Below are 72,089 nucleotides of genomic sequence, written 5' to 3' on the forward strand. Positions count from 1 at the left end.
CTCACTGGGAGGCCCCTCCGAGTCACTGTGGCAGTGTCAAACGAGGCTCCTATTTAAGCTCATTAAATGTTTCCAAGAGAATAGGAAATCAATGGTGCATACCGGTGCGCAAGAACTTTTCTCTTAATTTAATTTCCCCTCCCCCTTATCTGTTTGCACATCTCTCTTTCTTTTTCTCATCATCCTTCCGTGTTCTTTGCAGCTTGTCATTCTCCTTTTAAGTAGGTGAGGTGGCGGTGATAGGTGAACAGGGGTGTTGGGGGTGGAAACTGCTGCTATCACAGCCATTTTGAACATTTATATGTGCCGAGCACCGTGAAACAAGGCTGTCCAGACTTTTTAGTATTGCTTGCACTTAACATTTAGAGTAAAAAAAAAACGACTTTAAAATGTTGCTCACACTGACCTCAGCTCAGCTGTGGAGATGTAGCCTTTGTTTCGGTCCTTGCTGTTAAGGGAACAGGTTTCGACCAGAACAGAATGTTGCTCTAAAAACACATGGGGGGAATATATCTTGGTGGTGTTTTGGATGGGGATGTCCCCAGTTAAAGAAAACTACTGCCTCATGGTTGTTTCCTTCCCGTTTTCACTTTCATGTGTTGTCTTCTCCTCTTCCACCTCTGTCGATCTTTGTCTTTTCCTTGTCTGATGTTTGTGTTAGAATAAAGCCCTGTGTGTGTGTGTGTGTGTGTGTGTGTGAGACAGAATACTTGTCTGGCAGTGCTTTGTGCTGTTTGAAACCATGCCTGGGGGCTGGGCCCACACCTTCTCTGGAGCTTCTGTAATTGCTCTTCTGGGGCTTTGTCTCTGGCTCTGAGCCGGTCTCCATCACTCTCACTCAGTCCCTTTTTTCCCCTTGCTCTTTGGCCTCCTCCCTTCCTTTTTTGGCCCTCACTCCCCCCCCCCCCGCATGCCTCATTATGGCTGATCCCCACCTGCTCAATTTGGGAATACTTTCTTTACACACATACACGTGCATACAGAGGTGCTCAGCAGTTTTCAAAAGTTTCTGTCACTCAAACAATTAGTATGCTATCAGGTAGAAAACAGCTTTGCCAATGCTGTTATGGTGAGAATTGAAAGCAGTAGTGTCATCGCATGTTTTTCATCAAACTGGTACAAATAGACAGTTTCTCATCTCTGCTCTGGGTGTCTGTGTACCATTTTTCATAAAGCCCCGCATTGTCAACCCCAGTTCCTGTTTTTATGTGCACTCGCCTCTGCCACAGGCTCCTTAACCACAGGTCTGACCTTTTCCTTTGCCATTCTAGCACCAAGCTCTACCATCACGTCTGTTCCCAGACTTAGGGAGCTTTCTTTGAGGGATAATGGATGTGGCCAGTTGCAGCTGCTCAGCAGTGGGGTACTATCATAAGAGTTATCTAGGTCCTGTGATGAATGGCTGCGAGCTGCGTGTCTCCTCCGATCAATAAGCTGCTATCACCCAGATGAGCTCGATGCCCCCTCGATCTCTGCTCCTTCTATCCACACATATATCTCCCTCTCATAATCGGCCAGTTTGTTGGTGAACTTTTCCCTCCAATTCATAGCCTGAATTGGACCATTGATCTTTTATCCTTGGCTTGTTTTAAATAAAGGGCCGGTATCTCCTCTCCACCCAAGCATGCAAGGTTTCTGACAGCAGTTATTGCTACACTGGCGGCAAAGCGCACAGACATTACTTAAGCCTGGTTGAGGTCCGTAATCGGAGAGGGAGAGGAGCTAATATGAGTGAGAGGATGAAGCCGCCTCCCCCCGCCCGCACTCTGTAGTGCTGCTTAGGTTTCCATCACCAGGCTGATGCAAGCAGAGGTCCCATGTGGATATACAGACTTGTAATGCAGACAAACACACCATGCATGCACCATGCTGTCAGGGCTCATCGAGCACAACATGTCCCAAAGCACCTTAAAAAGCCCCACCCTCTCTGACTTACAATTGAATGTTGTTGGTTTTACTCATCTTTGTGTCCCTGTTGTGCACACTTATACGTCAGGTCAGTTCTGCCTCAGAACAACAGGTGCATGGTAGCTGATGTATCTCTTGATTCTATTTTTTTTTAACGCTTCTTTTCTCCGCCCGTGTTCTGTCGACAAGGGATTTGCGATGAAAATGGCTGTCTGGAAATCACTTTTCTTTCTTACTACCAGGGACTTCCATTTCTTTGTCTCCTCTCCTCTCTTCTCTGATCTGCCGTTGCGTCTGCCACAAAGAGCAGATTCTCAGCCTGGTAATTGCATGACTGCCGGCCGCCACACCTGTTGCTGTCAGTGCAGCAGTGTGGGAAAGAGAGAGAGGGAGAGAGAGACATTTTGCCTTCTGGACCTCACTAACACCTTTGCTGTGAGTGTGAACCCACAGCAAAAGTAGGGATGTGATTTTGGTAATTGTGCTCAGGTGTGGGATGGGGTGTGTTCACAGTCGATTTTGTTTATTTATAACCTTGAGCTTCAACTCTAGCCCGTGTGTTCGTTTAAACGTGTGTCTTCTGAAATGTGGCCCAGTGTTGATGACCTTCTCCCCCTAATCCGCTCCTCTCTCCTCTTATCCTAGAGCCTGGGCCCTTAATGAAGCTGGGGGTCAGCAGCAGTGTGCGGCTAATTGGCCAAGTTTGCACGGGGCTCCGGCTGCCTGTGATTGAAGTGTCCAGTGAGGACCCACTGTGCGACCACGGCTGCACCCTGCTCTGTTCCACTCCAACAGCCAAGACGCTCTGTGCACCCTCGACTGCCTCTTCCTAGTGAGTAGCACCCCAAAGTCATTCAATTTTCACAATTTACACTCCTTATGTTTTGTTCATTTTATTTTCTTTGATCCAACAAAGAGTCCTCTGGTTCAGACTTTTATCTGAATCACATGTTCTGATTCAGGATGTAACCAGTTGTAAACATATTTGTTTTCTACGAGGCTCACATTCGTCTTCTCTTTGTCTCGATTTTTTTGTTGTTGTTGGAGTTTCCTTCCCACACTTGGTCCCACCATTTTCTCTCTCTCATTGGCTTGTACCACCCTAACACTCTTTCACTTCACTTGCCACAGTGGGGATTTGGGCAATTACCACGGTCCCCAATTGGACAACAGCCAGTTAAAAACAACATCCAGCGATTTATCTCTTGAAAGGTCCAACAGTCCCAGACCTTGGCAAGCAATATTGCACCGTTCTGAGTTTGAGGCGATGGTGTGGAGGTGTCTCTAATTAGTTTAGACTTCAGTTTTTACTTGTTAAGGAAGTCTCGGCTCCCATTGTTTGGCTGTCAGTACAAAAGTACAGGTAGCGAGGCGATAGTGAGCTCTTGGGAGAGGACTGAGCAGATTGGGTGTACAGATGAGAGAGAAGGGAGTGAGGCAGCAGCTCTGCTACCCAGCACATAGTTGACCGTCTCACCTGGGATATACTCGGGCAGGTTTCAGCCCCCATGTGCCACAGTACACTAATGAAAACACTTTTTGTCACTGTGCTCATAGAAGTGTAACATTACCGGCTCGTGAATGGTCAACATCGAAAAATGGTCCAACTATTAGTCTAGCCTGCGAGTTAGAATAAATTTGTCAAAACTTTTATTTGCACACCAGTGGGTTTTTAGATTTGTTTTGTTTAAATGTTTTTAATGTATTAAATGTGCACTAATGCTAATTAAACAAACCTACCCATCATCTTCTGACATTCTGCTTTTATATAGCTGTAAAGCCCTCGTCTGGCCACACTTCACTCAGGACAAAAAAGAAAGGGAGGAATGCTAATATGTAATTGCACATGATATATTTGCACTTATCCGTAAACAGTTTCAGCTGTCTACTCTCAAATCCGAAGCTGCCACAAAGCCTTAGGACTTCATTTCCTCGTGTGCTACACTTGTCCATCTGTGGACGGCTTAGCTTGACAGACAGCTCCTATTCTCGCTCATCTTCTCCACAATCATATGTTTGCTTAGGTCATAACTCTTGTGCTTTCCATCTTGCATGGCTGCCAGGCTGCCCGCTGGTCTTAAAGATAAACAAAATATGGCTCATTTTAATGTTTTGCATTAATGGAGCCTGTGCAGAGAGAGCGAGAGAGAGAGAGACGCTCATCCTTGTGATTCAAAAATGATACTTATACCGTCTTGTTTGCTGTTTCACTCTGTAATTTCTATGCTTTTTATCATATCTCAGATGGTGGTGTAAATGTTACAATAATTATGTTTTTGTTTTTTTTGTATCTGTGAGGTTTAAGAAGTGTCAGTCATTTCTCCAATGGGGCTTTGTTTTAGCAACACCTACGAGCAAAGAAATACATTGGGATGCTTTTGGGAACTTTTTATATTTGTAGTCTCTCGCCATGATACCTTATAATTCTTTCCATTTCTACTTCCTTTTTCTTGCATTACCTTTCATTCATTTGTGTGAGATACTCCTTACCTTTCTCTCTCAAGGAAAACCAGTAAACAAAACATCAGTTGGGAGTCAATTTCATACATTTGACACATATTTCAAAGAGGAGGTTCATAGAAAATATTAATTTTGAAAAGACTCCTCGGCTTTCTAGAATATTGCTGTCGGCGATAATCCTAACCCCGCACTTTTGAAGTTGGTTCAGGTTAATCAAGTGAGGAGAAAGCTGTCCGACATCAAAAGTCCTTTCTGTCATATTCAGAGTGAGTCAGAATTTAACTATGCATCCTAAAAGATGAGAATGAGAAATTAATTTGTCACACTAAATCAAAGTGATTTAAAGATTTAAAGAAGCTGAAAGCACCACAGTGGTTTGTCAAATTACAATATATCTTGTAATCAGTAAATCCCTGATATTGTAAGGTCATTGTAGGAAAAATTAACCTTCTATGTCGTTTTTTTTCTCACGAGCCACTGAGTGGCCGGTTGGTTTTCTCTGCAGTGATATGTATCATTTAAATCCAGGCTTTAAAACGGCATCATCCCCAAAGTCAAGGTATTGTCGTGCCGTGCAATTCTCAGATGGTGTTCAAGTATCACAAACAACACAAACATGAGCCTATCAACACTAGATTATGCCATGTCCTTGTGGTACCAAAATAATATATAAACACCTTGTTCCTGACTCATCCAAACTCCTCAACTCCGGCACGGAGCTGGGGCCCTCCATTTTTCCATCGCCCCCTGTGAATATCCAAGCTGTCGAGGCTGACTAGGCTGAACGTTTTCCTGCCAGGCCACAGTTGGAACAGATCCGGCCTCCGGGCAACATATACAGCTCCACTCCTGCCCCTGAAAACGAGATCTGCCCTGCGCCACTGTCATTTAAATACTAAGCACTGTGGATCACCGTGGTAGATTCATTCCATCATAGTTTACCGTGTTTGTTAGACTTCTCATCTGTTTTGGAAATACACGGAGTAGTGCTTACTGTAAATGAGCTGCTGTTTTAATTTGCACTGAATCATCTTTACTCGGCAAGGTGTATGACAGCAGGAATTTGTGCGTATGAGGCAAAAGCTTTTGTTTGGTTCCACTACTCGAGGATTATGTGCTTCACGTGGCTAAGAAGGCATGTGTTTTTTGTGGCAACAAAGTTTTGTTAATGGTTGTCTTTTCACATAATGGTATGAGAATTAGATAATCACCCTCCTGCGCCCTTGGAGCATAGAAAAATGTGGTCGCAGGGCTTAATGGGAACCTATGTTAAACAATCGGGTCCCACTAAGAGCAGGCACGATGAGAGACAGACTCCAGGAGGCGAGCCTCTCAAATGGTTTCATGTCAAATCCACAGACATACAAATCTCCACAATTACCTGCCAAGTTTCTGCAGAATTCAGTGGAGCAGGAATAGCAGAATTTCACAGAATATCACACCCCCACCTTGAGCCACTCCCCCCCCCCCACTCCCCGCCTCTCAGCCATCACTGGACACTACTTGGCAGCAGGAGGTGATGACAAACATCTGCGAAAGTCTTGTGTTTGTGTGTGCTGATGGTTGAATACACTTGGCAGAGAAAAGAACTGAAGAAGGCATCTTTTACATGGCAGCAGATGAATCAATTACTCGAACATCGAGCTGCGCACGGTGGATGCATGAAATATGAATGCAGAGGCAACATGAAAACTTTTCAAGGAGTTAAAAGGCTCCAGGGCTGATGTTTGAGAAATGGTTCTGTATCTATCTGTATCTGTAACTGGCAGATAAACTGGCAGCAGCGAGTGGGAAAAGAAAGGCTTCCTTTGCAGTTAAATTACTTCCTGTGGGTGGGAAATACAAGCAAGTAATGTTGCCTTCCTTTGGCTTTTATGTAATGGAGTTTATTCTCTTTTTTTTGTTACTTGAAAAATGTTGTTTTTGAATTCTGACCAGTATATGATAAGAATATAAGTATTAGGGAATGGAATGGTCCAGTATAGCCTCTGGATTCTCCTCAGCAGCTGCCAGAGATGTGACTGCACCGAGTCACTGAAGTCTATTTTTTATTTTTTTTATTTGGGTGTGCTGAAAAATATAAATAATGAAATGGAGCCAGTAATTGGTGGTTCTTGGTAATTAGGACCAAGCTGTCAGTGAGGGAAGTTGCCTCACTCTGATGATGCTGCTGCAGCAGCAATGGCAGTAATTACTATCATCTATGGAGGTTGTTGACACAACCCATTCTTAACCAGGATAGTGGGGCTTATGTTTACTGTCCCCAATTTTAAGAGGTTTAGCCACAACAGTGTCATAGGAATTAATCCTTATTTATCTTAATTTCTGTCGAGCAAAAACTCTTAACAAATAACTGTCCATCTATTTTTTTTTTTTTTAACAATAATTGCCTTGACCATTCTACTTGGGAACTATGTAAAGACCTTGTCCATATTTTCATTAGTCAAACAGTTTTGACTTTTTCTCTGCTGGCAGTGTGACGCCGAACCATAAACAGTATTATCAACCATCTCAGCAGGTTTTTTAATACCCCGGTAATCCTTTCATTTCATTCATGGATACTGCCGGGGTTATTCTGGGCCTGGAGCGTATCTGCCCGCCCGTCTCTGCTCCTCTGTGTGAGAGATTGGATTCCCCAATTCCCTTTCTGCTCCATCTCACTACACACACACACACACAGAGACCCACATACACGCATACTTTCTCACATCCTAGTACACATGTTCACGCTCAAGCGTTTGCACATCTCTTGTCAGGTCCTCATCGTGGTCTGACCCAGTGGGTGTATAGGGTAGAGGACAATTGCACCATATACCTTGTGTAGGGGATGATTCTTAGTTGTGGATAATAACTTGCCCTCACAGAAGGCAAGTTCTGTTCATCTGGCTTGAGACTTAGCAGCACAGCGTTTGCCCTGTGAGATGGAGAAAGCGAATAGCCTCGAAGGCAGAGTACCCGGTGACATTTCCTCTTCCTGCTGTCATGCAAAGTAATGAACCTGCTGTTGACTTGCATGACTTTATGCGAGATAGTGTGGAGTGTGATTATTGGGTGAGTGGAAAGGGGGGGGGGCAGCTTTTTGGACGCACAGGGTGAACAAGGGGAAGGCTGTGTTTTACAGATACAGTCGCACACAACACGCAAATTGCATCGGATCTGTAATAAACGTGTGGCATCTTGTTGCTCGAGGCATGATGGACATTCAAACAAATGCAAGGCAGAGAAAATTGCTTTTTAAGTAGCCTATTTATGGTGTAGATACTGTATTCATTTGATTATAATAAAACATCCATTACACTCTTAGTGAATGGCATGGGGAGGTGAAGCCAGCAGAGTGCTGCTCAATGTAATAACAACTGTGCATCTGCTCTAAATGAGTGAAGGAAAAGGCCAGGTTCCAGTAGATATTAGTTTCCTTAGCAGGGATGCTCAGATCTGGTGATATGCTTTGTGAGGAGTAATAAAGAAATATATCTGTTTTTATTGTGCCTTGGCGACAGAGTTATGTTTAGAGCCAGTATAAAGAGCTGGAACACGGCGTAAAATGATATTATGGCCCATTAGGTGGCGGCCTGAGCTAAGCGTCGCTAGCTGTAACCGAGGACTGGGGGTAATGGGGCCGCGGCGTATTGTCTTTGATCTGCTCTTTCACTTCTCACTGATTGAATCGTCTACAACTCTGGCATTCAATCTCCTGGGGAACCGGCGTAGACGATGTGATTTTGGCTGAAGACATCACTCCGTCAGACCTGAGAGATAAGAAAATAGTATGGGGAGAATTGGAAAAGGTGGTGGAGTGGGGTGGGTGGGGGGGGTGTTTAAATGTAAAGGACCAGTGATGTTCTCGAATTATGGCGAGATTGTTGCGTGCAACAAACCGATTCCAAGGTATGTAGATGTTTCTTTTTTTGGAATAGAAAAGGTGTGAGGGGGTTCGTACAACAAAACGACATACGTGGTTTATTTCGGTTGGATTTGAACTGTGAAAAAACGGAAATTGAACTCTCCCAGCTTCCCTTTTTAAACCCGTTTGTGCTTCAGTACATCATTTAACCAGTAGTTTTAAGGTTGTTGGTCTGTTAACCCTGTATACCTGGCGATATGCAGAGCTCACCATGATAGTGGGGCCTACCTCAATAAAGGGCTACAGGAAGGGCTATGCACATATAAAGGTGCTGTTGCTTCTGCCAGACCCTTTACTGAGTACTTCCTTTAGGACCAACTCCCGCTCAACATACTGTAAGGAAGTGTCTGGAACAAGGGAGAGACAATAAATTAGCATACCTGGCTTCTTAGGAGTCTCCTGTTTGAAGATTGTCTGTACCAAGACCCTGCCTATACTTCACCTCTATCCTCGTATGCCTGTCATCATCCTGCCAGTTGCATAGTGAATAGGCGAGGCATTGTACTGAGCGGCATAGTTTATCTGCTGTCTTGCACAGCCAGCATGGGGGCTCAGGAAGTAATCTGAAGCGAGCAGGCGAGGAATTCCAGGCATTCTGAATGGAACCAGATGTGCGTTTTTGTTCACCCTGTCTCCCAACGTGTGCGTATGGTGATTTTTTCTTTTTTACTCTCACACGAGACTCTGAGATGTTATGTCAAGACCAGTGTGCTCCTGGCGTGGACTTGCACTCATACATAGAATAACAGAAAGTCTCCAGGTCAGTCTGGTTTTAATAGCAGAACTAGATAGTGCAGTGAGAAATGGGACCAGCCAGAAATGGACTCGGCAGCCTTGTTTATGTTTTAATTTTGTGCTACCTCTTTCCCCATCTCCCCCTCCACAGATTGCCACCCAGATAAGTCTCCCCTGACGTCTTTGAGACAGTTTACCTAATCTTTTCTTGCATACTTAAGTGTTGCTTTTGTTGGATTTTGCATTTTGTTTCAACCCAAGAGGGAGAATAGTACAGAATGTACGACCACCAACTAGAGAGCGAGTACAGGAAAGAATACCACACATCATACGAAACTCAACCGCCACTTTGCAAGCAAAAATGACACTTTCTGTCTTATGTATGATCTTTCTTGTAGTTTCTGAAATTGAATAGGCGAAAGTGTATATTGTTGCAGACATTCGTCATACACAATGGGAAAATTATACAAGCATGCACATGAAACAATATCTCAATATTTTGCAGCTAGAGAAAAAACTATAATGAGAAGTTGTTTCCCAAAAAAAACCTCAGAGTAGCTTGATGTTCTTTGTTTTTTTTAGAATACAATTTTCCAGTGACTGTGACATGTATCCAGTGTGAAGTGAAAACTTAGAAAATCGCTGTTAACCAGTTGAGTGTTAACATCATCATCTACATTATTCCACCCATATTGACTCCGTGGCCGTGACTAAAGCTCTAACATGGATCCGCCAGCCACATACAAAGGCTTGTCAAATCTATTCCACATGCAAACACTTGTTCCTTCTCCTCCTCGACTCAACTGTACCATCAAAGAGCGTGGTGTTCACTGAGCTCAGGCTCTTCCTGGTTGGAATGTGTGACTAAGTGTTGTGCGTGCTTGTTGTCTGAACATGTAGGCTGCTATCAGCCATCACCACAGGAAATGACCAACCATTTTCTTTGAAGTCCCAGCAGAGTTTTCATTATTCTTATTATCTCCGGAGACACGAGGCGGCAGCAGAAGACACCCTACGCCCCCCCCCCCCCTCCCCGTTTACAGTGCCGATGGTCTGCGCTCACCCTCTGCTGTTCCCCACTCTGAACTGTGTCACCAAATGCCTGTTAGAATGCAGATCAAGCATCTATTAGCATAGAGTATGTGAGTGCTAGCTGCCACAGGGCGCAAGCTCCAACACCACCCCCTCACGACACAACACAGTTGCCTGAAAAGGCTGAGAGGGCACGTGTAATTGCATTTTCTTCTCCCTGTGCAGAAACTCAAATGCAAGATATGGGGAAATTCTAAGATTCCCCAACCTTGGCTCATCTTTCCACTTCCACTTTCTCAGTTATTCCCCACTTGCCTCACTGCTCACCTCCCTCTCCAACCTCCACTTCCCCTCCTCACGCTCCTAGCGTGTCGAAAAAGTGTGGCGTGCAATGAAATTAATTGGATCATGGGGTAGAAGTGTTCAGCCCCCTGTGGCTTACTGCTGTGTGAGGTAGGTTTGGCCCGTGCTTGCCAGAACTCGATGCTATACCAAGTTTTGCCAGGCTGCCAATCTGGATCTCTTACATGCCTTACATGGAATCATCAACTTTTTAAACAAACTGTAGACTACTTCCCAACAAACACAAACATTTAGAACACACAGTAGTGCAACTTTCAGTGCAGGGAGACCGATGGGTTGTTTATCTGCCAGTAGGGTGCATGCCAAAACAACGTGCCTGGGCTGGGTGTGGTCGAGATTTGGGTTAGGAAATCCCTTGTTAACGTCTTTACATGCAGTAATGCTGATTAAGCTATTGCTCCAATAATTCCATTACCAAATGGAAACGCTCACCCACATGTTCTCATCAAGAGTGTACACTGACATAATTATTTAAACTTAACCAGACAATCTAGATTCTGCAGGACTTCAAAGTCGGGACTGTAAACTGTTTATGTGAAGTGCTTTGGAAAAGGAAAAAGCATGTTTACTTAGTCAGAGGTTATTGAAATCAGTGTCAGTGTAATGCTTGGTGAATTTAAAACTGCTTTACAAACTTGCTTTTTCATGAAATGTTATATTCCAAACTTTTAAACGAGAGGGTTTTCTCATCACGCAGCCGACATTCATTACACCACAGTTTCAATAGACAGACGCATTATATTCAGAGCTAAATAAGCACCAAGGTTCACTACCCAGGTCCACTGTTCAGCTCTCCTATTATGTATGTGTGGAGGCCGTCTTGTGTTGTTAGAAAATCATTTTTTGTCTGATCAGCGCTGTGTGGCTGTGGCTATTTGACTTCTCTGTTTGGCCTTCTCCCCGTATATACCTGCTGGCTGGCTTTGTCTGATTTATGACAGTCTGGAGCTAATGGTACAGAACCAGGATTTGTGTCTGTGGAGTTGTGACTGGGCCAGTGCCGGCTCATTGGCCTCCCCACTTCTGTCCGTCTCCCTCTCTCTCTTTCTGGACCCCCCCCCCCCCCCCCCCCCACACACACACACACACACACCCCCTCCGGATGAGGTGAGCGACAGTGCGAGGTGGCTGGTGAGCGACTTGGCTGTAGATCAGCATTCCAAATGCTCAGACTCATTCATCTTCTTCCCCCCCCCCCTCTCCCTTCTTTCCACCAGAAGAACCTGGCTGCAGGGTGACAGGGGAGCCAACTCACCTTCAGCCAAGGCCACCAGACCTTGCTTCACCTTTTATCCGCTTTCATTCCTCATACTCCCTTGACCCTTCCTCACATACATCTGCACACATTTCCTTCTCACCTCTCCGTGTCACCACTGAAGACCCAGGCCAGGCTGTGAGGCAGGTCGGGGGGGGGGGGGGGGGGCTTTGTATATATATAGGACTGTGTTAATTAGCACGGGAGTCTGGAGAGCCATGTTATCTACCGCCGCAACCCTGCTCCTCCAAACCCCCCCATCTTTTTCTTTTTTCCTCTCTCCTTCCCTCTGTGTCTCTGGAGGTTGCTTCCATCATACCGCTTGCTTCGCCAGGTTTGTGAAGGATGTCGCTGCCAGCTGTCTTTTTCATGGACGGCTGCCAACCTCTCCCCATATCTTCGGTCTGTTGTCATTTCCGCATTTATTCTCATCTCTCAGTTTTTTTTTTTTCATACCCCCCCCCCCCCACACACATTTATCTTTTAATTTTAATGAACTTTATGCCTGAAGTTGCTTCCTGATTTCCAGCCTTGTCTCAGTGTGTTTTAAGAGAGGACAGCATGTTAGGGAACCTTCCTTGGCTCACTGGCACAATGGCACCAAGGTTGGGCAGGGCAGGGATTACCTACTATGATGGCAGACGGTCTTTGTCCGACCACATTATGCCAGCTCTTATGCCAGTGTGTTAAACTCAAAACAGAGACCCCTATTTCCCTCCTAGACGGACAACATTTACTTTCTGTAGTGGCCTGATAAAGGTCAGAAGTGCATAGGCAGACAACAACAGCTTTATATCCCATTTCAACAATGAGAATCCCAATCGATTACCCGCTCTTGCTCTCATTCCACCAGGCGAAGCGGCATAATTTCTGTGTGCAGGCACACCTGCCATAGCCTTCAATGCTGATTGAGTTCTTTGCCGTTTGGCTGAATTACAGCACCTTCCTTTTATAAATGGGGTGACTTCTTGTGTCTGGAGACTTATATTTAGGGTCCTCGTTACACTCGTGACGAGGAACCTATTGTAATTGTAAAAACGCGTACACAAGACCGCGTACACAACAGTGATGAGGAGCCCAGTGATGAAGAGGAGCATAGTGATGATGAGGAGCATAGTGATGATGAAGAGCATAGATTTAAATTGAAATTGTAAAGATTATTATTAGGGTCCTCGTTACACTCGTGACGAGGAACCTATTGTAATTGTAAAAACGCGTACACAAGACCGCGTACACAACAGTGATGAGGAGCCCAGTGATGAAGAGGAGCATAGTGATGATGAGGAGCATAGTGATGATGAAGAGCATAGATTTAAATTGAAATTGTACAAATTCTTATTATTATTATTATTTTCCGTCTTCGAACTCAAATTTGACCCCCTAAACGTGCTTCAAAACGAACGAAAATTTGCCCGCACATCAGAACTGGCGAAAAATTCGATAAAATAATGGACTTGTGCCAAACCAATGCAAAATGGCTCATTAGCGCCCCCACAGGTGAGGTCCCTATGGAGCTGGAAAAAGTTTAGTTGCGTCGAAGTACTTGAAAATTGGTGAGTATATTGCCCGGCCCGAGACCAACAAAAATTCCTCTTGACACCATGACCTCAACTTAACAGGAAGTCCTCCATCTTGGATTTGGTGTTTTCCCGGGCTTTTCGCAAGTTTCGTATCTGAGCTTGCCGCTCTGAGGCCGTTTATCCTAGGAAGACGAAAAACGCGTCAAACTGTACTAGACCCTTCCACGATCAAACCTTTGGAGAATATTTCCCAGATTTGAAAGGGCGCGCAAACGGCAGCCATCAGAACTTTGGCAAATTTCGAGGGCTCGCTGCCAAACACGAAAGGCGCTATAACTTTGCCATACATTGCCCGATCGGCATGAAACTTCACAGGTGACACGGGACAACGTCCCCCAACATGTCCACGAACGCGAATTTCTCGCAAAAGCTATGTCGGCCATCTTTTATGCGTTCTTCTCCCGCGCAAAACTTTGAAATGTATCTCCTCCTACAGTTTTGAGAAAACCCTCACATATCTTATATCAGAACGTGCGGTTTCTTCGTGAAATGCTGGCTATGACTTTTCTAAGAGTTTCGAGTTACCATGGCAACACAAATCGCAAAAAACAACAAAAAATTTGCCTTTTCAGTTTCACATACACACGAATGGGAAAATGAGACAAACCAAGCCCTCTTTGGAGCCTCGCAGTGTCGTCATACTTTCACGTAGAAACGTCATTGAAACTTTAAACGGGTCACAAGACTTGGGACTATTATGACCTAAGTCCACGTTTCCATACATATCACAGATTTTCCACAATCGCAATTTACGTTTTACCCATTTTCAGAGCTCTGAAATTGTGTGGGCGTGGTCTTCTCTCACTCTAAGAAAAGTATTAACAAAAATATCCAAACAAACTTCTCTCCTGCCCACAATTTCCAACTTAAACAAACATTTTTTACATCAAAACGTTTCTATAGTTGTTGGCTAACCCTGTGTGTTGTTTTTATTTTCATACAACTTGCGGTTTTTCTTCAAATCACCTAATTGCCCAGAGAGTTCTGGTCAGCGCTCTCATCCACACCCATGTTAAAAACTGTGATTTGGAGTTTGGAAATTTACGACGACAAAGATTTTAAAACTGTCATTAATCGCTCAATTCACACACGTTTCTCACGAAATTCAAGGTGGGCGCAGCTGAACGTCTTGTGACGCTCACGTACCGAACATTTTTGCTCTATCATCTACCGTTCATGAATTATGACAAGTTTAAAAGGTGCTAGTTTCCCTGTTTCTTCTGGGTTTTCGACAGTTAACGACAGGTGTGTGTGTGTGCGTGTGTAACACAAGGAGGAGAGGGAGGGGGGAGGGGGGGCTTGTCAATCACTCTCTCTATGTAAATGTACTTCTCCACCAAAAACTCTGACACTCAACTCCTCCCACAGTTTTCAGAAAACCCCCACACATCCTATATCAAAACGTGCGATTTGATCGGGAATAGCCGGTTATGACTTTTCTAAGCGATTCGAGTAACTGTAGCGACAAAAATCAGCTCAAACTGTTAACGAGTTTCACATACACATGAATGGGGAAACGGTCGAAACCGGAACGCAGCCCACTTTAGAACATCACATTGTCTTCATACTTTAACGTAGAGACCTGAAACTTGATATGTGAGTCCAGGGACCTGTCCTTAACATTTCTGCAAGACATAACCTGCACACAGGAAGTAGGTCACCTGCAACCGGAAGTAACCTATAAATCACCTAAATACAATTTTTAATCAAATTAAAAATAAAATTCCTTATCCCATTGTCATGCTCTTCACAACATTACACATTTTGACTTAAACACACTGGAACTTCCCTCCCTAACACATTTACACCCTTAACCCAAACACCTAGCAGGCTGAATTACACCCACACAAACCTGATTCACATCCTGTTAACCAAGGTCAACAGCTGCACAGACAACACTTAGAGAACCACACACACCAACTATAAACTATACAAACTTTCTCATGCTCCTCAGAGCCATCTTGGACTTGCTTCCGAGCTGTTGTCTCCTGTTGACTCTCTCTTTGCAAATAAATAATCCAATGCTTCAGGCAATCAACTTTTGTTGGCACTTTATTTCTTCATCAGACACCTTGTGACAATTTTTGCCACAACACCCATCTTAATCCATACGATAACGAAATAACGGCAAAAAAGTTATTCCGCCACCACTCTGCACCTTTCATCAGAAGACACAGGTGATGCAGGTGTGCACTCTTCAGCTGCTGGAGACACCGGCACACCTGAGACATCGGCACACTGGCATCTCCTTCCTCCCTCTTCCTCCCTCCCCAGCTTCCACAACACAATCAGTGACAGTTATGAAAGTTACATGGAGTAACTCAGTGAGCTCTGTCTGCTTATTCTGTGTGTAATGTGTGTAACAGGATGATGACGTGTGACACTGACACATTTATAGAATGTTGAAATGATCTGTAAATTCAGATCAAATGGATAAGTCATGTCTCAACAAACATGTTACATCAGAAAAACAACACCAACACGATCTACTGTCAATGCACAGCCAGTTTTTTAAGCATCAACATTAATAGGAGAGCAGCTGCTGTGACCCTGACATTAAGTTACTTTGTGTTTATCTCTAATTCCAAAACACACAAACAAACAAACAAAATAATTATTTTTTTCTCTATTAAAATTGATACATTGATGCGTTCATCACACACGTTCCTTCCTTTTCTTTTAGTTTCCTCCTTTGCTGATGCATTCGTTCTTCAGGAAGAAGGCGTCAGAGAGGGCGTTTTAGAGTCATTTGTATATTAATGTGTGGGTGGAACGAGGGTGTGGTGTGTTACTCATTCACCTCTACTCAGTTTCACGTTTGATGGGATGTATAAAGAGAAGGTGCGCAGGACTCGGCGTAGGCAAGGTTTTATAAATCGGAGAATGTCTTTGCGTACGTACTTTTAACATTTTGTGAGCACGCCCTCTTTCAGTATGTAAGCTGCACACTCTTTTATACGAGGCCCCTGGAATGCCTCAGCATTGAATGATCAGATGTACAAGACCTGTGAGAAAGCAGACAGGAACAGGGACAAAACACCAACAAAGACCAAAAACAAATACAGCCATAACACCTAAAAAAACATTACATTACAAGTGTATTAGTCTCAGCAGATATTAAGAACAAACACTGAGGTGAATCAATAGAAGCCTATCCACAAAACAAGTACTCACACAAAACTATGACCAAATTGCTATGGCTTTCATGTAAAATCAATCAGCAGGGCACCGCAGGGAATTGAACCCTGTCCTGGTAAACCAGGAGTCCAACACCAGTGCCTTTTGCTTTTTGACACTACACAGAAGGAAAAGCAAAACCTGCCTTAACAACAGCATATTATGACATAATTGCATAAAATGCTATTATGTCATAGAAAAAATGTTCTGCTGTTAAGGCAGGAAAAAGAAACCTATCCACACAACAACAACAACAACAACAACAACTTACAAATACTTACACTGTTTGACTCTCCTCATGGAGCTTCCCTGGACCTGTTCCACCTCATGACTGGTCAGATGTACCTGTAAGACTTGTGAGAAACAGGACAGGAACAGGGACAAACAGCAAAAGAAAAACACAACCAAACACATCCAAACACAACCTCAACACTAAAAAAAACACAACCTAACACAGCCACAACACTACAAAACAACCAAACACAACCACAACACTACAAAAACACAGCCACAACACTACAAAACAACCAAACACTACAAAAACACAACCAAACACATCCTCAACACTGAAAAAACACAACCTAACAGCCACAGCACTACAAAACAACCTAACAGCCACAACACTACAAAACAGAGCCACACTACAAAATAACCAAACACGGCCACAACACTACAAAAACACAAACAAACATATCCTCAACACTGAAAAAACACAACCTAACAGCCACAACACTACGAAACAACCGAACACAGCCACAACACTAAAAAAAACACAACCAAGCACATCCTCAACACTAAAAAAAACACAACCTAACACAGCCACAAGACTAAAAAAAACCCCACCAAACACAGCCACAACACTAAAAATAACTCAACCAAACAAAGCCAGCACACCTAAAAAAGCCCCACTGCATTACAAGTCTATTAGACTCTGCAATGACTAACAATGCACAGTGATGTGAATCCAAATGACCTTATTTACACACAAACAAGAACACTAACAAACCATGAGGACAAACACATATCTACAAGTCCTCTTCCTCATCAAAACCATCAACAGACATCAACGCACACAAAATCCCCTCATGATCACTAAAGTAAGTGGGACAAACAACAGACCCAACAAGATACTGTGAGGACTTTAAATAGACATGATCAATTAAAGTGCCTCTCTCTGTGGTTGGTCCTGAGACGCCCTGAACATAGCCTCGGTCGGTTACAAACTTGCAGATTGATGATGATTTCAAAATGTCATCGTTGAAATCCCCCATGATTGCGACAGTTTGGCACTGTGTATCCAGCCAATCGATTAATTTGCCAAAATGTTCTTTAAACAAAGACATGGGATATGAAGGTGGTCTGTAAATCACGGCTACCAATATCTGATAACTAGTAAATTTAAAGATTAAACATTCTAAATTTACATCAGGCATTCGGAGTCTTTCGTATGTCACATTGTTTGAAATGTACATGCCAACTCCGCCATGTTGTTGTCCTTGCAAAGCAATTAAGGCCTGATTGTTGCTCGAGTAGGATAAACTGCGAGGACAACTATGGAATGTATAGCCATCTATGTTTACGTTTTGGGCTGGTGGACCAGCTGGTAGCCATGTCTCTGTAACAGCAATACAGTTAAGCTGCAAATGCTGTGTACATTTTGCCAAATCTGCAAGGTGAAGGGTTAAGTTTTGGACATTCATCATGAACACAGTGAATCTGTGTGTGACGAATACATTTTCTTCGAATAAAGGTTCAGTCAAACTTTCTATGACGAACTTGGGCATATTGTCAATTGCACCCTTAATGTCGTCCCTGCAATATATCGCCTTCTCTTTAAAATCTTCAATAATCAATCCTGACAAAGTTCGAACACGACTTAATGCGACGTAGGCTTGCCCAGCTGAAAAGACCTTCTTAAGACAAACCACAGCGTCATCAACAGTAAGCCCCTGAACTTTGTGCACTGTAACAGCCCATGCTAGCTTAAGGGGAAACTGCCGTCTCATTCCGCCCTGTTTCGTAGCCCTTTCCTCTTCTGGTTCGATGGCTGTGGAACCAATCAAATCTACGGGAACATTTGGTGACTGCTTCCTCCTCTGTACACCTACATGCGCTTCATCAAACTTCACATAGATTTTAAGAGGAAAGCGACTAGTCTCTGATGTAACTATCTCTGTTACAGTGCCACAAACTCCATTAACAAGACCATCCATCACGTCAATGTTTTTGATCAACATTACCCGCGCATTCTTGCCGAGCAACAACGTCTCAGCCAAACACGTGTGAGACGTTTTGATATGATGGCGCCCCTTCAGCTCAAGCTTTCCTGTTTTCTTACTGTTGACATAATCTTGAGCAGCTATCTCCACATAATCGGGACAGGTCTCCTTTAGCTGCTGAGTGTTGTGCCCATTTACTTGCAAATTTGTCGGGTAAATGTGTAAAGCTGGGCTGACTTCACCGGTTTCACAGTTTTTCAACACGTCAACGTCACTCTGCAGCATGGGGACGCCCTTTGAACGAGTTCTAACTCTGTTCAACAACTGTGCAAACTCACCGTCCTTCTGTCGCACTATCTCAGTGAGTTCTACAACCGTGAAGCTCGACCACAAGTTTACGGGACCACTGTCAACGTACAGGGGTTTACCTCTGACCGGAGGCAGCTGGAAAAAATCTCCCACGGCAATCACGCTGACATTCGCAAATGGGGAATAGTCACCGGTCTGTTTAATCTGTCTCAATCTGCCGTGAATATAAGACAAGAGGTTATGGTCCACCATCGATATTTCATCAATTATCACTAATTGCAAATCAATATATTTAGCCCGCAAAGCATTGAGCTTCTCTTCACCCAAAGGGGTGTACGGCAAGCTCACATCCTTTCCGATGCTAAAAGTGGTGTGAATAGTAGACGCATGCAAATTGAATGCTGCGATCCCAGTGGGAGCAGTTAACAAGACACAAATGTTGTCTGGTTGACGACACACTTGCGACAATAACCTTGTTGCCTCGTACTGAATGGCCTTGATCAAGTGACTCTTCCCTGTCCCGGCACCACCTGTGACAAACAAATGGAACGGATCAGGGTTTTGCCCGTTGATCTTGGCCAAACACCATTGACGAATCTGATAGAAAACAGACAGCTGGGTTTCATTCAAAGACCTAATCAAAGCCAATCCGTCACTTCTGCACAGGATGTTGGATTTCTTTTCCAAATGTGCAACCTGCTCAGTAGTGACCGCCAAATCTGGTATGTTTTCCGTTTCGTTTTCTTCCACATCCTGTCTGCTCTCCATCCGTTCCTCATTGGTCTCAGCTCGCTCGACCTCTTGCTCTGGGCACAATTGCGCCCAGGCATCTTCGAATTCATCGACGAGGTCTACGTTTTCCTGAATATTTGTCAATACTGCCGAGTCGATCTTTTCAAAGCTGCCTCTGTTTTGGTCAACCACTGATTTGACAGACTGCAACGACCCATCACTCAACCCGACGTGACCATCCTCGTAAAACTGCTGAAAGGAATCGAAAGCTGAAGGCTTCAACTGTACGTCGAGACGATAGGGCAAAAACAACTGCAAAATAGTCCTGTGAAATAATTCAGGATTTTTGGTCTCAGAAACGCGCATGTAACGAACAACTGCCGGTTGTGTTCGTGTCCTTTTAGTGATAAAACCGCAATTGTTGGTCAATCTAATTGGGTTCTTCGATTTTTGATTTTTGCTCAGAATCCGATATTCTGAAGCAAACGTTGCTATGCACATGTCGTTAAATGTGCTGTCGTTTGGACGATTCTTGTAGCGCTCAACCAAACTAGTCATCCACATGTTTGAAGTGGTAAGTTCATTTGCAGTTGCCTTTTCCTTCAACTGACTTATAGGCAGGCTCATTTTCACAACATTTTCCCCTGTCGGAACAAACACCACATTCCTAGAGTTTTCCCTGAGATGCATGTTTGTCAGTCTATAAACTGCTTCCTGAGCACACACATCTCTGTTGTGAAGATAAACACTGCCTAACTTTTTCAGCGCTTCTTTTGCACTAACGTTACCTTTCGCAGCCTCTTTCTGCGCGTTGGCCAACAACAATCCCATCTCCCGCTCTGCCTTGGAAATGTAAGAAATGATGTACACAATGCAGGCATATGCGTCGACCACATACTGGATGTCCAAATTTGCATTCCAGCATTTTAGCAGTGGCTGACTATACTGATTAATCCAAACTGATTGAGGCTGCCTTTTCAACACAATGTGCGTTTTCTTGGCACAGCGTTTGTATGCAGCCTCAAAAAGGGCTTGACTGATACCCAAAGATTCTAACAAATGTTCTGTGCTATCAAAGGTAAGGTCCTCATTTGACACCGCCATCTTGATAGCCGTCAAAATTTCACAGGCAATCTCCCTAGGCATCCTCTGAGGCTTGTCCTCACCCCGTTTCCCACAGGTGCATCTTACCTCATTTGTGTCGACATCAACATCCTTACAATGGCACGCGTTTTTGTTTGCCTCATCGTCGGCGCTGCGGCATACAAATGTCCGTGAGGAGACCGGTCTGGGAAAGTTGAACCGACAAACCGTTTTCTTCTTCTTGCAAGTTTTGGAATGCCTCTTGGAATGCTGCTGCACAGATGTCACGATGTCCAGTAACCCTTCGTCTCGTGAAGGCAGTTCACAAGTTACGTACCTGTCGATGAATTGAACTACCTCTTCGTCTGTGTTTTCGTCAATCTTCGGGGCATTTTCGATCCAAAACAAGCAATGAACGTGAGGCGAACCTCGCTGCTGAAATTCCACTCGGTAAAAGAAGTCGATAATTTTACCGATTGGATGCGATGGAGACTTGAGAACCTCGTTCAGAAAAACGTGCCAGCGGAAATCAAACATCCTGGCTGCAGTGACAGGATTACGTCGGAGCAGGTCACATCTGTCTGCCCACTCCAAACTTTCCAATGTCTGAGTTCTCCCTTCCTGCTTCAAAATAGTTTTCAGAAGATTAGTCCACCGTAGATCAGCAGAAGAAAACGAGCAGAACCACGTCGGAATACCCAGCTGACGAACACAAGCAATCAAGTCGCGCTGTACTCCTTGCCAAAAAGCCGGGGTACCTCTGATCGGCTTCAGAAAACGATACCCTTCGTCAAACTGCAAAAGCTTCTTCAAAGATTCTGGATCTTTCAACAAGCTTTTGCTCACCCTTTGTGTCGCACCGCCTCCTTTCCCTTTTCGCAAGGCAATCGACACACTGGATACAACCTGCTGGATCTCCGACATACACTGGCCAAAAAAGATGTATTCTACATTCTGCGCAAACCTGCCATCAGCATGTAGAATCCTGTTATTGAGATATCGTGACATTGTCAAACGATATGGCCTAGTCTCATGATAGGTGTTACGTCCGAGGGGAAACAACACTGGGTAGCATTTGGCTTCATTTGCGAGATCCGACAGCATTCTGACAGGATTGTTCCCTTCTCCTGGAGCCAGATTCAGTATGTCGTCTAAGTAGTGATCCAAGACTTCCTGTCCCACATCAACAGGCAGCAGACAGGTGTCCTGGAACATACAGTGCCGCTGGCGATCATGCAAGAGCTCATCCTCAGCATCTGCTTCACCACCATCCACTGTGTCACCTACTCTTTCCTCCTGGCTCAGCACATCATCGAAATAGCGATCCAAGGATTCCTCTCCAACATCAACAGGGATGTCCTGTAGCACACAGTCCTGCTGTCCATCACGCAAAAGCTGATCTTGAACATCTGCAGATGCTTCACCAGACCCTACTCTGGCATCAACAACCATGGAACAAGTGTCCTGTAACATACAGTCCTGCTGTTCATCATGCGAAAGTTGATCTTGAACATCTGCAGATGCTTCACCAGACCCTACTCTGGCATCACTATCTACTTCCACAGCCTCTTCATCTGGTTGTCTCTGTAACTCATTGAGCCACTCCTCATTGAACTCAATGTCTTGATAATGCACATTAGCCTGTTTTAAGTAGCGCAAGGCTTCTCTAATGCGCATCGTATCAACATACTGATACCTGTAATGCCCTTTGTAAGTTAGCTTACGTTTGAGCTTTACAGGTAGCAAAGACCCTTCCATAGTGGAACGGGGCAGCACATTGGTTGTCTGAACAATGTTGGCTGGAACACACGTAACAGGACCGTGTACTCCGTTTTGCCCGCCCTTTGGCAACGCCAACATTTTCATAAAGGGAATGTGCAACGCAATCAAGTGCTGCTCTAAACTATTTAAACACGCCAACTCGGGTGGAACAGGATGAAGCTCTAACCTATTTATTGCACATTCAGGTGGCATGTCACCCCTCTTAACCTTACGATGACATGTGAAACAAATCCAAATCTTCCCTCTAGCTGTATCCACCCACTGACACGGCATCACACATTCATCACTACAGCGATGTAAAAAATCTTCCGTTATGCATTTTTCAGCAATAGCAGCAGATTTTTTACTCCCTCTGTAGTCATCTATGGAACAAACCCGAACCTGATGTTTAAAAAATGATCTACGGCAGGAACAACACGCAAACTCTGGACCGTTTTCGACTTTTTCCGAAAAATTCTGTTGTACGACATCAAAATGCTCCGATTTGTCTTTAATTTGTTGCATTCTACACTTGGTACGTGCAGTAACATTTCTCTTATGCTCAGGATCTCCATGATACTTTTGTTTACTAATTGCTTTCAGATTCTGCCTGTGCTTTACATCTTTAGAATATTTGAGTTTGCTCAGGGATTTTACATTCTGCCTGTGCTTTACATCTTTAGAGTATTTGCGTTTGCTCAGGGATTTTACATTCTGCCTGTGCTTCACATCTTTACAGTATTTGAGTTTGCTCAGGGATTTTACATTCTGCCTGTGCTTTTCATCGACACTATATTTGTGTCGACTCATGGCTTTAACAGTCTGCCTGTAACATTCATTTCCCCGATATTTCCTTTTAATCGTGTCAGTTGCCTTCACCCTATGTAAAACATTATCATGATATTGGATTGTCTTTTCAGTGATATATTTCCTGCTAATGTGCTTTGAAATGCCAAGTCTAATATTTTCTACACTTTCTGTCTCCACCTGACATGAAAATGTCTTGGTACTCTGTCTGAGGTTGTACACCTCAGAAAAAGACACAGTGTCTTTGCAGAGACCATAGCAACCATCCTGTTGAGGCACACAAACACAAACAACAAGGTCATAATGATTGCCGGCTTTATTGTCCAAGTAGATGCCCTGTGTGGAACTGCACCTACTGCAAGTATATTCAAGCCACCGGCCATTATAATATGTGAAAATATTCGCACCTAAACAATCTGCCGTGGCTTGAATCTCAACCTCAGTAGCCCAGCTTCCAACATACTGCATCCTACTGGCTTGAATGTACTGAGAGACTGAAGAATACTCATCTCTTAAGATTTTCTCATATTCTCCAGAATCCGATTGCAGCTGCTTCACAGCAGCATTTCGGATCTTCTTGTGGCTTTTCTGTGAACCACTCACAGCTTGGGACACTGCTCTGAAGAAACAGTTCCCATCAGCCACAATGCTCTCAGTCCTGCACGGCCTTCCCAATGTACCAACCGATGTAGACACTGGTGGAAAGGGTTTCACATACCCCACATTCAGCTGTCTACATACAGCCTGAGCAAGGTCTTTGCCAATTGGGTTGAACTCCAGCTGCCTAGGATTCACATCACCAACACATTCAACATCTGAATCATCCACAGTGACACACCTATCACTGCTTCTGACTGGGGCTGTGTGACTGACCGTAACACTGGCGATCTCAAATGCACTGCTGCTTCCCCCTAGGGCTGCAGCCAAAGCACAGATGTGATCCTGAACACCTTTGACACTGCTGAAATATGACACAACGCCTTGTCCATATCCAGAAATATCAGGCATTCCACCAGCATCACGCGAATGGGAATCGACAAACGCAAAGTGGCCATTCTGACAAATAATTGCATACGTACCGCCACACACCGTCAGAAGACATGTGTGATACGTAGCAAACACCTCTTCCAGTCCCTTTTCGAGAGTGTGACAATGACCACCCTCGATCAGGGACACATCCACAGCACCTAAAGCTCCACTGACCACTTCAGGATACTCAAAGTAACAGAGCTGGCCATCAATCACCGACTGTTTGGGCAGCTCTGAAACACACAAAATCTCGAACCCCTCAGTGATCACGTTGCCTTCTCGCAATGATGTGTACAACTCGTCACCTAAAAGGATAACAGTGTCCACATCTTGGGTTTGCCAGGAAAACACACTGTCGTCTGTGTGTTTGGCGAGGCTTATTAAAGCCACAGCCATACACTGGACTCCAGCATATTTAAATAGCGAACCGTCCCCCTGATGAAATGATCCTCGCACCGTACGACCATCCACCCTGGGAGGACCGAGATCCTCTGGCTCAGTTGCACCATCATGGTCAACCTGAGCCTCAACCTGAACCCCGAGAGACGTACTGGCCTCAAGTACGTCTACATCCTCGACCGCTACGGAAGGGTAAGAAAGAGTAACATCACCTTTGCTGGATCTAGGTGCGTGATGACTCTCCTCCTCCACCCCATCCATGGCAGGAAATGGCTCCACAGACACCTCGTCCACACGCGGTGCTGCCTCCACCTAGGAAAAAACAATTGAAAAGCAGTGTTTTTAATAATATATATATATATATATATATATAAAAAGACCCATGTCTTTACTTTAGTACTAATAAAATGCTCTTCTACTCAAGACAAGTAATTTTAAATAACTCTAATGTTGGACGTCGACAATAAAATGACAAACCTTCTGCCTACGGGAGGCTCTCCTGCGTCGCTCCACCACCTTCTAATGACAGAAAAACAAAAAAAAGTTTAAAAAAAATTCTGCAGTCTTCGTTCTTAATTATTGCCATCTAAATAAATAGAGAAATATGTATTTAGCAAATAACTTAATCATGGACAGAAATGACTGATATAATAATATATTTATCAGCAAAATATATCAAGTTCTAACCTGATATTTACAAAAACAAAAACACTATGAAATTACGTTTTAAAACATAATTTCCTTACCACCATAGCCCTGGTTGGTAATGGCCACTCCTCCTCCAGGTCCACCTTGGAAAAACAAAAAAACAATTCAAGAAGCTGTATGAGGTGTATGTTTTTCCACACTTAATTCCCTTCGACACCTTCAAAACGTACATGTTGAATAAGGAATACAAAGTTTGAGGTCATAGCAACAAACACTGCACATTGTTCACACCCACGTAGGCACACACAAAATTTTCCAATTAAAAATAACACTGCAACAAAGTGGATTACATATACAAAAAAATAAAAAACTGTAAAACATACTTAATTAATACCTTAGTGGTGTATTTACTTAATGGCACATTTATGCATTACATTCCAATTGATCTGAATTCTTTATTAATATATGATATGATGATTTGTTCCACACTCCACGCAAAGTAGGTAAGAAATACAGCATGAGGAAACGAGACCTAAATATACAGATAGAAATAAAACAGTCAAATGTGCAATACAATAAAATCAAATAAAATATACAATTCAATAATACAATAAAGTGGACAATCAGGAAACATACACAATATACAGTTAAAGTTGGTGTTAAAAAGAAGTGAAATGAGAACGAGTTATCGTTTATTTTGTATAAAGAGTCTGATCAGACTGATCAGAGGGAGGAGTTGTACAGGTTAATGGACACAGGCAGGAATGACTTCCTGTGGTGCTCAGTGGCGCATTTACGAGCAATTAGGTCTCTGGCTGAAGGTGCTCCTCTGTTTGACCAGAGCGTTGTGGAGAGAGTGAGAGCCAGAGCCATACTGCAGTATCGCCCGCACCATCGACAGCATCCTCCTGTCTGACACTGCTGTCCAGGTTCACCCCCACAACGTCACTGGCCTTTCTGAGCAGTCGAGTCTGTTGGCACCTGCTACTCTCAGTCTGCTGCCCCAGCACACAAGAGCAAACACAATAGCACTGGCCACCACAGACTTGTAAAACATCCGCAAGAGGATTTGTATCCATTTCTGCTACAGTGTTACAACTGTGCTGTGATAATGACACATTTATGCATTTAATTGTAACTTTTATGAATTAAAGACACAGAAGAAATCACTTAATGGTGTGTTTTAAATAATGAACAACACATGTATGCATTTCATTAATTACTATAATATACATGACCATAGCAGATACTCCACCTTGTGGCCAAAAACAGAAACCACACATCTGTATTTGCTTGCCGGAACTAGAGCACAGATAACATTTTGTGGGCTACACTGCTTCACAGATCATTACATTATAATTCTTATCGTCATTTCATGGTGCAATGCATGTTTCATGGTGTTCTTCACACACATATATATATATATTTTTATTACATTTTCTGAAAAAGCACAGACAACAAAACAAGGCCACAAACAACAGATTACCCAGTATGTGATATACACAGTACAATGTATGTACACATATATACACAATTTTGTTTTTCATTCCAATTTGAATGATGAATGATTGACACATTCAAGCAATTATTTAATATTGCTTTTCTTGTTGTAATTTTGGCACTTTCATTTCTCCGTAAAAGAAAAGGGGATTTGTGAATGCACACGTGTGTGATTGTGTGTGTGCGAGCGTGCTGGAAACGTACCATCGGTGCATCGTCCTGCATCATGGTGGATTTCGCCGACCTCGTCTGAATTTTCACCATCTGATAGTACACAGCAGCAAGTTTAAATAATCTTGAAGTGACACAGTGATCTTGATAAGCAGGAGGTGGGAAAACGTACCTTTGCAGGTGGAGACTGTGTGGGGCTGGGTCCAAAAGTCCTGGTGCTCCTGGTGTGTGACGGTTTTCCAGGCTGCTGTTAACACATGATGTTAGATATCAGTAAAATGAAGCTCACCACCTAGTGTTTTGTTTTAATACGTTATGTTTTGTTCAAAGGAAAATGTGTCGAGTATGCTGCAAGTGTTTTAAATGACTAAACTGTCAGAAGGAACATACTTGCTCAACAAGTGAGTGTGAGCACGACGCTGCCGTTGCTCTGGTCACTCTGGTCGGTGCAGCTGTCCGAGTCACCTACAAACGCAACAAATCAAAAGGCATTTAGTGACACAATATACTCAGTTGATATTAAACAAACAGATAACTGTAAGCTAATTTAAACAGGCAAGAAAAAAAAAGTAAAGAAATGTAATCTAATGTAAAAACCTTGCTTCGCGTCCTCTTGCTTGGGGTTTTCTGCAGACACAACAACAACAGAGACAAAACCTTTAAGTTTACCTTCAACTTACAACAGTGATGCATTTGGACAATATTGGAAATTTTAGATTGCATAGGGAAGGAAGAAATTCTATACAACAATGAATACAACTATGACTTCCTAAATAACTGTTAAGACACACAAAGTCTTAACTGTACAGTACCTTTGGAGTAGGCGGGCTGACAGCGATGTCGAGCTGTGATGGAACAAACTGATCCAACACATCCAAGACATCGCTGGAGAAGACCACAGGATTCAGTGGAATGGGACGAGCCTGTGACACGGCTGGCCGTCCCTGTAAAAGACACATGTAAAATGTAAATGTGTGGTTGCTTTCCTTGTCAAAATGGCAAAACTCTACACAGCTTCAGGGTCATCAAGTTACAGTGTGTGAAACCATTACCTTCCTGTGTGGTTCAACAACTGTCCACGCAAAGGGGTTGGTTGTGCGCGGGACAGTTGCTTCTCCGGTCACCACCAGCTTTGGAGAAAAGCGTCTCGGAGAGGATGGTGGTGGAGACGAAACCTGTTGCAGTGGAGCTGCATTTGGCGGATCAAAATGATTCATTGCAACACCCCACAACAGCTGCGCCAGGACGTCCATCCCTTGCTTCTCACTGAGGTGCACCTGCAAGAATGTGCATTTAAAGTTCATTTATGTCCAAGAACTGGTCAAACTTGATATTAAACATTACATGTGCCCTTTGCCTCAACATTCTACTTACATCGTCTCTGCACCACAGCCAAGTCTTAAAAAACTCGAAGTGCTCAAAGGCGGACCAGTACGGGACACCTTCAAACAAACAAACAAACATTCATCGATCAAACAATTAATGCAACTTTCAGCATTTGAGGAAGGACTGATTAATTTTATCAGGTTTGCCAACAACGACATTCGACAGGTATCTGCTCTTCAAATTCTATCCATGTGTACATACCCATTTTTGCTGCCACACGATGATACTCCTGAGTCAGGAGTACTTGCATGCCAACCCCAACGTTCCGTCTCGGAACAAACTCCAAGACAGACAGCTGTGAAAATAAGAAGTCAATCAGTACATCATAGCCATTGAAATGAAAGAAATATCGCTTTAAAAAAAAAAAGTACATTTTAAAACACAAGAAATTCACCTGAGGCCAGCGACTACGGATAGTAGTCAGAAGCTTGTTGAAGTCTTCCCCTGATCGGGTGATGGTGGTGTTTTTGGCTGTCAAGTTGTTGCCAGGAGCCAAAAGACAGACCAAGTCAGGGATCCGATCCAGTTCAACATTCCTGACCTCAGTCCTCAACTGCGCTGCAGTGGCCCCCGGTGTTGACATGAAGCCAAAGGAGTACTTTCCTTCAACCTTTTTGGAGAATCCATCTACGAAGCCTCGTAGATGGGAGTCACCAATGACCAACACAAACTGCAACATGAGAAGAAATGTTTTTAGAACAAGTGTCACAAATAATTCACAGAATAAAGAGCTCTGAGCATAAACCATACAGAAAGACATACCTTTTTGTTTGGTGACTCGGCTGGTACAACCATTTTGTGTTGCAGCCCAGTGAACTCTGAAACTGCCCATGGTTGCACTCGCCTACGATGACCAGTCCCGTGACCTATTTAGAAACGGGGAAGAGGAAAAAAAAGGGATGTTCAACTAGTAAACATTATTTATATAAAGACAATAATGCAAAACACACAAACAAACACATAAACCCTCCACAGAAATAGGTTACTTACAGGCACGGGAAGGTGCATCATCCAAAAGAGCCGCGGGCCTGGCTGGTGGCGTCCCTTCCTGGAGTCCGTCCGGGTCCAGTTTGGTCCAGCGCAGCTTCTGGGCCTGGGAGCGCTTCCCCTTCCGCGGCATCCTGGAAAAAAAAGAAAAAAAAAGCAAGCCAAGGAAACAATAGACTAGACTAAACTAAACAAATCTAATCTAATCTAATACAAACGGACTAATCTAACTGCTTAACTGATAGTAAAAATGTAAGAATAGAAAAGTTCAACAAACACTGTGAGGTGATGAAGATGATAATCGATGTCTCTGTTGTAGTCTCTCGCCAGAAGCTCAAGCCAACCAAAAGATCCAACGGTAAACTGGTGCAATCCGAAAGTCTTCAAACATGAAAAAAAGAGACAGAGGGAAAAGCAGGAAAGATTATGTTGTGGATACAGCAAACATTTACAAAGAGCAGAAAGATGACACATCACACTGTCACAGGTAATGACACGGCCTAAATTCTTCTTATAGGTTTCTAGCCATTTACTAAATTTCACATCGTAAAAAAGGTCTCCACCAATTATACAATCAACACGTCATTTAAAAACAGACAAAATAAAGATATAATACTTTACAGCTTGTAACAGTGGTTCAACAGGACTTTCCACAATTTTCTGTTTTTTTTTTATAATTTCCTAAAGTAGTGAGCAGGTGCTTCATGAGCTGTAGCTTAGACCGTGTGTGTGCAATCTCTCTCACACACACACAAAAAGAGACAGACAGAAATATACCACTTTACACATTCTGTACGGTAAAATAGTTTTCTTTAAAAATTAACCATATAACACACACACGGGAAACCTGCGAAATCACTCACAGACAGGCATATCACAGGAATGAAATATATATCCATTTACACATTTTCTGTACAGTAAAATAAGCAGGGTGAGTTATTCACCTGCTTATAGGCTGAATAAGCAGGTGAATAACCCATGGAAGCCTCTCGCTCTCTCACTCACACAGAAATATACCACTTTACACTGCACTTTACATTTCTGTACAGTAAAATTACTTAATCGGAAGCCTGCAAAATCAGTCACAGACACGCATATCTCAGGAACGAAAAATATATCAATTATTCTTACACAAAAGAACCAGACTACCAGATTTCCTTCTATGAACAACAAATTTCAGATAAACTTGGATTATAATCCCCCATTATAAAACACGCTTTACAGTGAAACTACACCATCTCCCCACATTATTCCAACCTTCTCAGATAAAACAGCCACGTTAACATAACGTCTAATATATAATAGCCATAATTGTTTAAAAGTTTTAACAAGCAGAGAAATAGAGAGCGCAAAAGTGTATACACAGTCTCACAGTCTAAACATAGCGCGGGCTTCAGATGAGGATCGAAAGCGTAAAAACTCGCTTGTGCCTTTAAATTAATCCTCACAAAAAATACAAAAAATAACACACTTTTGTTTGGTCAATATACAACAGTCAAGACATATTTCGCATTAAGCAAAAAGTACCAGACCAGCAGATCTCCTTCAATAAACAACACATTTAAGCCTCACACACACACACAGGCATATACCACTCTACACATTTCTATACAGTTAAACAACTTTCTTTAACAATTAACCACACAAGACACTCACACACGGGAAGCCTGTAAAATCAGTCACAGACAGGAGTGAAAAATATACCAATTTACACATTTTCTGTACAGTAAAATAACTTCATACCAAGGACATTAACAACGTCAAACACGCACACACACACAGCCCAACGAGCTACATCATGGCTTTAAATTAATCCTTACAAAAAAGAATCAGACCTCCTTCTATGAACAACACATTTAAGACAAACTTTGATTATAATCCCGGAAAACACGCCTTACAGTGAAAAGACACAATCTCCCCACATTATTCGAACCTTCTGAGATAAAACAGCCACGTCAACATACCGTTTAATATAATATATAATAACCATAATTGTTTAAAAGTGACGAAGAAACGAGCAGCTACCGATGGACACGCGTTCACACACACACAGTCTAAAAATAGCCCGGCCCTCAGCATGGAGGACAGAAACCATAAAAACTCACTCATACCTTTAAATTAATCCTTACAAAAAAAACCTTGTTTGGTCAATGTACAACAGCACAGACATGTTTCTCAAAGCAAACATTTCCAGATGAAATAATTCTCACACACGCGCACACACAAACGCAAGCGCACACACACAAACGCAAGTGCGCACACACACACACACAGCTCCAAGCAACGCTAACACATGAAAAATGCTTCCACACTGCGTCAAAAGGAATGAAAAATATACAAATCTACACATCCGTGCAAAGTAAAATATTTTCCTCTGAAATAACCAAGTTCACCACGAGGCCATGGACACACATGCTAACGCTAACAAGCTAAGGCTAAGGAGCTAAGGCTAAGGAGCAACACGAACAGCGTACAAACACACATTTAATATCGACAGAACAACTTTCTGACATGAGCACATTCAAATTAACAGTAAAACAGCATGGTTTAATAATGAAAAAGTTGAGCTACAGTTGTTCAAACATGTTAATGAGCAGATAAATACACAGAGCAGCACAGAGAGACACTCAGTCTCAGTCTAAATATAGCCCAGGCATAAGCGCGTGAAAACACATTATTGGAAGCTTTTCAGAAAAAACGGCCACGTATGATATAATATATAATAGCCATAATTGTTTAAAAGTTGTAACAAGCAGAGAAATAGAGAGCGCAAAAGTGTATACACAGTCTCACAGTCTAAACATAGCACGGGCTTCAGATGAGGATCGAAAGCGTAAAAACTTGCGTGTGCCTTTAAATTAATCCTCACAAAAAATACAAAAAAAACCCACACACTTTTGTTTGGTCAATATACAACAGTCAAGACATATTTCGCATTAAGCAAAAAGTACCAGACCAGAAGTTCTCCTTCAAAAAACAACACATTTAAGCCTCACACACAGGCATATACCACTCTACACATTTCTATACAGTTAAACAACTTTCTTTAACAATTAACCACACAAGACACACACACACGGGAAGCCTGTAAAATCAGTCACAGACAGGAATGAAAAATATACCAATTTACACATTTTCTGTACAGTAAAATAACTTTCTCTATACAGTTCCGCTTCATACCAAGGACATTAACAACGTCAAACACGCACACACGCACGGCCTAACGCTCAACGAGCTACATCATGGCTTTAAATTAATCCTTACAAAAAAGAACCAGACCTCCTTCTATGAACAACACATTTTAGACAAACTTTGATTATAATCCCGGAAAACACGCCTTACAGTGAAAAGACACAATCTCCCCACATTATTCGAACCTTCTGAGATAAAACGGCCACGTCAACATACGGTTTAATATAATATATAATAACCATAATTGTTTAAAAGTGACGAAGAAACGAGCAGCTACCGATGGACACGCGCTTCACACACACACAGTCTAAAAATAGCCCGGCCCTCAGCATGGAGGACAGAAACCATAAAAACTCACTCATAGCTTTAAATTAATCCTTACAAAAAAACCTTGTTTGGTCAATGTACAACAGCACAGACATGTTTCTCAAAGCAAACATTTCCAGATGAAATAATTCGCACACGCACGCACACACACACAAACGCAAGCGCACACACGGCCTAAAAAAGAACCAGACCTTCTATGAACAACAAATTTAAGATAAACTTGGATTATAATCCCGGAAAACACGCCTTACAGTGATAAGACACAATCTCCCCACATTATTCGAACCTTCTCAGATAAAACAGCCAAGTCAACATACCGTTTAATATAATATATAATAACCATAATTGTTTAAAAGTGACGAAGAAACGAGCAGCGTACCGATGACACGCGCTTCACACACACACACAGTCTAAAAATAGCCCGGCCCTCAGCATGGAGGACAGAAACCATAAAAACTCACTCATACCTTTAAATTAATCCTTACAAAAAAAACCTTGTTTGGTCAATGTACAACAGCACAGACATGTTTCTCAAAGCAAACATTTCCAGATGAAATAATTCTCACACACACACACACACACAGCTCCAAGCAACGCAAACATATGAAAAATGCTTCCCCACTGTCACAGGAATGAAAAATATACAGATCTGCACATCCGTGCACATTAAAAATATGATCCTCTAAAAAGCTTCTCTGAAATAACCAAGTGCACCACGAGGCCATGGAGACACATGCTAACGCTAACGGGCTAAGGAGCTAAGGCTAAGGAGCAACACGAACAGCGTACAAACACACGTTTACTATCGACGAAACAACTTTCTGACATGAGCACATTCAAATTAACAGTTAAACAACATGGTTTGATAATGACGCACACACACACACACACACACAGAGCTCCAAGCAATGCAAACACATGAAAAATGCTTCCACACTGCGTCACAGAAATTAAAAACATAGTGCACCACGAGGCCATGGATACACAAACTGAAAAACCAAGTGCACCACGAGGCCATGGATACACAAACTGAAAAACCAAGTGCACCACGAGGCCATGGATACACAAACTGAAAAACCAAGTGCACCACGAGGCCATGGATACACAAACTGAAAAACCAAGTGCACCACGAGGCCATGGATACACAAACTGAAAAACATAGTGCACCACGAGGCCATGGATACACAAACTGAAAAACCAAGTGCACCACGAGGCCATGGATACACAAACTGAAAAACATAGTGCACCACGAGGCCATGGATACACAAACTGAAAAACCAAGTGCACCACGAGGCCATGGATACACAAACTGAAAAACATAGTGGACAAACAAGCTAAGGAGCTAAGGCTAAGGAGCAACAAGAACAGCATACAAACACACGTTTCATATCGACGAAACAACTTTCTGACATGAGCACATTCAAATTAACAGTAAAATAACATGGTTTGATAATGAAAAGGTTGAGCTGCAGTTGTTCAAACATGTAAATGAGCAGGTAAATACACAGAGCACAGAGAGACAGTCTCAGTCTAAATATAGCCCGGGCCTCTGCTCGTAAAAACACATTATTGGAAGCTTTTCAGAAAAAACGGCCATGTTAACATTACATATAATATAATATATAATAGCCATAATTGTTTAAAAGCAGAGAAATAGAGCGCAAAAGTGTATACACACAGTCTCACAGTCTAAACATAGCACGGGCTTCAGATAAAAACTCGCTTGTGCCTTTAAATTAATCCTCACAAAAAATACAAAAAAACACACACTTTTGTTTGGTCAAAATACAACAGTCAAGACATATTTCTCATTAAGCAAAAAGTACCAGACCAGCAGATCTCCTTCAATAAACAACACATTTAAGCCTCACACACACAGGCATATACCACTCTACACATTTCTATGCAGTTAAACAACTTTCTTTAACAATTAACCACACAAGACACACACACACGGGAAGCCTGTAAAATCAGTCACAGACAGGAATGTAAAATATACCAATTTACACATTTTCTGAACAGTAAAATAACTTTCTCTAAACAGTTCCGCTTCATGCCAAGGACAACGTCAGACACGCACACACACACAGCCCAACGAGCTACATCATGGCTTTAAATATGTCCTTACAAAAAAGAACCAGACCTCCTTCTATGAACAACACATTTTAGATAAACTTGGACTATAATCCCAGAAAACACGCTTTACAGTGAAAAGACACAATCTCCCCAAATTATTTGAACCTTCTCAGATCAAACAGCCACGTCAACATACCATATAATATTATATATAAAATAACCATGAGTGTTTAAAGGTGACGAAGAAACGAGCAGCGTACCGATGGACACGCGCTTCACGCACACACAGTCTAAAAATAGCCGGGGCCTCAGCATGGAGGACAGAAAGCATAAAAACTCACACATAGCTTTAAATTAATCCTTACAAAAATCCTTTGTTTGGTCAATGTACAACAGCACAAACATGTTTCTCAAAGCAAACATTTCCAGATGAAATAATTCTCACACGCACACAAACGCAAGCACAACGCACACGCATGAAAAATGCTTCCACAATGCATCACAGGAATGAAAAATATACCAATCTACACATCCGTGCACAGTAAAATATTTTCCTATAAAAAGCTTCTCTGAAATAACCAAGTGCACCACAAGGCCATGGAGCACATGCTAACGCTAACGAGCTAAGCTAACAGGCTAAGGCTAAGGAGCAACACGAACAGCCCGTACAAACACACGTTTCATATCGACGAAACAACTTTCTGACATGATCACATTCAAATTAACAGTAAAACAACATGGTTTGATAATGACAAATGTTGAGCTGCAGTTAACGAGCAGACGCATACACAGAGCGACACACAGTCTCAGTCTAAAAATAGCCCAGGCCTCAGCGGAGGATAGAAAATATAAAAACACATCATTGGAAGCTTTCAGAAAAAATGGCCACGCTAACTTATCTTAAAATATAATATATAATAACAATAATTGTTTAAAAGTGACTAGGTACGAGCAGTGCGCCAATGACTCTGTGCACATGCGCACACGCATGCACACACCTCCATGCAACGCAAACACATGAAAAATGATTCCACACTGCGTCACAGGAATGAAAAATATACCAATCTACATGTCTGCATACAGTAAAATATTTTCCTCTAAAAAGCTTCCCTGAAATAACCAGTGGTGCACTGGTTATTTCAGGGAAGCTTTTTAGAGGAAAATACCTTAGCTTGTTAGCATGTGCTCCATGGCCTCGTGGTGCACGAGGCCATGGAGCACATGCTAACAAGCTAAGGCTAAGGAGCAACACAAGCTACATCATGGCTTTAAATTAATCCTTACAAAAAAGAACCAGACCTTCTATGAACAACAAATTTAAGATAAACTTGGATTGTAATCCCGGAAAACACACCTTACAGTAAAAAGACACAATCTCCCCACATTATTCAAGCCTTCTCAGATAAAACGGCCACGTTAACATACCATATGATATATAATAACCATAATTGTTTAAAAGTGACGAAGAAACGAGCAGCGTACCGATGGACATGCGCTTCACACACACAGTCTAAAAATAGCCCGGGCCTCAGCATGGAGGACAGAAACCATAAAAACTCACTCATAGCTTAAAATTAATCCTTACAAAAAAAACCTTGTTTGGTCAATTGTACAACAGCACAGACATGTTTCTCAAAGCCATAATTTCCAGATGAAATCATTCTCTCACACACACACACACAGCTCCAAAACACATGCTAACGCTAACGAGCTAAGGAGCAACACGAACAGCGTACAAACACACGTTTACTATCGACGAAACAACTTTCTGACATGAGCACATTCAAATTAACAGTAAAACAACATGGTTTGATAATGACGCACACACACACACACACAGAGCTCCAAGCAATGCAAACACATGAAAAATGCTTCCACACTGCGTCACAGAAATTAAAAACATAGTGCACCACGAGGCCATGGATACACAAACTGAAAAACCAAGTGCACCACGAGGCCATGGATACACAAACTGAAAAACCAAGTGCACCACGAGGCCATGGATACACAAACTGAAAAACCAAGTGCACCACGAGGCCATGGATACACAAACTGAAAAACCAAGTGCACCACGAGGCCATGGATACACAAACTGAAAAACATAGTGCACCACGAGGCCATGGATACACAAACTGAAAAACCAAGTGCACCACGAGGCCATGGATACACAAACTGAAAAACATAGTGCACCACGAGGCCATGGAGAAACAAGCTAAGGAGCTAAGGCTAAGGAGCAACACGAACAGCATACAAACACACGTTTCATATCGACGAAACAACTTTCTGACATGAGCACATTCAAATTAACAGTAAAATAACATGGTTTGATAATGAAAAGGTTGAGCTGCAGTTGTTCAAACATGTTAATGAGCAGATAAATACACAGAGCAGCACAGAGAGACACACGGTCTCAGTCTAAATATAGCCCAGGCCTCAGCGTGTAAAAACACATTATTGGAAGCTTTTCAGAAAAATCGGCGACGTTAACATTACGTATAATATAATATATCAGTCACAGACAGGAATGAAAAATATACCAATTTACACATGTTCTGTACAGTAAAATAACTTTCTCTAAACAGTTCCGCTTCATACCAAGGACATTAACAACGTCAGACACGCACACACACACAGCCCAACGAGCTACATCATGGCTTTAAATTAATCCTTACAAAAAAGAACCAGACCTCCTTCAATAAACAACAAATTTAAGATAAACTTGGATTATAATCCCAGAAAACACACCTTACAGCGAAAAGACACAATCTACCCACATTATTCAAGCCTTCTCAGACAAAACGGCCAGGTCAACATACCGTTTAATATAATAACCATAATTGTTTAAAAGTGACGAAGAAACGAGCAGCGTCTGATGACACGCTTCACACACACAGTCTAAAAATAGCCCGGGCCTCAGCATGGAGGACAGAAACCATAAAAACTCACTCATAGCTTTAAATTAATCCTTACAAAAAAAAAACCTTGTTTGGTCAATGTACAACAGCACAGACATGCTTCTCAAAGCAAACCTTTCCAGATGAAATAATTCTCACTCACGCGCACACACAAACGCAAGCGCACACACACACAAACGCGAGCCACATCATGGCTTTAAATTAATCCTTACAAAAAAGAACCAGACCTCCTTCAATAAACAACAAATTTAAGATAAACTTGGATTATAATCCCAGAAAACACACCTTACAGTGAAAAGACACAATCTCCCCACATTATTCAAGCCTTCTCAGACAAAACGGCCACGTTAACACAATGTTTAATATATAATATATAATAACCATAATTGTTTAAAAGTGACGAAGAAACGAGCAGCGTACCGATGACGCGCTTTACACACAGTCTAAAAATAGACACACACGCACTGCACACAGACACACAGCTCCAAGCAACGCAAACACATGAAAATGCTTCCACACTGCGTCAAAAAGAATAAAAAATATACCAATCTACACATCCGTGCACAGTAAAATATTTTCCTCTAAAAAACTTCCCTGAAAAACCAAGTGCACCAAGAGGCCATGGAGCACATGCTAACGCTAACGAGCTAAGCTAACTAGCTAAGCTAACGAGCTAAGGCTAAGGAGCAACACGAACAGCCTACAAACACAAGTTTAATATCGACAAAACAACTTTCTGACATGATCACATTCAAATTAACATTAAAAGGACATGGTTTAATAATGAAAAAGTTGAGCTGCAGTTATTTATACATGTTAACGAGCAGACACATACACAGAGCACAGAGAGACACGTATTTCACTCACCAGATTAGCTGCCAGTCTGACGATTAGGGGAACCGCCCCCGACATGGGGGAACTGCCTGCCCCACATGCGGCATTCACAGACCAATCAGAGCTCACCTGGAAAAACAGACCACTGGTCCTGACCAATGGACAGGTGTCACAGACAAATACACAGAGCGACACTTTTTTTATTTTAGAAGAATTCGGGGAACCGCCCAAAATGCGGCAATTACAGACCAATCAGAGTTTACCTGGTCCTGAGCAATGGACAGGTGCCACACATACGCACTGACCGTGACTCTCAAGACACCGCATGAGCGGGGGAGGAAGTAGTAAGAAACATCCGGTTTACTTTTCAGAATAAATATATATATATATATATATATATATATATAATTAAAAAAAAAAAAAAATAATAATTCCACCGGGTTAGAGTTAGGGCTGCATCACTAGGATAATATTATTACAATAGGTGTATGCAAACTATGACCTGCACACAGGAAGTGGGTCACCCGAAACCGGAAGTGCCCTGTAACTCACCCGTATAATGACAAATTGCCTCGAAACTTGATAGGTGTCTGCAAACTATGACCTGCACACAGGAAGTGGGTCACCCGAAACCGGAAGTGCCCTGTAACTCACCCGTATATGGACCGATTGCCTCGAAACTTGATAGGTGTCTGCAAACTATGACAAGCACACAGGAAGTGGGTCACCCGAAACCGGAAGTGCCCTGTAACTCACCCGTATATTGACAAATTGCCTCGAAACTTAATAGGTGTCTGCAAACTATGACCTGCACACAGGAAGTGGGTCACCCGAAACCGGAAGTGCCCTGTAACTCAACCGTATATCGACCGATTGCCTCGAAACTTGATAGGTGTCTGCAAACTATTACCTGCACACAGGAAGTGGGTCACCCGAAACCGGAAGTGCCCTGTAACTCACCCGTATATCGACCGATTGCCTCGAAACTTGATAGGTGTCTGCAAACTATGACCTGTACACAAGAAGTGGGTCACCCGAAACCGGAAGTGCCCTGTAACTCACCCGTATATCGACCGATTGCCTCGAAACTTGATAGGTGTCTGCAAACTATGACCTGTACACAGGAAGTGGGTCACCCGAAACCGGAAGTGCCCTGTAACTCACCCGTATATCGACCGATTGCCTCGAAACTTGATAGGTGTCTCCAAACTATGACCTGCACACAGGAAGTGGGTCACCCGAAACCGGAAGTGCCCTGTAACTCACCCGTATATCGACCGATTGCCTCAAAACTTGATAGGTGTCTCCAAACTATGACCTGCACACAGGAAGTGGGTCACCCGAAACCGGAAGTGCCCTGTAACTCACCCGTATATCGACCGATTGCCTCGAAACTTGATAGGTGTCTGCAAACTATGACCTGTACACAGGAAGTGGGTCACCCGAAACCGGAAGTGCCCTGTAACTTCGCCGTACATTGACCGATCAGCTCCAAACTTGACATGTGAGACCAGGGATCCGTCCTGAACATGTCTGCGCAGAGTCCAGGACTTACCCGGCCTGCTGGTGGCTTTTGGCCTGGCGGTGGCGCCGGCGGAAACGAGGACCCGCCCATCGCTGCTCGCAGCTTTAATTATTATTATTATTATTCTCCGACGAAGAACTCAAATTTGACCCCCTAAACGTGCGTGAATTCGGACGAAAATTTGCACGCACATCAGAACTGTGAAAAAATTTGATAAAATAATGGACTTGTGACAAACCGATGCAAAATGGCTCAGTAGCGCCCCCACAGGTGAGGTCCCTATGGAGCTGGAAAAAGTTTAGTTGCGCCGAAGTACTTGAAAATCGGTGGATATATTGCCCGGCCCGAGACGAACAAAAAATCCTCTTGACACCATGACCTCAACTCAACAGGAAGTCCGCCATCTTGGATTTGGCGTTTTCCCGGGCTTTTCGCAAGTTTCGTATCTGAGCTTGCCGCTCTGAGGCCGTTTATCCTAGGAAGATGACAAACGCGTCAAACTGTACTAGACCCTTCCACGATCAAACCTTTGGAGAATATTTCCCAGATTTGAAACGGCGTGCAAACGGCAGCCATCTGAACTTTGGCGAATTTCGAGGGCCCCGCCGCCAAACACGAAACGCGCTATAACTTTGCCATACATTGACCGATCGGCATGAAACTTCACAGGTGACACGGGACAACGTCCCCCAACATGTCCACGAACGCGAATTTCTAGCAAAAGCTATGTCGGCCATATTGGATGCGTTCTTCTCCCGCGCAAAACTTTGAAATGTATCTCCTCCTACAGTTTTGAGAAAACCCTGACATATCTTATATCAGAACGTGCGGTTTCTTCGTGAAATGCCGGCTATGACTTTTCTAAGAGTTTCGAGTTACCATGGCGACACAAATCGCAAAAAACGACAAAAATTTTGTCTTTTCAGTTTCACATACACACGAATGGGAAAATGAGACAAACCAAGCCCTCTTTGGAGCCTCGCAGTGTCGTCATACTTTCACGTAGAAACGTCATTGAAACTTTAAACGGGTCACAAGACTTGGGACTTTTATGACCTAAGTCCACGTTTGCATACATATCACAGATTTTCCACAATCGCAGTTTACGTTTTACCCATTTTCACAGCTCTGAAATTGTGTGGGCGTGGTCTTCTCTCACTCTAAGAAAAGTATTAACAAAAATATCCAAACAAACTTCTCTCCTGCCCACAATTTCCAACTTAAACAAACATTTTTTACATCAAAACGTTGCTATGGTTGTTGGCTAACCCTGTGTGTTGTTTTTATTTGCATACGACTTGCGGTTTTTCTTCAAATCACCTAATTGCGCAGGGAGTTCCGGTCAGCGCTCTCATCCACGCCCATGTTAAAAACTGTGATTTGGAGTTTGGAAAATTCACGACGACAAAAATTTTTAAACTGTCATTAATCGCTCAATTCACACCCGTTTCTCACGAAATTCAACGTGGGCGCAGCTGAACGTCTTGTGACGCTCACGAACTCAAAATTTTTGCTCTATCATCTACCGTTCATGAATTATGACAAGTTTAAAAGGTGCTAGTTTCCCTGTTTCTTCTGGGTTTTCGACAGTTAACGACAGGTGTGTGCGTGCGTGTGTAAGAGAAGGAGGAGAGGGAGGGGGGAGGGGGAGCACACAGGAAGTAGGTCACCCGAAACAGGAAGTGCCCTGTAACTCGCCCATATATTGACCGATTGACTCGAAAAACACAGAGTACAGAGTCCAGGACTTACCCGGCCTGCTGGTGGCTTTTGGCCTGGCGGTGGCGCCGGCGGAAACGAGGACCCGCCCATCGCTGCTCGCAGCTTTAATTCTTATTCTTTTTCTCCGTCTTCGAACGCAAATTTGACCCCCTAAACGTGCGTGAAAACGAACGAAAATTTGCACGCACATCAGAACTGGCGAAAACTTATATATGATAATGGACTCGTGACAAACCAATTTAAAATGGCTCAGTAGCGCCCCCACAGGTCAGGTCCCTATGGAGCTGGAAAAAGTTTAGTTGCACCGAAGTACTTGAAAATCAGTGGGTTTATTGCCCGGCCCGAGACGAACAAAAATTCCTCTTGACACCATGACCTCAACTCAACAGGAAGTCCGCCATCTTGGATTTGGCGTTTTCCTGGGCTTTTCGCAAGTTTCGTATCTGGGCTTGCCGCTCTGAGGCCGTTTATCCTAGGAAGATGAAAAACGCGTCAAACTGTACTAGACCCTTCCACGATCAAACCTTTGGAGAATATTTCCCACATTTGAAAGGGCGCGCAAACGGCAGCCATCGGAACTTTGGCAAATTTCGAGGGCTCGCCGCCAAACACGAAACGCGCTATAACTTTGCCATACATTGCCCGATCCGCATGGAACTTCACAGGTGACACGGGACAACGTCCCCCAACATGTCCACGAACGCGAATTTTTCGCAAAAGCTATGTCGGCCATCTTGGATGCGTTCTTCTCCCGCGCAAAACTTTGAAATGTATCTCCTCCTACAGTTTTGAGAAAACCCTCACATATCTTATATCAGAACGTGCGGTTTCTTCGTGAAATGCCGGCTATGACTTTTCTAAGAGTTTCGAGTTACCATGGCGACACAAATCGCAAAAAACGACTACAATTTTGTCTTTTCATTTTCACATACACACGAATGGGAAAATGAGACAAACCAAGCCCTCTTTGGAGCCTCGCAGTGTCGTCATACTTTGACGTAGAAACGTCATTGAAACTTTAAACGGGTCACAAGACTTGGGACTTTTATCACCTAAGTCGACGTTTCCATACATATCACGATCTTTCCACAATCGCAGTTTACGTTTTGCCCATTTTCTGAGCTCTGAAATTGTGTGGGCGTGGTCTTCTCTCACTCTAAGAAAAGTATTTAAGTAAAATATCCAAACAAACTTCCCTCCTGCCCACAATTTCCAACTTAAACAAACATTTTTTACATCAAAACGTTGCTATGATTGTTGGCTAACCCTGTGTGTTGTTTTTATTTTCATACGACTTGCGGTTTTTCTTCAAATCACCTAATTGCGCAGAGAGTTCTGGTCAGCGCTCTCATCCACGCCCATGTTAAAAACTGTGATTTGGAGTTTGGAAATTTCACGACGACAAAGATTTTAAAACTGTCATTAATCGCTCAATTCTCACCCGTTTCTCACGAAATTCGACGTGGACGCAGCTGAACGTCTTGTGACGCTCACGTACCGAAAATTTTTGCTCTATCATCTACCGTTCATGAATTATGACAAGTTTAAAAGGTGCTAGTTTCCCTGTTTCTTCTGGGTTTTCGACAGTTAACGACAGGTGTGTGTGTGCGTGTGCAAGAGAAGGAGGGGAGGGAGGGGGAGGGGGAGAGGGAGGGGGAGCTTGTCAATCACTCTCTCTATGTAAATGTACTTCTCCACCAAAAACTTTGACGCTCAACTCCTCCCACCGTTTTGAGAAAACCCCCACACATCCTATATCAAAACGTGCGATTTGATTGGGAATAGCCGGTTATGACTTTTCTAAGCGTTTCGAGTAACCATGGCAACAAAAATCCCCAAAATGGCGCTATCATTTCCACATACACATACATTGAAAACATGATCAGAACCCAGAGCAGTTTAGAATCTCACAGTGTTGTCACACTTTAACATAGAGACCTGACACTTGACATGGGATACCAAGGCCGTGCACTGAACATGTCTACAAACTATGACCTGCACAAAGGAAGTAGGTCACCAGAAACCGGAAGTAACCTATTAATCGCCCATACATTGACCAATTGACTGGAAACATTTCATGTTATCCCATTGTCATGGGATAACATGAAATGTTATTTTCCATGTTTGCTCATCATAACATTACACATTTAAACTTTAACACACTGGAACTTCCCACCTTTACACATTTACACCCTTAACCCAACCATATAGCAGGCTGAATTACACCCACACAAACCTGATTCACATCCTGTTAACCAAGGTCACCAGCTGCACAGACAACACTTAGAGCACCAAACACACCAACTTTAAACTATACAAACTTTCTCATGCTCCTCAAACCATCTTGGACTTGCTTCCGAGTTGTTGTCTCCTGTTGACTCTCTCTTTGCAAATAAATAATCCAATGCTTCAGGCAATCAACTTTTGTTGGAACTTTATTTTTTCATCAGACACCTTGCGACAATTTTTGCCACAACACCCATCTTAATCCATACGATAACGAAATAACTGCAAAAAAGTTCTTCCGCCACCGCTCTGCACCTTTCATCAGAAGAGACAGGTGATGCAGGTGTGCGCTCTTCAGCTGCTGGAGACACCGGCACACCTGAGACATCAGCACACTGGCATCTCCTTCCTCCCTCTTCCTCCCTTTCCCAGCTTCCACAACACAATCAGTGACAGTAATAAAAATTACATGGAGTAACTCAGTGAGCTCTGTCTTCTTTTTCTGTGTGTCATGTGTGTAACAGGATGATGACGTGTGACACTGACACATTTATAGAATGTTGAAATGATCTGTAAATTCAGCTCACATGGATAAGTCATGTCTCAACAAACATGTTACATCAGAAAAACAACACCCACACGATCAACTATCAATGCACAGCCAGTTTTTTTAAACATCAACATTAATATGAGAGCAGCCTTTCTTCAGGAAGAAGGCGTCAGAGAGGGCGTTTTAGAGTCATTTGTATATTAATGTGTGGGTGGAACGAGGGCGTGGTGTGTTACTCATTCACCTCCACTCAGTTTCACGTTTGATGGGCTGTATAAAGAGAAGGTGCGCAGGAATCGGCGTACGAAAGGTTTTATAAATCTGAGAATGTCTTTGCGTATGTTCTTTTACCATTTTGTGAGCACGCCCTCTTTTAGTATGTAAGCTGCACACTCTTTTATACGAAGCCCCTGGTATGCATTGAATGATCAGATGTACAAGACCTGTGAGAAAGCAGACAGGAACAGGAACAAACACCAACAGAGACCAAAAACAAACACAGCCATAACACCTAAAAAAATATTACATTACAAGTGTATTAGTCTCAGCAGATATTAAGAATAAACACTGAGGTGAATTAATAGAAGCCTATCCACAAAACAAGTACTCACACAAAACTATGACCAAATTGCTATGGCTTTCATGTAAAATCAATCAGCAGGGCACCGCAGGGAATTGAACCCCGTCCTGGTAAACCAGGAGTCCAACACCAGTGCCTTTTGCTTTTTGACACTACACAGAAGGAAAAGCAAAACCTGCCTTAACAACAGCATATTATGACATAATTGCATAAAATGCTATTATGTCATAGAAAAAATGTTCTGCTGTTAAGGCAGGAAAAAGAAACCTATCCACACAACAACAACAACAACAACAACTACTTACAAATACTTACACTGTTTGACTCTCCTCATGGAGCTTCCCTGGACCTGTTCCACCTCATGACTGGTCAGATGTACCTGTAAGACCTGTGAGAAACAGGACAGGAACAGGGACAAACAGCAAAAGAAAAACACAACCAAACACATCCAAACACATCCTCAACACTAAAAAAAACACAACCTAACACAGCCACAACACTAAAAAAAACACAACCAAACACAGCCACAACACTACAAAACACAGCCACAACACTACAAAACAACCAAACACAGCCACAACACTACAAAAACACAACCAAACACATCCTCAACACTGAAAATACACAACCTAACAGCCACAACACTACGAAACAACCAAACACATCCTCAACACTAAAAAAAACACAACCTAACACAGCCACAAGACTAAACAAAAATCTACCAAACACGGCCACAACACTAAAAAAAACTCAACCAAACACAGCCAGCACACCTAAAAAAGCCCCACTGCATTACAAGTCTATTAGACTCTGCAATGACTAACAATGCACAGTGATGTGAATCCAAATGACCTTATTTACACACAAACAAGAACACTAACAAACCATGAGGACAAACGCATATCTACAAGTCCTCTTCCTCATCAAAACCATCAACAGACATCAACGCACACAAAATCCCCTCATGGTCACTAAAGTAAGTGGGACAAACAACAGACCCAACAAGATACTGTGAGGACTTTAAATACACATGATCGATTAAAGTGCCTCTCTCTGTGGTTGGTCCTGAGACGCCCTGAACATAGCCTCGGTCGGTTACAAACTTGCAGATTGATGATGATTTCAAAATGTCATCGTTGAAATCCCCCATGATTGCGACAGTTTGGCACTGTGTATCCAGCCAATCGATTAATTTGCCAAAATGTTCTTTAAACAAAGACATGGGATATGAAGGTGGTCTGTAAATCACGGCTACCAATATCTGATAACTAGTAAATTTAAAGATTAAACATTCTAAATTTACATCAGGCATTCGGAGTCTTTCGTATGCCACATTGTTTGAAATGTACATGCCAACTCCGCCATGTTGTTGTCCTTGCAACGCAATTAAGGCCTGATTGTTGCTCGAGTAGGATAAACTGCGAGGACAACTATGGAATGTATAGCCATCTATGTTTAAGTTTTGGGCTGGTGGACCAGCTGGTAGCCATGTCTCTGTAACAGCAATACAGTTAAGCTGCAAATGCTGTGTACATTTCGCCAAATCTGCAAGGTGAAGGGTTAAGTTTTGGACATTCATCAAGAACACAGTGAATCTGTGTGTGACGAATACGTTGTCTTCGAATAAAGGTTCAGTCAAACTTTCTATGACGAACTTGGGCATATTGTCAATTGCACCCTTAATGTTGTCCCTGCAATATATCGCCTTCTCTTTAAAATCTTCAATTATCAATCCTGACAAAGTTCGAACACGACTTAATGCGACGTAGGCTTGCCCAGCTGAAAAGACCTTCTTAAGACAAACCACAGCATCGTCAACAGTAAGCCCCTGAACTTTGTGCACTGTAACAGCCCATGCCAGCTTAAGGGGAAACTGCCGCCTCATTCCGCCCTGTTTCGTAGCCCTTTCCTCTTCTGGTTCGATGGCTGTGGAACCAATCAAATCTATGGGAAGATTTGGTGACTGCTTCCTCCTCTGTACACCTACATGCGCTTCATCAAACTTCACATAGATTTTAAGAGGAAAGCGACTAGTCTCCGATGTAACTATCTCTGTTACAGTGCCACAAACTCCATTAACAAGACCATCCATCACGTCAATGTTCTTAATCAACATTACCCGCGCATCCTTGCCGAGCAACAACGTCTCAGCCAAACACGTGTGAGACGTTTTGATATGATGGCGCCCCTTCAGCTCAAGCTTTCCTGTTTTCTTACTGTTGACATAATCTTGAGCAGCTATCTCCACATAATCGGGACAGGTCTCCTTTAGCTGCTGAATGTTGTGCCCATTTACTTGCAAATTTGTCGGGTAAATGTGTAAAGCTGGGCTGACTTCACCGGTTTCACAGTTTTTCAACACGTCAACGTCACTCTGCAGCATGGGGACGCCCTTTGAACGAGTTCTAACTCTGTTCAACAACTGTGCAAACTCACCGTCCTTCTGTCGCACTATCTCAGTGAGTTCTACAACCATGAAGCTCGACCACAAGTTTACGGGACCACTGTCAACGTACAGGGGTTTACCTCTGACCGGAGGCAGCTGGAAAAAATCTCCCACGGCAATCACGCTGACATTCGCAAACGGGGAATAGTCACCGGTCTGTTTAATTTGTCTCAATCTGCCGTGAATATAAGCCAAGAGGTTATGGTCCACCATTGATATTTCGTCAATTATCACTATCTGCAAATCAACATATTTAGCCCGCAAAGCATTGAGCTTCTCTTCACCCAAAGGGGTGTATGGCAAGCTCACATCCTTTCCAATGCTAAATGTGGAGTGAATAGTAGACGCATGCAAATTGAATGCAGCGATCCCAGTGGGCGCAGTTAACAAGACACAAATGTTGTCTGGTTGACGACACACTGGTGACAATAACCTCGTTGCCTCGTACTGAATGGCCTTGATCAAGTGACTCTTCCCTGTCCCGGCACCACCTGTGACAAACAAATGGAACGGATCAGGGTTTTGCCCGTTGATCTTGGCCAAACACCACTGACGAATCTGATAGAAAACAGACAGCTGGGTTTCATTCAAAGACCTAATCAAAGCCAATCCGTCACTTCTGCACAGGATGTTGGATTTCTTTTCCAAATGTGTAACCTGTTCACGAGTGACCGCCAAATCTGGTATGTTTTCCGTTTCGTTTTCTTCCTCAGCCTGTCTGCTCTCCATCCGTTCCTCATTGGTCTCAGCTCGCTCGACCTCTTGCTCTGGGCACAATTGGGCCCAGGCATCTTCAAATTCATCGACGAGGTCTACATTTTCCTGAATATTTGTCAATACTGCCGAGTCAATCTTTTCAAAGCTGCCTCTGTTTTGGTCAACCACTGATTTGACAGACTGCAACGACCCATCACTCAACCCGACGTGACCATCCTCATAAAAATGCTGAAAGGAATCGAAAGCTGAAGGCTTCAACTGTACGTCGAGACGATAGGGCAAAAACAACTGCAAAATAGTCCTGTGAAATAATTCAGGATTTTTGGTCTCAGAAACGCGCATGTAACGAACAACTGCCGGTTGTGTTCGTGTCCTTTTAGCGATAAAACCGCAATTGTTGGTCAATCTAATTGGGTTCTTCGATTTTTGATTTTTGCTCAGAATCCGATATTCTGAAGCAAACGTTGCTATGCACATGTCGTTAAATGTGCTGTCGTTTGGACGATTCTTGTAGCGCTCAACCAAACTAGTCATCCACATGTTTGAAGTGGTAAGTTCATTTGCAGTTGCCTTTTCCTTCAACCGACTTATAGGCAGGCTCATTTTCACAACATTTTCCCCCGTCGGAAACAAACACGACATTCCTAGAATTTTCTCTGAGATGCATGTTTGTCAATCTATAAACTGCTTCCTGAGCACACACATCTCTGTTGTGAAGATAAACACTGCCCAACTTTTTCAGCGCTTCTTTCGCACTAACGTTACCTTTCGCAGCCTCTTTCTGCGCGTTCGCCAACAACAATCCCATCTCCCGCTCTGCCTTGGAAATGTAAGAAATGATGTACACAATGCAGGCATATGCGTCGACCACATACTGGATGTCCAAATTTGCATTCCAGCATTTTAGCAGTGGCTGACTATACTGATTAATCCAAACTGATTGAGGCTGCCTTTTCAACACAATGTGCGTTTTCTTGGCACAGCGTTTGTATGCAGCCTCAAAAAGGGCTTGACTGATACCCAAAGATTCAAACAAATGTTCTGTGCTATCAAAGGTAAGGTCCTCATTTGACACCGCCGTCTTGATAGCCGTCAAAATTTCACAGGCAATCTCCCTAGGCATCCTCTGAGGCTTGTCCTCACCCCGTTTCCCACAGGTGCATCTTACCTCATTTGTGTCGACATCAACATCCTTACAATGGCACGCGTTTTTGTTTGCCTCATCGTCTGCGTTGCGGCATACAAATGTCCGTGAGGAGACCGGTCTGGGAAAGTTGAACCGACAAACCGTTTTCTTCTTCCTGCAAGTTTTGGAATGCCTCTTGGAATGCTGCTGCACAGATGTCACGATGTCCAGTAACCCTTCGTCTCGTGAAGGCAGTTCACAAGTTACGTACCTGTCGATGAATTGAACTACCTCTTCGTCTGTGTTTTCGTCAATCTTGGGGGCATTTTCGATCCAAAACAAGCAATGAACGTGAGGCGAACCTCGCTGCTGAAATTCCACTCGGTAAAAGAAGTCGATAATTTTACCGATCGGATGCGATGGAGACTTGAGAACCTCGTTAAGAAAAACGTGCCAGCGGAAATCAAACATCCTGGCTGCAGTGACAGGATTACGTCGGAGCAGGTCACATCTGTCTGCCCACTCCAAACTTTCCACTGTCTGAGTTCTCCCTTCCTGCTTCAAAATAGTTTTCAGAAGATTAGTCCACCGTAGATCAGCAGAAGAAAACGAGCAGAACCACGTAGGAATACCCAGCTGACGGACGCAAGCGATCAAGTCACGCTGTACTCCTTGCCAAAAAGACGGGGTACCTCTGATCGGCTTCAGAAAACGATACCCTTCGTCAAACTGCAAAAGCTTCTTCAAAGATTCTTCATCTTTCAACAAGCTTTTGCTCACCCTTTGCGTCGCACCGCCTCCTCTGCCTTTTCGCAAGGCAATCGACACACCGGACACAACCTGCTGAATCTCTGACATATACTGGCCAAAAAAGATGTATTCTACATTCTGCGCAAACCTGCCATCAGCATGTAGAATCCTGTTATTTAGATATCGTGACATTGTCAAACGATATGGCCTAGTCTCGTGATAGGTGTTACGCCCGAGGGGAAACAAAACTGGGAAGCATTTGGCTTCATTTGCGAGATCCGACAGCATTCTCACTGGATTGTTCCCTTCTCCTGGAGCCAGATTCAGTATGGCGTCGAAATACTGATCTAAGGCTTCCTGTCCCACATCAACAGGCAGGAGACAGGTGTCCTGGAACATACAGTGCCGTTGGCGATCATGCAAGAGCTCATCCTCAGCATCTGCTTCACCACCATCCACTGTGTCACCTACTCTTTCCTCCTGGCTCAGCACATCATCGAAATAGCGATCCAAGGAACCCTCTCCAACATCAACAGGGATGTCCTGTAGCACACAGTCCTGCTGTCCATCACGCAAAGGTTGATCTTGAACATGTGCAGATGCTTCACCAGACCCTACTCTGGCATCAACAACCATGGAACAAGTGTCCTGTAACATACAGTCCTGCTGTTCATCATGCGAAAGCTGATCTTGAACATCTGCAGATGCTTCACCAGAACCTACTCCGGCATCACCATCTACTTCCACAGCCTCTTCATCCGGTTGTCTCTCCAACTCATTGAGCCACTCCTCATTGAACTCAATGTCTTTATAATGCACATTAGCCTGTTTTAAGTAGCGCAAGGCTTCTCTAATGCGCATCGTGTCAACATATTGATACCTGTAATGCCCTTTGTAAGTTAGCTTACGTTTGAGCTTTACAGGTAGCAAAGACCCTTCCATAGTGGAACGGGGCAGCACATTGCTAGTCTGAACAATGTTAGCTGGAACACACGTAACAGGACCGTGTACTCCGTTTTGCCCGCCCTTTGGCAATGCCAACATTTTCATAAACGGAATATGCAATGCAATCAAGTGCTGCTCTAAACTATTTAAACACGCCAACTCGGGTGGAACAGGATGAAGCTCTAATCTATTTATTGCACATTCAGGTGGCATGTCACCTCTCTTAATCTTACGATGACATGTGAAACAAATCCAAATATTACCTCTAGCTGTATCCAACCACTGACACGGCATTACACACTCATGATTACAGCGATGTAAGAAATCTTCTGTTATGCATTTTTCAGCAATAGCAGCAGATTTTTTACTCTCTCTGTAATCATCTATGGAACACACCCGAACCTGATGTTTAAAAAACGATCTACGGCAGGAACAACATGCAAACTCTGGACCGTCGTCGACTTTTTCCAAAAAATTATCCTGTACAACATCAAAATTCTGACACTTATCTTTAATTTGTTGCATCTTCAGCTTGTTAGCTGCTGCAACACGTCTCCTATGGGCCGGATTTCCATGATACTTCTGTGTACTCATGGCTTTTACAGTCTCCCTGTGCTTTTTATCTAAACTATATTTTTGTTTGCTCGCAGCTTTTAGATTTTGCCTGTGCGTTACGTTTTGCCTGTATTTTTGTTGACTCGCGGTTTTTTTATTTTGCCTGTGCCTTATGTTTTGACGGTATTTTTGTTTGCTCGCAGCTTTTACATTTTGCCTGTGCGTAACGTTTTCCCGGTATTTTCGTTTGCTCGCGGTTTTTTTATTTTGCCTGTGCGGTACGTTTTCCCAGTATTTATGTTTGCTTATGTCTTTTACAGTGTGCCGAAAACATTCATTTCCCCAATACTTCCTTTTAATCTTGTCAGTCGCTTTCACCCGATTTAAAATTTTTTTACGATATTGAATTCTCTTTTCGGTGATATACTTCCTGATCATGTGCTTTGTAATGCGGAGTCTAATATTTTCTACACTTTCTGTCTCCACCTGACATGAAAATGTTTTGGTACTCTGTCTGAGGTTGTACACCTCAGAAAAAGACACATTGTCTTTGCAGAGTCCATAGCAACCATCCTGCTGAGGCACACAAACACAAACAACAAGGTCATAATGATTGCCGCCTTTATTGTCCAAGTAGATGCCCTCTGTAGAACTGCAACCACTGCAAGTATATTCAAGCCACCGGCCATCACAATATGTGAAGATATTCACACCTAAACAATCTGCCGTGGCTTGAATCTCAACCTCAGTAGCCCAGCTTCCAACATACTGCATCCTACTGGCTTCAACGTACTGAGAGACTGAAGAATACTCATCTCTTAAGATTTTCTTGTATTCTTCCGAAGCCGATTGCAGCTGCTTCACAGCAGCATTTCGGATCTTCTTGTGGCTTTTCTGTGAACCACTCACAGCTTGGGACACTGCTCTGAAAAAACAGTTCCCATCAGCCACAATGCTCTCAGTCCTGCATGGACTTCCCAATAAACCAACTGATGTAGACACTGGTGCAAAGAGTTTCACAAACTCCACATTCAGCTGTCTACATACAGCCTGAGCAAGGTCTTTGCTAATTGGGTTATAGACTAGCTTTCTTGGATTCACATCACCGACACATTCAACATCTGAATCATCCACAGTGACACACCTATCACTGCTTCTGACTGGGGCTGTGTGACTGACCGTAACACTGGCGATCTCAAATGCACTGCTGCCTCCCCCAAGGGCTGCAGCCAAAGCACAGATGTGATCCTGAACACCTTTGACACTGCTGAAATATGACACAACGCCTTGTCCATAACCAGAAATATCAGGCATTCCAGCAGCATCACGCGAATGGGAATCTACAAAAGCAAAGTGGCCGTTCTGACAAATAATTGCATACGTACTGCCACACACCGTCAGAAGACAAGTGTCGTACGTAGCAAACACCTTTTCCAGTCCCTTTTCGAGAGTGTGACAATGACCACCCTCGATCAGGGACACATCCACCTCACCTAAAGCTCCACTGACCGCTTCAGGATATCCAAAATAACAGAGCTGCCCATCAATCACTGACTGTATGGGCAGCTCTGAAACGCACAAAATTTCGTACCTCTCATCGATCACATTGCCTTCTCGCAATGATGTGTACAACTCGTCACCTAAAAGGATAACAGTGTCCACATCTTGGGTTCGCCAGGAAAATACACTGTTGTCTGTGTGTTTGGTGAGGCTTATTAAAGCCACAGCCATACACTGGACTCCAGCATATTTAAATAGCGAACCGTCCCCCTGATGAAATGATCCTCGCACCGTGCGACCATCCACCCTGGGAGGACCGAGATCCTCTGGCTCAGTTGCACCATCATGGTCAACCTGAGCCGCAACCTGAACCTCGAGAGACGTACTGGCCTCAAGTGCGTCTACATCCTCGACCGCTACGGAAGGGTAAGAAAGAGTAACATCACCTTTGCTGGATCTAGGTGTGTGATGACTCTCCTCCTCCACCACATCCATGGCAGGAAATGGCTCCACAGACACCTCGTCCACACGCGGTGCTGCCTCCACCTAGGGAAAAAACAATTGAAAAGCAGTGTTTTTAATATATCTATATAGATATAGATCTATATAAAAGACCCATGTCTTTACTTTATTACTACTAAAATGCTCTTCTACTCAAGACAAGTAATTTTTAGTTTACTCAAATGTTGGACAACGACAATAAAATGACAAACCTTCTGCCTGCGGGAGGCAGTCGCTCTCCTGCGTCGCTCCACCACCTTCTAATGACAGAAAAACAAAGTTAAATTTTTTCAGCAGTCTTCGTTCTCAGTTATTCTCTAATTTCTAATTTTCTCTAATAAATAGAGAAATATAAGCGAACTTAATAATGGACAGAAATGACTGATATAATAAATATATTTATCGCAAAAAATATCACGTTCTAACCTGATATTTCAAAAAAAAAAAAATACACTATGAAATTACGTTTTAAAACATAATTTCCTTACCACCACAGCCCTGGTTGGTAATGGCCACTCCTCCTCCAGGTCCACCTTGGAATAACAAAAAATAAACAAATCAAGAAGCTGTATAAGCCGTATGTTTTTCCACACTTAATTCCCTTCGACACCTTTAAAACGTACATGTTGAATATGGAATACAAAGTTTGAGGTCATAGCAACAAACGCTGCACATTGTTCACACCCACGCAGGCACACACAAAATTACCCCAAAAAAATAACACTGCAACAAACTGGATTACATATACAAAAAAAAATAAAAAACTGGAAAACATACTTAAGTAATACCTTAGTGGTGTATTTACTTGATGCCACATTTATGCATTGCATTCAAATTGATCTGAATACTTTAATATATGATATGATTATTTGTTCCAGACACTCCACACAAAGTAGGTAAGAAATACAGCATGAGGAAACGAGAGCTAAATATAGAGATAGAAATAAAACAGTCAAATGGGCAATACAATAAAATATACAATTAAATAATACAATAACGTGGACAATCAGGAAACATATACAATATACAGTTAACGTCGGTGTTAAAAAGAAGTGAAATGAGAATGAGTTATCGTTTATTTTGTATAAAGAGTCTGATCAGACTGATCAGAGGGAGGAGTTGTACAGGTTAATGGACACAGGCAGGAATGACTTCCTGTGGCGCTCAGTGGCACATTTACGAGCAATTAGGTCTCTGGCTGAAGGTGCTCCTCTGTTTGACCAGATCATTGTGGAGAGAGTGAGAGCCAGAGGCATACTGCAGTATCGCCCGCACCATCGACAGCATCCTCCTGTCTGACACTGCTGTCCAGGTTCACCCCCACAACGTCACTGGCCTTTCTGAGCAGTCGAGTTGGCACCTGCTACTCTCAGTCTGCTGCCCCAGCACACAACAGCAAACACAATAGCACTGGCAACCACAGACTTGTAAAACATCCGCAAGAGGATATGTATCCATTTCTGCTACAGTGTTACAACTATGCTGTGATAATGACACATTTATGCATTTAATTGTAACTTTTATGAATAAGTGACACAGAAGAAATCACTTAATGGTGTGTTTTAAATAATGAACAACACATGTTTGCATTTCATTAATTACTATAATATACATGACCATAGCAGATACTTCACCTTGTGGCCAAAAACAGAAACCACACTGTATGTGCTTGCAGGAACTAGAGCACAGATACCATTTTGTGGGCTACACTGCTTCACAGATCATCACATTCTAATTCTAATCGTCATTTCATGGTGCAATGCATGTTTCATGGTGTTTTTCACACATATATATATTTTTTTATTACATTTTCTGATAAAAGCACAGACAACACCATATATATATATTTTTATTACATTTTCTGATAAAAGCACAGACAACAAAACAAGGCAACAAACAACAGATTACCCAGTATGTGATATACACAGTACAATGTATGTACACATATATACACAATTTTATGTTTTACATTCCAATTTGAATGATGAATGATTGACACATTCAAGCAATTATTTAATAGTGCTTTTCTTGTTGTAATTTTGGCACTTTCATTCCTCCGTAAAAGAATAGGGGATTTGTGAATGCACACGTGTGTGTGTGTGTGTGTGTGTGTGTGTGTGTGCGAGCGTGCTGGAAACGTACCATCGGTGCATCGTCCTGCGTCATGGTGGATTTCGCCGACCTCGTCTGAATTTTCACCATCTGATAGTACACAGCAGCAAGTTTAAATAATCTTGAAGTGACACAGTGATCTTGATAAGCAGGAGGTGGGAAAACATACCTTTGCAGGTGGAGACTGTGTGGGGCTGGGTCCAAAAGTCCTGGTGCTCCTGGTGGGTGACGGTTTTCCAGGCTGCTGTTAACACATGATGTTAGATGTCAGTAAAATTAAGTTCACCACCTAGTGTTTTGTTTTAATACGTTATGTTTTGTTCAAAGGAAAATGTGTCGAGTATGCTGCAAGTGTTTTAAATGACTAAACTGTCAAAAGGAACATACTTGCTCAACAAGTGAGTGTGAGCACGACGCTGCCGTTGCTCTGGTCACTCTGGTCGGTGCAGCTGTCCGAGTCACCTACAAACGCAACAAATCAAATGGCATTTAGTGACACAATATACTCAGTTGATATTAAACAAACAGATAACTGTAAGCTAATTTAAACGGGCAAGAAAAAAAAAGTAAAGAAATGTAATCTAATGTAAATACCTTGCTTCGCGTCCTCTTGCTTGGGGTTTTCTGCAGACACAACAACAGAGACAGAGACAAAACCTTTAAGTTTACCTTCAACTGACAACAGTGATGCATTTGGACTCTCACAATATTGGAAATTTTAGAAAGTCTGTACAACAATGAATACAACTATGACTTCCTAAATAACTGTTAAGACACACAAAGTCTTAACTGTACAGTACCTTTGGAGTAGGCGGACTGACAGCGATGTCGAGCTGTGATGGAACAAACTGATCCAACACATCCAAGACATCGCTGGAGAAGACCACAGGATTCAGTGGAATGGGACGAGCCTGTGACACCGCTGGCCCTCCCTGTAAAAGACATATGTAAAATGTAAATTTGGGGTTGCTTTCTTTGTCAAAATGGCAAAACTCTACACAGCTTCAGGGTCATCAAGTTACAGTGTGTGAAACCTTTACCGTCCTGTGTGGTCCAACAACTGTCCACGCAAAGGGGTTTTTTTTGCGAGGGACAGTTGCTTCTCCGGTCACCACCAGCTTCGGAGAAAAGCGTCTCGGAGAGGATGATGGTGGAGGCGAAACCACTGGAGCTGCATTTGGTGGTTCAAAATGCTTGTCTGCAACACCCCACAACAGCTGCGCCAGGACGCCCATCCCGTCCGTGTCACTGAGGTGCACCTGCAAGAATGTGCGTTTAAAGTTCATTTATGTCCAAGAACTGGTCAAACTTGATATTAAACATTACATGTGCCCTTTGCCTCAAAATTCTACTTACATCGTCTCTGCACCACAGCCAAGTCTCAGAAAACTTGAAATGCTCAAAGCTGGACAGGTACGGGACACCTTCAAACAAACAAACATTCATCGATCAAACAATTAATTACTGCAACTTTCAGCATTTGAGGAATGACTGATTCATTTTATCATGTTTAACAACATTTAGTACATTCGACAGGTAAATTCAATCCATTTGTACATACCCATTTTTGCTGCCACACGATGAAACTCCTGAGTCAGGAGTTCTTGCATGCCAACCTCAACGTTCCGTCTCGGAACAAACTCCAAGACAGACAGCTGTGAAAATAAGAAGTCAGTCAGTACAAGACATCATAGCTATTGAAATGAAAGAAATATCGCTTTTAAAAAAATTTACTTTTTAAAACACAAGAAATTCACCTGAGGCCAGCGACTACGGATAGTAGTCAGAAGCAGGTTGAAGTCTTTCCCTGACTGGACGATGGTGCGGTTGGCTGACAGGTTGTTGCCAGGAGCCAAAAGACAGACCAAGTCAGGGATCCGATCAAGCTTAGACTTCCTGACCTCAGTCCTCAACTGCGCTGCAGAGGCCCCTGGTGTGCTCATGAAGCCAAAGGAGTAATTTCCTTCGACCTTCTGACACACTCCATCTACGAAGCCTCGTAGATGGGAGTCACCAATGACCAACACAAACTGCAACATGAGAAGAAATGTTTTTAGAACAAGTGTCACAAATAATTCACAGAATAAAAAGCTCTGCTCATCAATGATACAGAAAACCATACCTTTTTGTTTGGTGACTCAGCTGGTACAACCATTTTGTGTTGCAGCCCAGTGAACTCTGAGACTGCCCATGGTTGCACTCGCCTACGATGACCAGTCCCGTGACCTATTTAGAAACAGGGAAGAGGAAAAAAAAGGGATGTTCAACTAGTAAACATTATTTATATAAAGACAATAATGCAAAACACACAAACAAACACATAAACCCTCCACAGAAATAGGTTACTTACAGGTACGGGAAGGTGCATCATCCAAAAGAGCCGCGGGCCTGGCTGGTGGCGTCCCTTCCTGGAGTCCGTCCGGGTCCAGTTTGGTCCAGCGCAGCTTCTGGGCCTGGGAGCGCTTCCCCTTCCGCGGTATCCTGGAAAAAAAAGAAAAAAAAGCAGCCAAGGAAACAAAAGACTAGACTAAACTTAACAAATCTAATCTAATCTAATACAAACGGACTAATCTAACTGCTTAACTGATAGTAAAAATGTAAGAATAGAAAAGCTCAACAAACACTGTGAGGTGATGAAGGTGATGAAGATGATCGATGTCTCTGATGCAGTCTCTCGCCAGAAGCTCAAGCCAACCAAAAGATCCAACGGTAAACTGGTGCAATCCGAAAGTCTTCATACATAACAAACATAACAAACATATGAAAAAAAGAGACAGAGGGAAAAGCAGGAAATATTATGTTGTGGATACAGCAAACATTTACAAAGAGCAGAAAGATGACACATCACACTGTTACAGGTAATGACACAGCCTTAATTCTTGTTATAGGTTTCTAGCCATTTACTCAATTTCACATCGTAAAAAAGGTCTCCACCAATTATACAATCAACACGTCATTTAAAAACAGACAAAATAAAGATATAATACTTTACAGCTTGTAACAGTGGTTCAACAGGACTTTCCACAATTTTCTGTTTTTTTTTCCTAAAGTAGTGAGCAGGTGCTTCATGAGCTGTAGCTTAGACCGTCACAAAATCAGTCACAGACACGCATATCTCAGGAACGAAAAATATATCAATTATTCTTACACAAAAGAACCAGACTACCAGATTTCCTTCTATGAACAACAAATTTCAGATAAACTTGGATTATAATCCCCCATTATAAAACACGCTTTACAGTGAAAATACACCATCTCCCCACATTATTCCAACCTTCTCAGATAAAACAGCCACGTTAACATAACGTCTAATATATAATAGCCATAATTGTTTAAAAGTTTTAACAAGCAGAGAAATAGAGAGCGCAAAAGTGTATACACAGTCTCACAGTCTAAACATAGCGCGGGCTTCAGATGAGGATCGAAAGCGTAAAAACTCGCTTGTGCCTTTAAATTAATCCTCACAAAAAATACAAAAAATAACACACTTTTGTTTGGTCAATATACAACAGTCAAGACATATTTCGCATTAAGCAAAAAGTACCAGACCAGCAGATCTCCTTCAATAAACAACACATTTAAGCCTCACACACACACACAGGCATATACCACTCTACACATTTCTATACAGTTAAACAACTTTCTTTAACAATTAACCACACAAGACACACACACACGGGAAGCCTGTAAAATCAGTCACAGACAGGAATGAAAAATAAACCAATTTACACATTTTCTGTACAGTAAAATAACTTTCTCTATACAGTTCCGCTTCATACCAAGGACATTAACAACGTCAAACACCAAACACGCACGGCCTAACGCTCAACGAGCTACATCATGGCTTTAAATTAATCCTTACAAAAAAGAACCAGACCTCCTTCTATGAACAACACATTTAAGACAAACTTTGATTATAATCCCGGAAAACACACCTTACAGTGAAAAGACACAATCTCCCCACATTATTCGAACCTTCTGAGATAAAATGGCCACGTCAACATACCGTTTAATATAATATATAATAACCATAATTGTTTAAAAGTGACGAAGAAACGAGCAGCTACCGATGGACACGCGCTTCACACACACACAGTCTAAAAATAGCCCGGCCCTCAGCATGGAGGACAGAAACCATAAAAACTCACTCATACCTTTAAATTAATCCTTACAAAAAAAACCTTGTTTGGTCAATGTACAACAGCACAGACATGTTTCTCAAAGCAAACATTTCCAGATGAAATAATTCTCACACACACACACACACACAGCTCCAAGCAACGCAAACATATGAAAAATGCTTCCCCACTGTCACAGGAATGAAAAATATACAGATCTGCACATCCGTGCACAGTAAAAATATTTTCCTCTAAAAAGCTTCTCTGAAATAACCAAGTGCACCACGAGGCCATGGAGACACATGCTAACGCTAACGGGCTAAGGAGCTAAGGCTAAGGAGCAACACGAACAGCGTACAAACACACGTTTCATATCGACGAAACAACTTCCTGACATGAGCACATTCAAATTAACAGTAAAACAACATGGTTTGATAATGACGCACACACACACACACACACACACACACACAGAGCTCCAAGCAATGCAAAGACATGAAAAATGCTTCCACACTGCGTCACAGAAATTAAAAACATAGTGCACCACGAGGCCATGGATACACAAACTGAAAAACCAAGTGCACCACGAGGCCATGGATACACAAACTGAAAAACCAAGTGCACCACGAGGCCATAGATACACAAACTGAAAAACCAAGTGCACCACGAGGCCATGGATACACAAACTGAAAAACCAAGTGCACCACGAGGCCATGGATACACAAACTGAAAAACATAGTGCACCACGAGGCCATGGATACACAAACTGAAAAACATAGTGCACCACGAGGCCATGGATACACAAACTGAAAAACCAAGTGCACCACGAGGCCATGGATACACAAACTGAAAAACATAGTGCACCACGAGGCCATGGATACACAAACTGAAAAACCAAGTGCACCACGAGGCCATGGATACACAAACTGAAAAACATAGTGCACCACGAGGCCATGGATACACAAACTGAAAAACCAAGTGCACCACGAGGCCATGGATACACAAACTGAAAAACCAAGTGCACCACGAGGCCATGGATACACAAACTGAAAAACCAAGTGCACCACGAGGCCATGGATACACAAACTGAAAAACCAAGTGCACCACGAGGCCATGGACAAACAAGCTAAGGAGCTAAGGCTAAGGAGCAACACGAACAGCGTACAAACACACGTTTCATATCGACGAAACAACTTTCTGACATGAGCACATTCAAATTAACAGTAAAATAACATGGTTTGATAATGAAAAGGTTGAGCTGCAGTTGTTCAAACATGTTAATGAGCAGATAAATACACAGAGCAGCACAGAGAGACACACGGTCTCAGTCTAAATATAGCCCAGGCCTCAGCGTGTAAAAACACATTATTGGAAGCTTTTCAGAAAAATCGGCGACGTTAACATTACGTATAATATAATATATCAGTCACAGACAGGAATGAAAAATATACCAATTTACACATGTTCTGTACAGTAAAATAACTTTCTCTAAACAGTTCCACTTCATACCAAGGACATAAACAACGTCAAACACGCACACACACACAGCCCAACGAGCTACATCATGGCTTTAAATTAATCCTTACAAAAAAGAACCAGACCTCCTTCTATGAACAACACATTTAAGACAAACTTTGATTATAATCCCGGAAAACACGCCTTACAGTGAAAAGACACAATCTCCCCACATTATTCGAACCTTCTGAGATAAAACGGCCACATCAACATACCGTATAATATAATATATAATAACCATAATTGTTAAAAAGTGACGAAGAAACGAGCAGCGTACCGATGACGCGCGCTTCACACACACAGTCTAAAAATAGCCGGGGCCTCAGCATGGAGGACAGAAAGCATAAAAACTCACACATAGCTTTAAATTAATCCTTACAAAAATCCTTTGTTTGGTCAATGTACAACAGCACAAACATGTTTCTCAAAGCAAACATTTCCAGATGAAATAATTCTCACACGCACACAAACGCAAGCGCGCGCACAACGCACACACATGAAAAATGCTTCCACACTGCGTCACAGGAATGAAAAATATACCAATCTACACATCTGTGCACAGTAAAATATTTTCCTATAAAAAGCTTCTCTGAAATAACCAAGTGCACCACAAGGCCATGGAGCACATGCTAACGCTAACGAGCTAAGCTAACAGGCTAAGGAGCAACACGAACAGCCCGTACAAACACACGTTTCATATCGACAAAACAACTTTCTGACATGATCACATTCAAATTAACAGTAAAAGAACATGGTTTGATAATGACAAATGTTGAGCTGCAGTTAACGAGCAGACGCATACACAGAGCGACACACAGTCTCAGTCTAAAAATAGCCCAGGCCTCAGCGGAGGATAGAAAATGTAAAAACACATCATTGGAAGCTTTCAGAAAAAATGGCCACGCTAACTTATCTTATAATATAATATATAATAACAATAATTGTTTAAAAGTGACTAGGTACGAGCAGTGCGCCAATGACTCTGTGCACATGCGCACATGCATGCACACACCTCCATGCAACGCAAACACATGAAAAATGATTCCACACTGCGTCACAGGAATGAAAAATATACCAATCTACACATCTGCATACAGTAAAATATTTTCCTATAAAAAGCTTCCCTGAAATAACCAGTGCACCACGAGGCCATGGAGCACATGCTAACAAGCTAAGGCTAAGGAGCAACACAAGCTACATCATGGCTTTAAATTAATCCTTACAAAAAAGAACCAGACCTTCTATGAACAACAAATTTAAGATAAACTTGGATTGTAATCCCGGAAAACACACCTTACAGTGAAAAGACACAATCTCCCCACATTATTCAAGCCTTCTCAGATAAAACGGCCACGTTAACATACCATATAATATATAATAACCATAATTGTTTAAAAGTGACGAAGAAACGAGCAGCGTACCGATGGACATGCGCTTCACACACACACAGTCTAAAAATAGCCCGGGCCTCAGCATGGAGGACAGAAACCATAAACACTCACAGCTTAAAATTAATCCTTACAAAAAAAACCTTGTTTGGTCAATTGTACAACAGCACAGACATGTTTCTCAAAGCCATAATTTCCAGATGAAATCATTCTCTCACACACACACAGCTCCAAAACACATGCTAACGCTAATGAGCTAAGGAGCAACACGAACAGCGTACAAACACACGTTTACTATCGACGAAACAACTTTCTGACATGAGCACATTCAAATTAACAGTAAAACAACATGGTTTGATAATGACGCACACACACACACACACACACACAGAGCTCCAAGCAATGCAAACACATGAAAAATGCTTCCACACTGCGTCACAGAAATTAAAAACATAGTGCACCACGAGGCCATGGATACACAAACTGAAAAACCAAGTGCACCACGAGGCCATGGATACACAAACTGAAAAACATAGTGCACCACGAGGCCATGGATACACAAACTGAAAAACATAGTGCACCACGAGGCCATGGATACACAAACTGAAAAACATAGTGCACCACGAGGCCATGGATACACAAACTGAAAAACCAAGTGCACCACGAGGCCATGGATACACAAGCTAAGGAGCTAAGGCTAAGGAGCAACACGAACAGCGTACAAACACACGTTTCATATCGACGAAACAACTTTCTGACATGAGCACATTCAAATTAACAGTAAAATAACATGGTTTGATAATGAAAAGGTTGAGCTGCAGTTGTTCAAACATGTTAATGAGCAGATAAATACACAGAGCAGCACAGAGAGACACACGGTCTAAGTCTAAATATAGCCCAGGCCTCAGCGTGTAAAAACACATTATTGGAAGCTTTTCAGAAAAATCGGCGACGTTAACATTACGTATAATATAATATATCAGTCACAGACAGGAATGAAAAATATACCAATTTACACATGTTCTGTACAGTAAAATAACTTTCTCTAAACAGTTCCGCTTCATACCAAGGACATTAACAACGTCAGACACACACACAGCCCAACGAGCAACATCATGGCTTTAAATTAATCCTTACAAAAAAGAACCAGACCTCCTTCAATAAACAACAAATTTAAGATAAACTTGGATTATAATCCCAGAAAACACACCTTACAGCGAAAAGACACAATCTCCCCACATTATTCAAGCCTTCTCAGACAAAACGGCCAGGTCAACATACCGTTTAATATAACAACCATAATTGTTTAAAAGTGACGAAGAAACGAGCAGCGTCTGATGACACGCTTCACACACACAGTCTAAAAATAGCCCGGGCCTCAGCATGGAGGACAGAAACCATAAAAACTCACTCATAGCTTTAAATTAATCCTTACAAAAAAAAAACATTGTTTGGTCAATGTACAACAGCACAGACATGCTTCTCAAAGCAAACATTTCCAGATGAAATAATTCTCACTCACGCGCACACACAAACGCAAGCGCACGCACACACACACACAAACGCGAGCCACATCATGGCTTTAAATTAATCCTTACAAAAAAGAACCAGACCTCCTTCAATAAACAACAAATTTAAGATAAACTTGGATTATAATCCCAGAAAACCGGCCTTACAGTGAAAAGACACAATCTCCCCACATTATTCAAGCCTTCTCAGACAAAACGGCCACGTTAACACAATGTTTAATATAATATATAATAACCATAATTGTTTAAAAGTGACGAAGAAACGAGCAGCGTACCGATGACGCGCTTTACACACAGTCTAAAAATAGACACACACGCACTGCACACAGACATACAGCTCCAAGCAACGCAAACACATGAAAAATGCTTCCACACTGCGTCAAAAAGAATAAAAAATATACCAATCTACACATCCGTGCACAGTAAAATATTTTCCTCTAAAAAACTTCCCTGAAAAACCAAGTGCACCAAGAGGCCATGGAGCACATGCTAACGCTAACGAACTAAGCTAACTAGCTAAGCTAACGAGCTAAGGCTAAGGAGCAACACCAACAGCCTACAAACACAAGTTTAATATCGACAAAACAACTTTCTGACATGATCACATTCAAATTAACATTAAAAGGACATGGTTTAATAATGAAAAAGTTGAGCTGCAGTTATTTATACATGTTAACGAGCAGACACATACACAGAGCACAGAGAGACACGTATTTCACTCACCAGATTATCTGCCAGTCTGACGATTAGGGGAACCGCCCCCTACATGGGGGAACTGCCTGCCCCACATGCGGCATTCACAGACCAATCAGAGCTCACCTGGAAAAACAGACCACTGGTCCTGACCAATGGACAGGTGTCACAGACAAATACACAGAGCGACACTTTTTTTATTTTATTTTTTTCTGAAGAATTCGGGGAACCGCCCAAAATGCGGCAATTACAGACCAATCAGAGTTTACCTGGTCCTGAGCAATGGACAGGTGCCACACATACGCACTGACCGTGACTCTCAAGACACCGCATGAGCGGGGGAGGAAGTAGTAAGAAACATCCGGTTTACTTTTCAGAATAAATATATATATATATATATATATATATATATATATATATATATATATATATATATAATTAAAAAAATAAAATAAAATAATAATTCCACCGGGTTAGAGTTAGGGCTGCATCACTAGGATAATATTATTACAATAGGTGTATGCAAACTATGACCTGCACACAGGAAGTGGGTCACCCGAAACCGGAAGTGCCCTGTAACTCACCCGTATAATGACAAATTGCCTCGAAACTTGATAGGTGTCTGCAAACTATGACCTGCACACAGGAAGTGGGTCACCCGAAACCGGAAGTGCCCTGTAACTCACCCGTATATGGACCGATTGCCTCGAAACTTGATAGGTGTCTGCAAACTATGACAAGCACACAGGAAGTGGGTCACCCGAAACCGGAAGTGCCCTGTAACTCACCCGTATATTGACAAATTGCCTCGAAACTTAATAGGTGTCTGCAAACTATGACCTGCACACAGGAAGTGGGTCACCCGAAACCGGAAGTGCCCTGTAACTCAACCGTATATCGACCGATTGCCTCGAAACTTGATAGGTGTCTGCAAACTATGACCTGCACACAGGAAGTGGGTCACCCGAAACCGGAAGTGCCCTGTAACTCACCCGTATATCGACCGATTGCCTCGAAACTTGATAGGTGTCTGCAAACTATGACCTGTACACAAGAAGTGGGTCACCCGAAACCGGAAGTGCCCTGTAACTCACCCGTATATCGACCGATTGCCTCGAAACTTGATAGGTGTCTGCAAACTATGACCTGTACACAGGAAGTGGGTCACCCGAAACCGGAAGTGCCCTGTAACTCACCCGTATATCGACCGATTGCCTCGAAACTTGATAGGTGTCTCCAAACTATGACCTGCACACAGGAAGTGGGTCACCCGAAACCGGAAGTGCCCTGTAACTCACCCGTATATCGACCGATTGCCTCGAAACTTGATAGGTGTCTGCAAACTATGACCTGCACACAGGAAGTGGGTCACCCGAAACCGGAAGTGCCCTGTAACTCACCCGTATATCGACCGATTGCCTCGAAACTTGATAGGTGTCTGCAAACTATGACCTGTACACAAGAAGTGGGTCACCCGAAACCGGAAGTGCCCTGTAACTCACCCGTATATCGACCGATTGCCTCGAAACTTGATAGGTGTCTGCAAACTATGACCTGTACACAGGAAGTGGGTCACCCGAAACCGGAAGTGCCCTGTAACTCACCCGTATATCGACCGATTGCCTCGAAACTTGATAGGTGTCTCCAAACTATGACCTGCACACAGGAAGTGGGTCACCCGAAACCGGAAGTGCCCTGTAACTCACCCGTATATCGACCGATTGCCTCAAAACTTGATAGGTGTCTGCAAACTATGACCTGTACACAGGAAGTGGGTCACCCGAAACCGGAAGTGCCCTGTAACTTCGCCGTACATTGACCGATCAGCTCCAAACTTGACATGTGAGACCAGGGATCCGTCCTGAACATGTCTGCGCAGAGTCCAGGACTTACCCGGCCTGCTGGTGGCTTTTGGCCTGGCGGTGGCGCCGGCGGAAACGAGGACCCGCCCATCGCTGCTCGCAGCTTTAATTCTATTTTATATTTTACTGTGTGTGTGTGTGTGTGTGTGTGTGTCTTCCATGATGTGCAAGTGTTGTATAACTCCCTTAGACTTTATTTGAACCTGGCCTCAATGATCCAATTGTAAACAAGAGAGAAGAGAAACCCTTCAAGTAAAAATGGAATGATATGAACATATCCGGCCTTGCATGCACACTCTCGGACACATTCCCCATGGAGGAATAAGAACAGGTAACCCTCACACTGACCTTAAGCACCACTTAACTTAATGCTTATACGTGGCCTAACCACAGCTTGTATGTAACCCTGACCCTAAAACACAAACACGCAGATTATATAAGCAGTGAGACATCGCTATAGAGAATTCATGCTTCATAAGTTAAGCTTACTTGGCTTGTGCACACTGGGCAAGACTAATGTGCCTTTTGCTAGTTGCATATAGTGCTTTTCCTGTTTTATTCCCCTAAACTTCTCCTGCGCTTATTTGTTTTGTGTGCAACAGTTTATCCCGCGACGCAACAAGAACCCATGGTAATAAAGGCTTGTTTTGAGATGAAGTTTTAAGTATCCTCTCATTGATTAACCACTTTGATACTCTTGTTAGAGTGAGCTGATTCCACCATTGGGGGAATTAAGGCTGCTTTTGTACGCGGAGGCTCCTCTGTTCCCGGCAGAGCTGTGATCGTGCCTTCTCAGAGAAAATAGAGGAATGAGGGACAGAGGGTGGGAGGGAGCATCTCTCTGATCTTCTGCCTCTCTCAGAACCATCTGTCTGGTGCTGGCCCAACAGTCTGTGCTGCTTAGTATTAGCACTTACAAATATATACATTTCTCACATCTAGTTTTTGAGAGCTGTTGTACCCCTCGCTGGGATAAGCTTGCCAAGAGATGGAAGCGAGAGCAGATTGGAGCTGGGCAGTGTTGTGGGAGCGATGCCTGCCATCGCTTCATTGACAGGAGGGGCAGCAGGAGGGGGGGAGTTTGCACATGATTGGATGGATAATGGAATCAGGGCTGTGGATTGGATGTGTGATCAGGGTTTGTAATATATCCCACACTGGCTAATGGAATATGTTTGCTTCCAGCAGCTGGATATCACAGCAAGCAACATTAACTCTGAACACTGCCTTGTACATGCACATATTTATCATTCTTATTCTGATTTCCTTTAAGCATGCTTTATAGCGACAGGTTTTACTGATGTGCATAATGAAAACAGAGCTCAAGTCTAAGTATGCATTTAACTTTTTATTTATTTGTCTTTTCCACATCATTCCCACTGTAAAAGTAGTTGCAGCTTTGTAGATTTGTGGGCACAAGTAAAGTGATATTCACAAATAATACATACTAGCTACATCGAGTTTAGAACGCTCCTTGTCAGTTGTCAGTATTAAGGTAAGCTTCTGAGTCACACAGCAGGATCATTTGGTGTTAAGTCGGTCTGCTCCTGTTTTTTTTAAGTAGATATGTTAGGGTGAGCAGCTTTTATCCAAGACTTCCATTTCTCTTTAAGAGCTGCTGACTGACTCGCCTGCTCTTCCTCCTCGGTTCCTTGCTGCTGTGAAATGGAATTGCTTTCTCGTTCGTTAAAGATTTTCTTGCTGCTGCTGCTGCCTCATATTACTCCATGAGTGAGATCACTTTAAATGGTTAAATTTTTTCAAAAACCACTGGAGAATTATGGTGTGGCAGTGGGGGCAGGATGGAGGGTTGAGGGGTGGGGCAACATAAATAAAGAAAATTCTCCTGATTTTTTTCCCGAGTTAAATCTGTTTGGAAGACTTTTTTTTTTTTGACAACACACAAATTAATTCTGTCATGTTGTCGCTTTACATTAAAGCATGAAGTGGCCTGCTGGCATAAGGGAAAATGGTCCCTTCGCTGGTTGCCATGGAAGCAGGTACTATGTAAAATTGGGTACCAGCCATGTTGGTTTTGCCAAAAACGCTTGCCTACCTATATGCTATAGTCTTTTCTGGAGGCGAATGCTTCCATTTTAGAAGATGCAGTCCTCCCTGTAGGAGCATTTTGCCAATTCCTGAACTGCATTCATAAAACACTGCATCTCAGAATGTTTTCCTCCAACCCTTTCATCTGATCTCTCCTGCTCCACTGTAAGAATCAAACAGCCGGTGATTCTCTACATGTGCTCAGAATAATTCCACTCCTTTTTCTAAAATGATGTTTCTCGAAAACAGCTGTTCGCACTGAATCAGCCATTTGAACTTTCTCACGCGGCTTCCATCATCCATCTCCTATCGTTTCTCCTCCGCTCGCTATTTCCTCCTTCAGTCGAACCCGCGACGCCAGCTCCATCTGCACCAAAACAGTGCGACTGCTCCTCCTCGCATCTCCTCGCCTCACCCATGCCCCAGCACTCGCAGCGTTGGCATACCAGTGCAGCTTTGCCTGGGTGGTGTGCAGCGCCAATCTTAATCACATTGGGTGAGCACACCTGTGAAAACAGATGTCCACCGGGGCTGGCATGCTGTTCCTCTTTAGGGAGGAGCGTCTGTGTAAAGTGCTTTCTGCCACTCCTCCTCTTCCTCCCTCCTCTTTTGCACTATACAGTATTTGTCAGGTCCCCAGCAGGCAGGCCTGGCCTCAACACCCAGACGGGAAGAGCCCACAGCGGCATCAGGCAGGGGGCAGGAAGGAACCAGTCCCCATGCTTTACCCCCCTGCTCTGTTTATTTTAATATTAGCCCAGCTTACAGATGATAATGAGAAATCGTGATCAAAGATAAAGAGCCTCTCTAACTCCCAACAGTTGGGACCTGTTGCAATATTATGAAGTACAAAATATTTTCCCGAAGGATTTGAAGTGGCTATGATCCTCAATCAATGTTTAGCCCTTTTTTTATGAGAGAACCTGATAAACACCAGGTGTTGACCTTTAAACAAAATCTCCCCTCACAAGAATGGGCTTACAGTGGTGTTTGCCATACAGAACGGCATTAGCGAAGGAATACTAAGTGCTTTATGATGACATTAGTCAACACAATGTTGTGTTTTGTGTAATTACGTTCTCATCTGATAGAAGGGATCTTTTCAAAGGGAGTGCCACATAGCTTCGCTTTAGCCTCGGGGCATTTTGGAATAATGTACGTCATTAAAGTGCTTCCTTGGATAAGTACTGCTGTTAATGAGTTAACCAGACAGAATGATCTGTATTAGTGAATTTTAAAAGGCAATAAAGGCATCACCGGGCTTAGTAGAAAAGTACCATGTGATTTCTGTCCAGCTGTGATTTCCCATTAAGCTGTACAAAACCTCATTCTGTTCATATTAAGTCCTTACCCGTTTTTACAAAGGTGCTTCTCTTAAGTGCCTTGCCTGCATGGGTACATGCTCATATGAGCTGATGGTTAGAAAGGTTTAGTTTACCTGTATCATAAAAAATATACAATACGTCCTCTCTCAGAATGTTGTGGTTTCTTGACAAAGGGGTAGTTTTAGTCTCAAGTCCATGGGTGCAGAAGTTTCCATCTCATTGATTTCTTCTGTCCCCTCACCCCAGTGTGGTGCTCACAGCAGTGAAAGATAACGTTTAAAAGTTTAACAGCCGTGTGTGTTTTTTTTTTTAAAAGAAACTGTGTTTCGCTTAACTCTGGATAGTCCATCAACTCGTAGTACACCCTTAGGATTGGTTTGGAACATGTATGACCTGTGCTGGATACTGATTTTAATCTGGTATATCTAGCATTGTATATGTCTATATATATACAACTAGTAATTGCTGCCCCAATTATCATCTTTTTCATAAATCACTGGTCCTCCCTGTGATTTTGGCATCGTATTAATGTAATTTCTATTGTGTGCACCATTGTTCACCATTCATGAAAATGAATATTATGAGGTAACAGGTAGTTGCATATTATTATTATTATGCATATTATTTGTCTTCACTTCCTGTAAATGGTCAGTGGCTCAAATGACTTAATTTCCCACCTCCCTCATAAAAATGCCACCAGCTATATCCCATTTACTTCCAACTCATCTGGGTAGAGTAAAAAAAAACACGGCATAAACTTGCTTTGATACCACCATAATGAGAAAATACACATTTTGGTTGATTTGTGTGAATTAACCCTTGCATATTAAGACTAGGGCCCACACCCTGTTTTCCTGTTCCAGCCTCAGTCTGCTCATCCATCCTCTCATCCATCTAGCATCGACCCAGGCTCTTATCTCCACTCTAATCCCTGTGTTATTTCAGGAGCATAGGGATTGCTTAATGATTTATTGACTTGATTTATTGATCTGTACAGTCAACCACAATGGACCATCTACTAAAGAGGAGGCTGCAGGGCACACACTCCTCTCTCGCTGTACTCTCGCTCGTCTCGCGCTGCAACCAGTCTCCATCCTCTTCGGTTCCCCCGTGTAACTCCGCTGAGATTCGGTCTTAATGTACTTTAACCATCTGGCTTGTAAAGTGGTCTGTGTATGTTTGCTATTTAACAGCACTGCTCCTAAGTTGACTGGTGATGACATGGTTGAGCTAAATCCCCCCGTGTTTCATTTACTTTAATGTCCGGATGCATACGAGTTGCAGACAGCGATTTGTTTAGCCACTCATGTCCGATTTGTTTTGCGAGACTGACTCATTTGAACTGTGACTATTATGTTCTCAGCCACCAGCTTGCTCCATGATTGAATTTAAAACACGGAAGCTAGTTTTCGTTGTTTTTTTTTTTTAATGAAGCCGCTCGATATGAGCATAGTGTGTGACATTAGTTTAAGGAAACAGAAGTAATAACAGATTTCTTCCCGTCAGGTTCTGGGGAGGCCTATTTATAGACAACCTGGTAAGGATATACACACGGTACAAAACAAA

The sequence above is a fragment of the Microchirus variegatus genome (assembly GCF_963457635.1).
Source record: "Microchirus variegatus genome assembly, chromosome: 8".
NCBI lineage: Eukaryota > Metazoa > Chordata > Actinopteri > Pleuronectiformes > Soleidae > Microchirus > Microchirus variegatus.